Here is a 72,089-nt window from a genome sequence, read left to right on the forward strand (position 1 = left end):
GCCAATTGGTGAGGTTCCACAAACACCTTTTTTGGATCCATTTATCCAGTGCATGATTGGGATCCAAAATAGATTTTGCAGACTCGATCGATGAAAAAACTAGCAAGAGACTGAGGCCTCCTAACCTTTTGACCTCAACATCATTGAAACCTTCAGCACTCAATATCGATTCCATATTATCCAAGATATCTGACGTTTTAGCTTCACCGACGATTGCTTTCTTCAGCAGCTCACTGTTATCTTTGCAAGAATCCTCACCCACTTGAACAAATTTTTCTTTTTTCTTATCACCTCCATTCGAACCAGAACCACTAGCTTTTCTTTTCTCATTGAGCTCATCCCTTAGATCTTTGCGTCCCAAGACATATGAGAAGGATCTGCCATCTTGAAACCTATTAGCATCGAAACCCCTATTGGTCTTGGGGATGTTAGGTGCCTTGGAATGAATTGGTTCAGGTTGTTTAGGAGCACGCACCGTAGCTTTGAATATTTTGATCTCCAGGTCATTGAATTTGATTGATTCCAGTGATTTTAACAACTTCTTGTAATCCAGTACTTCCGCAAACCGTACAAAGGTAAATCTTTTGCCATTATGTAGTCGTTTTTCAGGGATGAACACGTCTCTCACCAAGCCATATTGTTTAAACAACTTCTAAAAATCAATGACCTTCAAATCCTCCGGGAAATTGAAAAACATGAACGATGTTAACCGGTTTCGATTTGACCACCCTTTGTTCTTTCCTTCATAGTTGCCGTTGTACCGCCCTTGAACTCTATCCTTGCTTGCCCTAGCCGTGCCCACGCTATCCCTCACTCTTTCTCTCTCTAATTTTTCTCTCTCACACATTTTCATTGGTTTATAAAGACATTTATCATATAAATTTGTTACATATTTATTTGTCGGCTTTCACGTTATCATATAAATTTGTTACTTAATTACTTAACATTTCTTGTTATTAATGCATTTATCTCAAAATAAATTTATTACTACTAAATACTTCTTGTTATTGAATATTTGAATGTTTTTGTACAAAGGTATGTTTTATCTATGTATATTGGAATTTGTTTTTTTTTGGCAAAATAACGATAACATTAAACGGATCCGAAGATCAACAAGTACAACCGATACAAAAGGAAACCAAACAAAGGCAAACAAAGGCAAACAAGCGACAAAAAACGTAACCAAAAGCAAACGGTACCACCAACAGGGTGGAAAACACACTTTGCTCGGTAACTGATAATGTCAAACACACCAACATAGGAATCCTACCTACCGAATGCACTAAACAAAGAAAATAAAAAATTAGCAACGATTGAGAGAACGCAAACAGCCACTAAAACAAGACAAAAAAACTAAACCACCGGCAACCGACCGAAAGGCCAACGGAAACTAGCCGGAGAAAACCGGCCCCTTCAAAACAATCGCACGTCGACCATACCACAAAGCAAGAGAACGTCACCAAGTAGGAGGGCAAAGAAGCAACCTGAAAGAACATCCGGTAGCGAATTCCGGCCAAAAAGTGGCCGGCCGGAAAAATAAAACACCGGTGACCACTGAACCATCGCTGCCAGAAACGAAATCCACACCAAAAAGTCTGCATCCCAAAACCCAAAAAAACAGAGTTCAAACATGAACTCGTCGCCTGTACTTTTGAGCAAAAGAACGAGAACAAGATTCCGACAATTATACTCAAACTCCGGCGATAGACAACTACCACAGCAAAGCACCTGCACCCATTTCCGAAGAGGGCAAATTTCACAAGAACCTAGGCTACCGAGAGAACGTCAGCAAGACCACCCGCTACCGGAAAAACAAACTCCGAACAGAAACTAGATCGGAGACAATACCGAGGAAAGGCCACCAAAAACGAAAGAAACCGAGTGCCAACGTGAAACCCAACCATACAAATGACCACCGTCACGAGAACGGCAACAAGGTGGTCGTTGACGGCCGGAGAACACGCCGACAAGCCGGAGCAGGGGATGAGAAGAGGGAGCTCCGAACCATCGACGAGATGCCGATGGTTGGAGAGAGGAGAAACTCTAGCGCAACAAACCGGCAAGGACTCTACAACAAAGGGGTGGCGGCGTATGTAGAATTAGGGTTACATATTGGAATTTGTTAGTGACAGCTTTAAGGATTGTCATTAACATGCATTAAGTTACAATACATGGCGATTACTTATCAATTTTATTATGGCGGTTATCGAAAAATATAATATCTTAAAGTGTGTTCACGACAACCCAAAAAGCTGTCATTAGTAAAATTCATATATATTATTCTTTTTTAATTGTCTCAAAATAATTACTCATTTTATAAATAGATTATTGTGTTATCCATGATTTTAAAATGTTTAAAGGCATTCGGGCCTAACTGTAATGATTTTATTATCGTTTATAATTTTAAGGTACTACACTTAATAATTTCAATTTGAATTTCCGTTGATTTCGCCCTCCTAATTATAAATTTCAAGTTCCGCCCGTGCATACATTAGCCACTTTGTTTTACGGTTCATTTTATCATGATAAGCTAAACTTCTTTTCGTTCCAACCGCTCGTTGTTGGTCGACATCATCATAAACTATAGTAAACTTTGCTGAAACCTTCCAAAACCCACCATTCTCGCCATTGACTCTTCTATTCGCTCGATTCCCCTTCAATTTTTTTCGCTCTAGCGGGGTCAAAAAGTACTAGATTCCATCGCAATTTCGATATTGTGTTGTAATAATCAACAAACAAACAATATATATATATATATATATATATATATATATATATATATATATATATATATATATATATATATATATATATATATATATATATATATATATATTACTGATCCTGGGGAAGCAAAATAAAGGAGAAGAGGGGAGCAACGTAATATCATTTATCACACATCGTATAAATGATAATTATCATTCATTACACTGCTTTCCCTTTTTTTGATCTCTCCTTGGATTGAGCCTATATATATATATATATATATATATATATATATATATATATATATATATAGTGAATGGATTCAGAGATAATAAGGGTGAGAGAGAACTCATGGAACTGTGCAGATTGAGTTCAATCTGCACAGAGATTGAGTCGATCTGTAAACAAATTGAATTTCAGTTTTTGAGTTCTCTCTTACCATTGGTTCTTTCTGATCCTCACTAACTCTCTCTCTCTAGAGATCGAGTGACATATATCCAATTAAAAGGAAAAACTCCTTAATGTATTTTTTCAGTACAACCAATTTAAGGGAACACTTATTCGAACGAATTTTTGTGCTTATCATATAGGTACAAATTCCATAGTTTGAGTTACCTCCAAGATAAGCAGATGCACTTCACAATATAAACTTATTCGAACGAATTTATGAGCTTATTAGGTAAAAATAAGAAAATAAGTGAAAAAAATAAGCTCTTCTCCAAACCTCTATAAATTAAACTCAATAATTATTTAATAGAATTAGAAATGAAAGTATATATTTGATCTTTTCACCCGGACCATAAATATGACCGACACTGTTTATATGTAATGTGTCATAATACTTACAAATTGATGAAAGAACATCTGGGGTGTAGTTATAGATATTAACTTCATATATGCGGTAATTTGGGTGTTGTGTTCTTGTTTCCATCTTTGGTTTCAAGTGGTGAAGGATCAACTCTGAATCAGTTGGACAAAAGCGATAGCCAAGTGGTAGATTATCCATAAAATCACGCTTCACTTGGTTGTTGTTGATAACAAGTTGCCGATTTCCGCCTTCCATTTGGATCAATTAAACACGCAGGGCTTTGAAAAACTTATTGTCGTACCATATGTTAGGAAAAAAAAATGGGAGCGAATTGATGATCTTTTGTCGACAATCGGAACAACATGAGAATATTCAAGCTAAATGAAGACTAAAAGAAACGTACTTAACAAAAGTAGTAGGCTAGGTTTATATATAGTTCAATTATACTTGATTTTACATAATTAGTTATTTCAGTATCTTCAAATATAGGATATCAATCAATCGTTTATTCGAACCATATCCATACATTGTACATTGGGCTTGAGTCCGAGCTTCGATAGGATTCCAAAATTTGGAAATATCATTCAACTGTTTATTTGATACTTGATGCCTCATGTTAGTTTCCGTTCATATTTAGTCTCATTTATCATTAGGATATAAATCAATTTCTCTGTATTTATTTTAATGATTCTTTAATTGTTTCTAGAAACCAAAACCAACTCAAATTTCTTAATTTTGCTTGGTTTGATTCGAAGTTTATTTGACAGCAAACATGCAACAAAATTCGAAAAATGCAAACAAAACTCGGATATATTTACTGTTTTGTTTTCCTTTTAAAGTTTGTACTATAAATAAATTTATCATACATAGTAAAATATGAATAAGACTAAATACGAAAGGAAATCTACATGAGGTATAGAAAACTTTGAATCAAACCAATTAAGTTTTGTTTGAAAAAAATAAATCCGAGTTTTGTTTGCATGTTTGGAATCATGCAAACTTTGAATCAAATCATGCTAATAATAACTGAGATGTTCAAGTTATGTTTGATTTTTAGTAACAATCAACAAAGAATCTTTGAGATAGTTACTAAGAAGTCGGTTCATATCTCAATAATGAGGCTAAATATGAGAGGAACCCAAGGATCACGTATAAGACTTGAATGATATTTCTAAAATTCAAGATCCTGAAATAAGTAATTACCCAAAAATAAGATATTATCAAACATAATCATAAATCCCAAGAACTTCATGTATATATATATATATATATATATATATATATATATATATATATATATATATATATAGCTACCACTACTCTTGTTTCGTATTCATATACTCATTTTAAACGTATCATTTCTTTAATAGGCGTTTCACCCGTTCGATCGATTTTAATGGACGGCGAAAATCAAAACACGTAATATAGTACAATAACCTACACTATCGAAAATCAAAACAAGAACAAAACACCCTAATTGACGCATATGTATAGTTAATCTCTATAACTACACATAATATAGTGCCGTTAAAAAAAGGAAAAAAAAAAAACCACACATAATATAGTACAATAACCTATACAACTAGATAATCTAAGAAATTCATTTATATCTTAATGATAAATGAGACTGAATATGAAAGGGAACTAACATGAGGCACAAGTATCACATAAATGGTTGAATAATATTTTTAAAATTTGGACTCCTATTGAAGCTGGGACTCAATCCCGAAGTATGGATCTGGTTCGAGAAAACGATTGAATGATATTTCTATATTTCAAGATCTCGATATTCGTAATTACCCTATATATATCTTACTAGCTACACTTGTTTGGCACATTTCTTTAGTATGCATTTCACCTGAATATTCTCATGTCGTTTGTCGACAATAAACCATCAAAGTGCTTCTCCTTTTTCTCTAGAAATAAGGAATAACCGTAAGTTTTCAAAGTCCCAACTGTTTAATTGATCCAAATGGAAGATGGAAATCGACAACTTGTTATAAACAATCACCAAGTGTAGCGTGATTATATGGACAATCTACCACTTGGCTATCGCTTTTGTCCATCTGATTTAGAGTTGATCCTTTACCACTTGAAATCGAAGATAAAAAAAGGAACACAACACCCAAATTGTCGTTTATATGGAGTTAATATCTATAACTACACCCTAGATGTTCTTTCATCAATTTGTAAGTATCATGACACATTACATATAAACAGTGTCGGTCATTCTGATGGTCTAGGTAAAAAGATCAAAAAATTTCCCTTATTATGGGAGGAGGGCTTATTTTAGAAAATATTTCTTATTTTTACCGCCTAAGCTCATAAATTATCGTTCGAATAAGCTTACACTTATTTTGTGAAGTATATCAACTTATATTAGAGGTAACTCAAAATATGTAAATTATATCTTTTTTGCTTATTAACAATATGCTACTCAAATAACCTCCAGTCCTCCTCCAATCACCCATTTAGTACTTCACCTTTTTACTGAACAAGTAAAATTTAGATAGAAGAGATATACTTTAAATTACAATGTTATAAGCAAATAATAGTTCTTCCCTTAAATTCGATATATGTATATGTTATTCAGATATCTAGTATACTTGTGTGTATTTCATTGAAGTTAGGGTTAAAGTTATAAATGCGCTTATATAATTTTATCTTTGTTCTAATATAGGCTATATATTCAATAAAATACCAGTGTAGGTCACATACTTTCAAAAAGTGTTCCGATGTAGGCTATTGGTAACTGGTTACCTGCTGAACCCCGGTAACCTCAATTATTTAGTTTTTTTTTTATATGGCTACAAATAGGTTATATACTTTCATTTTTGTTCCAATGTAGGCTATATACAAAAATTATTTGTTCCAATATACACTAACTTCATTCTCCACAAAGATGCCACGTCAACTCGTTTTTCTTTTATCCAGTTAATAAGTTCACTTCGTTCATATTAGCACACTTTTTGAAAGTATATAGCCTACATTTGTATTTTTGTGGGTATATAGCCTACATTGAAACAAAAGTTAAAGTATATAGCATATTTGTAGCTTTAACTCTTGAAGTTATTCCACATCATCTAATCATCTATTCTATAATTTTTTTATAAGTACAACTGCGATACACACACACACACAAGCACATATATATATATATATATATATATATATATATATATATATATATATATATATATATATATATATATATATATATATATATATATATATATATATTGTTCACGAACATTATAGATGAGATGAAAATATGAACATTTAGTAGAGACACTTTGTGATAAATGTTTTTATTTTGGCGGGAAAACGCTCGAAGAAGTAATATATAACAATTATCGTGTTTTTCGAGCGTATGTTGAGGTTTTAGCTATTGGGGTTTAGATATTAGGGTTTAGATATTAGGGTTTAGAATTTAGGGTTTAGGGTTTAGATTTAGGATTTAGATTGAGTTTTTAACACGAACGGTTTAGAGTTTAGGGTTTAGGGTTTAGGGTTTGGTGTTTTGGGTTTATAGAATAAACCCAAAACACTAAACCCTTCCATAAACCCAAAACACCAAACCCTAAACCCTAAACTCTAAATCGGGCTAAATTTTACTTCACAAAACATGAAGAAGAAAAAAAACGTTCATATTCTTCACGAACAATATTATCTTGAATGTTATTTTTGTCGATCGTTTTCCCGCCTAAATGATAACATTCATCACGAAGTGTCTCTTCTAAATGTTCATATTTTCGTGTGATCTTGATGCCGGAAAAAAAAATATCAAAAAAAATGAAAAAAAAAAAAAATTTCTGCTTCCCCCCGATTGGTTACTTCCCCATTGATCCTGCCCACACACACACACACACACACACACACACACACACACACACACATATATATATATATATATATATATATATATATATATATATATATATATATATATATATATATGTATATATATGTATATATATAGTGAAAGGATCCCTAGAGAACTAGAGTATGTAGAGAACCCATAGAACTCATAGATTGAACTTCAATCTATGTGGAGATTGAGCTTCAATCTATGAAAAAAAAATACAATCTGGAAAAAAAAAACTGCAAAAAAAAAAAACAGCGAATCTGCATAGAAAAAAAGTGAATCTGCACACACACACAAAAAACTGCAAAAAAACGTCAATCTGCACACACAAAAAAAGTCAAATCTGCAGAGAAAAAAGTCGATCTGCAAAAAAAAAAAAAAAAAAAAACTGCAAAAAAAAAAGAAACGCAGATTGACTCAATCTGCACGCAGATTGACTCAATCTGCATAAAAAAAACTGAAAAAAAGTCGATCTGTAAAAAAAAAAATGGAAAAAATCGTCAATCTGCACGCAGATTGACTGAATCTGCAAAAAAAAAAAAAATCTGAACAGAAAAAAAAAATCTTCAAAAAAATAAAAAATAAAAAATATGTGAATCTGCACGCAGATTTAGTGAATCTGCACGCAGATTTAGTGAATCTGCACGAGTTCCATGAGTTCTCTACTACCATGAGTTCTCCATGGATCCTCACCCTATATATAAATATATATATACTTTCCTAGCCTTGTTTGGTTTTGTTTTTTGGAACGGCTAAACCATTTGAATTATGATTTGCACAAAGATAACATTTTGCAAATGATAATGACCCAAACAGTAACATTACACGCACAACACACACACACTCCCGTACATACTCGACTATCAACAAACGAGAACAAGCTAATATTGTCCAACCATCATCCTTAAAACACTTGTTACAATTTCATTTTATAGTAGAAGCAGATTCAAAAACTACAAACACTTGCAACATCATGCTTGCTTCTGTAAACATGATAAGAATTCAACTCTATTACTTTGCTACCTAACTAATGTTTAAACCCCGAGTCAGGTCATAAATTACATTATTGCCTCATAATGCACAAACAATACGAACCACATTTGAAGTGGACAAAATGTTCAAAACCATTTTGGTGCACTTTTTACTATTCCTGATACTTTGATATCTAAAAAGCCTCAGCAAGCAAAATATACTACATTCACAATTAAGAGTCAGCATTTTAACATTCTCAAATTGTTTGTAGCCGAGAGCCTGTTGACCCACTGGCTCTGATCAATTGACCATGAAATCGAGTTCCCCATCATGGCACACCATCTCAAGTTCAAAAGGGCTACAGCCACATTCTCCTTTGAGTCCTTAAACAAGTCCAAAGCTTTTAATTCAACGTTTGAATCTTCTGCATATATGAACTCGTCCTCAAAAAATTGCATGTTTTCATCAATATCTTGTTGGGATAACATTTGTATACTCATAACTTGCAAGGCCTCCATAGCGGTGTTGTAAAAACCACGATCCACGTACGCCGAGAAGACATAACCACATGTTGTGGGATCAGGTGCGACTCGTTCTTTGTACATACGATCCATGACAAGCTCAATAATGTCTATCCTATCCTGTAAAGTTTAAAGATAGATCAGCAACATAAGAATATATAATGCACATATTATTCAACTAAAAAAGAGATCGGTAAATGGATTATATAGGCATGGAATACCTTAAATGATGCTTCTCTGATAAGTGTGTTGAACAACACAGCATCAAGTTGGATTCTTTCTGAGCATGCTTGATTGAGAAGGAACAATGCTTCGTCAAAATCTCCCAACTCCAACCGAAGCTGAAACACTTGATTATTAATTATTATACTAAAAAAAAGTGGGAAGTAAGGATTAAGGGCCTGTTTACATTCCACTTAATGATTAGTGTTTGTACAGAAAGTAAAATTGTTGTTTCATTGTCACTTAATCTGAAAAATGATCTGTTTGTAGAAGACATAGAATCAGAGACCACTTCCCAAACAGAGACATACGGAAACACCACTTGATACAAAATAAAAGTAAACAGCCAAAGAAAATATTGTAAAAAGTGAGGAATACGTTGCATCACACACACTATACATACATAATAGTTGATCGTGTGAGAGAAAATAAGAGCTTTGGAATATTAGAAGACCTTTATAAGAGCTGTATACGTTTGCCTTTGTGGTGGATAACCGTAACGAATCATCCTAGCGATTAAACCCTGAGCCGATTTAAGTGACCCACTCATACTGCAACAGTCGACCATGATATTAAAAGTCACATCGTTCGGACGATAGCCATGTGACATTAGAGTTTTAAACACATTTATAGCCATGTGATCCTGGATTACAACCCCTCATGTTGTTACGATTTAAATGAGATAAATAAAGAATATATTGAAAAATATATAAAAACTGCAAATTGATTACCTCCTTAGCCTCGATAAGTGAATGCAGAACTATGTTGTAAATTGGAGTTCCGCCAGTAAATCGGTTTTCTGCTACATGCAAGTAGTGTATGAGCCCGCTTATCATCCCCTCCGATCCAAGCGCTTTCAGCTAAAAAATAAATAAATAAATAAATAAATAAAAGTATTTTTCATGACTCTAAAACATAACATTGTTGTGATTATATATAATTTTCAACAGCCATTTAAAGGTATTTAAATGTTGGTCTAAACCTAAGCAGTGAAATCAATTTTAAGTATTTGTGATAATAATTATTCTTTTTCCCATTATCAACCATCAACATGATAAGATGTGTAGAAAAAGGTACAAAGTAGCGACTAGGAAACTAGTTAGTGAGATAACCATACAATTTAGGGTAGAATAAATTGAACAATTAATGTAAAGCAAAGAGGTACTTACCAAATTTCTTATTGATATGTAACTGTGTTGAATGCCATTTCTAACCATATCATCCTCTATAAGATTTATCCTTTTAGCAGCCTCTGCTTGTGACATTATATTTCCATCTTCATAAGGAGCATTCACGTTACCAAACAATGAATATAGCAATTCATATGTTCTGATTGAAGGGGTTACTTTCAACTGCTTCATTTTACCAAATACATGAACGCCACGTTCAGGTTGATCCTAAATCATCATACAAACATCATTTGTCATTATAAACACTTTACAACAGAGTAAGATCATAACTATGGGCAAGTTTCAAACTGTTTTCTCTAAAACATTTTCCTTTTTAACTTATCAGTTGACCCATGATAAAGATCATAACCCTCACAGACAATTCACAGGTAATGGGTCGAACTTGACCTCTAGAATCAAAGTTCTACATTTGACCCACACAAGAATTAAACAAAGTTACTTTTGTACATTCATTATCATAAATATTTGGTTACTAACCAGTGCATCACAAGCTTCAAGTAGCTTATTGTAAGGATTAACATTCGTACATGTGGCCATCTGAACCAAGAATTTCTCAGCCAAATTCAAATCCAAGCCTTTACTGCAACCTATTGATATTGCTGCAAAAGTTGAATCAAACGGCTTCAAACCTTTTTGTTGCATCAGATTTAACTGCACAAAGTAGCCAAGAACCAAATCAAGAAAAACCTTTTTGTTTATGACAACCCAAACGGGAATGGTGAAGCATATGAAAAAAAAAGTGTAGGAATTATAAGGATAAAAGTACTTTACCAGTTGCAGACCAACATGAAAACCTCTGGTTTTAACAAGCACTCTAATAAGACCGTCATATGCACCACGTGATGGTTCTATGCCAATATCTTGCATCTAAACCAGATAGAACGACATAAAGTTACTAGCTAGAAGATATATATATAAAAAAGTTGATAGCTTTTTATCGGGCCATTTAAAAATAAGTCTACTAAGGTTATGTGTTATTTCAAACAATTTAAACTGGTTAAATAAGATGGGTTTGGTTACACAATATTAGTCATACTTGTGGATAGTTTGAACATCGACAAAGTGTACATTTCATGCATAGAACCTCCTAAATCACATTATTCTAACAATTGTATTAATTGAAATAATATGATTTTCGTAACCAGATCTGACACTTGAACTTCTGGACAAAAAGTGTTTCAGGTCAACCCGACCACAATCATTTTGACCCGTACCCATAAAAAAATAATTTTTAATCCAAATTTGAGCCCTGTTCTGCCACCTCTAAAGAGTACAATATAGCATAATTGTTCAACAAGAATAAACATCTAAAACCGATGTTCTAAAACTCTACGCCACGTAATTTTATTATTTTAATATAAAATTAATAAAGGCATGATCTTTCATGTGAACTGATACACTACCTGAGAGAACAACTGTTCTGCCAGCTCATCATTTTTCACTCGTGCACAAGCACATATAACATCAGTGAAGGACCGTCTCAAAATCCTTGTAACAAGAACACTTTGTAAATCTCCTAGCACTGGTCTAACACTTTTAATTTCTTTCAAGTCAAAAGCAGCAACATTTTGATGGTCCAGATTAACCTTATTACATCTGCTCCATTCCAAATTAGAGTAAAAAGGTATCGGTACATCCAATCTTGGTATGACCATTTTTCCTTCAGCATTTTTCTTAAAAGTGAATCCTCCCTTGAAAGATAAAGCCACCAAGTATCGTAAAGCTTCATATGAAGTTTCTAGATCCCCTAATTGCGTAAAGGATGAGATGAACATTCTTAAAGAAATAGGGTTGAAACTATAATTTTTTGTATACTCCTTCCAGATGCTATGAACTGCTGAGAGATTTTTCTGCAAAACTGCAAGCTGAAAAAATGAATTCAGAAACATTTCCCGGATATTATATTACCAAGATCTATAAATTATAATTTATTCAGACAAGAAATAATATATATCAACTGTTTTCTCTCTTAAAAGTTCTACTTTGCAACTGAAGATGCATAAAGTGCCACCGTTTATATGCACTAGATAGTACTTTCTTCAATGGTGTATAATGTGCCAAAATGTATCAACTACAATTCAGTAACAAACTTCAGCTAAAGCTAATTTCTATCAGCTAAGTTTTGGGTCTTTGGACCTGTGTTTCAGAACGGGTCATCAGATATTGCAAAAGAAAAAGGAAGTTGCTAAGGGGTTTGACGACAAAGATCGTGCTTTGGGGGTCAAATAAACAGTTTTCTACCAAGTACCAAACTGCCATAACTGATTATCTAAAGGCAAACAAATTACCTATTTACAAATGGATTTCACATCGATGGTGTTTGACTGTCTTTTGACATAGTAAGTTAGTAACTAAAGAGATTTACAACCACATAAAAGAATATAATCGTATATAAATGTAACTGGTATTACTCTACATACCTTGAGAAGTTGGACATACGTTATTTCATTCTTCCCCAGTACATCACGCTCCATTAGATCTAAACATTTACTGGCATGAGTTATACTCTGAATTTGTGCAGATGCTCCCAAAAGGATGTTATATTTTTGCAGAGTAGGATAAAGACATGAAGTTTCCCCACAATTATTCATCAAGTTGAATGCCTACACAAACCACAAAATACAGATTCATTCTACCACACAGTATTCAGTTATTAACCTACATTAAGTAATAGACACTACAACTGCCAAAAGTTTAAATCCAAATTGCCTACTATGTAACAACCGTGTTGGTGTTTCTCATAGTCATTAGTAGAGGTGGCAATTTCTGACCATTTAGTTATCAATGAGGTGATAGGATTTATGTTTTAACCCTAATGAGTTTAAAACGCCACTTATTTGTTGGAGATAGAGTAACTAAGATAACTAAAACGATAACAAAAATACAGAGACATGCACAATAACATAAGAACGTCTAAAAATAAAATGTTTATACCTCATCTATGTAGCCTCCTTTGCAAAGTGATTGCATCATAAGAATATGACATTTATTATTCAAGTCAATTCCTTTTTCCTCCATTGTTTTCCAAATCGCCATTACAAACTACACAGAAGACATAAAACTAATGTGACATACTACTCACTTGTGAGTGTTAGCACCTAAATTGAAAGACATTTTCAAGATATCGACAAGGATAAGAATAATAAAGAAAAAGTTGTGAAATTGGACGATTTCACAAGGAAATAAAATCCCTGCTAAACTCATTTGAGTGCCTACCAATGGATCAGGTGCCAATGCACAATATTTAAGAATATCAACAAAATGGTTGGCTCTCAACATATGCTTGTTGTAGCCAATATGAGATAGCAAACTGGAAGCCCTTTCTCTTTCTCCCATGTGAAGTGCATTCACTATTTGCTTCTGAACCGGTCCCGTATCTGGATTCACCGAATTTCCTAAACCACAACGACATGTCAAGAATAGAACACTGATACAAAAGAACTATCAGAATTTCTCTATAATACATACACACGCACAAAAACATCGTATGCATTTTCTTTAAAGTGACATTGATCATTTTTCAATAGTTAACAAATTTTTCAAAAACATAACAACTCTAAAAATAAAAAAGATCACTAGGAACAGTAACACTAGTGCTCCCTTTCCCTCTTTCTGTAAAAGAATATAATACCAATTATCATACCATATAATGTCTCTAGACTTTTCCATTCTTTCGATATTTCTTTTCTTGAATTAAATTTGGAACCCTGGTTTCTTCCCTACACAACATCAAGACCCATTAGTCAATATAAAGTATAACCATTTCGATCCAGAGAATTTGTCGATAACTTCAAATCGGTCAACAAAATCTCCTCAAATCAATAAGCTTAGCACATAGATAAACCTGCAAATTCACTTATATAAATACTAATTAAAAACTGTCATTTTGTTAAACTAACTACTAATACGCAGTATATACTTGTAATTTTTTAGGTCAAATAAACATGTTTATAGTTCATAACACTATCCCATAAATAAATAAATATATATATATATATATATATATATATATATATATATATATATATATATATATATATATATATATATATATATATACACACAATCAGAAATGGTAGAATCGTACTGATCTAAACGCGTATGATTTCCGAATTGTTGGTGCAACGATATCAGTACTGCACAAAACAATTACATATCAACATCAGCAAATAACCATTATGATATAGGTAGATTCAAAAGAAACATTGTGTTACTTACAATGAAACCCAAGCACACATGACAAACAAATACGATGGAGGAAACTGATTGATCACCGATGATAAATAGTCTTCGTCGGAAACATTAGTAATTTAGAGCTGCTGGTACGGTGGCCGCCGATAAATTCCGATATGTTATTCGCATTGAGTCTGCAGTGTTTTATTTTTCCTGTAATTTACAATAATTTCATTTTAACTCCTTATACTATTTTCTATTGCCAAATAATTTCTTGTTATACATTTTTTTTATTTGTTAGGTTTTTAACCAAATTTATGATTATTTTTTTTTGTGAAAAAATAAAATAAAATCATATAGGGTGCGTTTGAAAAAAAAGATCGAATAACCCAGCCAATATAAATAATTTTTGGTTTTAACATGTTTTTGAGAGTAGACTAAAGAGTGAAACCTAAGAAGAAATTTAGATTCAAACTGCAGATCTCGTCATTTCAGGGCAAACGTCAAATATAGTTACAGGATAACCCGATTAAGTAGCATACATTAAAAATATTTATCTTTTTGAATAACGAGAAATGCTCGCATGTTTACTCTTTTACTAATATAGTAAGAACATATGCTTTGACCTCGTTAATGTGTGTAATTTATTTTGCCAAGGTGTTTAAGTTGCTAAATGTTACTCCCTCCGTCCCTAAATTATTGTCCATTATTCCATTTTGGGATGTCCCAAATTAATTGTCTACTTCCATAAATAGAAAGGAAAGGAGATATTTCATTGGTGGATCTGGAGAGAGAAGATATTTCATTGGTGGAGAAATAAAGTTAGTGGGATTTCCTAAAACTGTGTGTTTTTTGTCTGGGGACAATTAATCTGGGACGGAGGGAGTATAATTACATCCGAGTCAAACTGACTGAGTTTAAATAACTCAAGACCAAGTTGATAATTGCACGGAAATAGTTAAAAGATACTTTTTCTTATTCATCTTCATTATGCACGTAACGAGATTTGGTTACTTGAATATAAAAATAGCAAGATGTAAAAGGCAAATTGATGAAAATACACTTTTTTTAAGGCTTCAAACAAAATACACCTTTTTTAAAAAAATTGCCTTTTTACACCATTCGGTAGACGGGATTTCTGTCTATCACCTTTATCTGTCGTCTACTACCATTTTTACAAAGTAGTAGACAGTAACAACAAGGTAGTAGACAGTGAGAACAAAGCAGTAGACAGCCAATTACAAGGTAGCTGGCCGTCTACTACCTTGTTGTTACTATCTACTACCTTGTTGTAGGTGTCGACTGATATGTATTATTGGTGTCGACACCTACAACAAGGTAGTAGACAATAACAACAAGGCAGTAGACAGCCAGCTACCTTGTAATTGGCTGTCTACTGCTTTGTTCTCACCGTCTACTACCTTGTTGTTACTGTCTACTACTTTGTAAAAATGTAGTAGACGACGGATAAAGGTGGTAGACAGAAATTCCGTCTACTGAATGGTGTAAAAAGACAATTTTTTTTTAAAAAAAGTGTATTTTGTTTGAAGCCTTAAAAAAAAGTGTATTTTGAACAATTTCCCAAAAAAACATACTCCGATAGTGACAACAAATGATCCTACCACAACCAACTACCATTTCAAAATCTGCACATGACAAGTACACTGTTACCCGCCTTTAAGCAGGAATAATTGGGGGAGATTACAGTGGCAGAAGCCAAGTAACCAATCTGAACCAAAGCTTCATTCCAACTCACATCCCCCTTTAATGAGCTTTTGCTCATGAGGAACCTTGATGAACATCCACAGTGAAGGTCGGTCAAGCGGACATTGGGAACCAATGTTGGGGCCACTTGGGATATGATCGTTTAAATAGACTCATGCAAACCATATCGTTTTGCTGGAGGACACCATTCAATATGCACTTCATTGCACCTGAAAAATTGCATAACATATAAGAATTCAGAATCCGTGAAATATCTTTAAATTTGTACTGAATATTGGGCATAGAAAAAGTAGCATAGCAAATTTTAGTAAATGGCTTGAGAAGAGGAATCTTAATAGAACCATACCATGTGTACCAACGGGCTCTTTAATGTGACCACGAAGACAACGGGTCTTTGTCCATACTTCCACAGGCTATATATACATACAACACGTTAATAAAGAGTTTTCAGTTCATTAAAAAGTAGACCGACAGCTTATCAGATCTTCAACAGACGTTAAAAATGGATGATATCACTGGCACAGAGAAACACATACCTTGAACCATTTCACGTCCTCCGGATTATGGAACATATATCTTACTACCGCTTTTGATTTTGAAACACGTTGAGGATAACTACATAATACACAATCAAATCTTAAAAAAGAAAAAAAAAAAAAAAAAAAAAAAAAAAAACATCAATGATTCAAGCCACATTGACCCGCAAACACTTTCCGTCTACGTTTTTTAGAAACACTCCAAATAAATGAAGTACTGAATATTGTTTATTGCAAGGACAATGTTGTAAGATAATAAACCGATTAAGTGAAAAAAAATAGAATTACAAGGTAGTGTGGAAAAGAAAAAAAATTGGGCAATTCTTGACCCGTTTGACTACTTTCCCTTTAACCTCAAAACATAATACAAATCAATGTATTCACATGCAGATGAGGAAATTGACAGATTAGCAAAATATAACAGAAATTTATAGATATGTGAGGTGATTCTTACCCAGTTAAAATGATCTTTTTCAGAATAACCTTATCAGGGTTGATACTGTTACTGTTTAATGAGCCAACAGCAACCAAGATAGGTGCAAGCGAATCGCCTTTATTTTTCAAAGCAATTAACGGACAAGGGGGAAATGATATTGGTGCATATACAGAAGCTATTGAAGAACTTCCAGCATGAAGAAATCTGTCTGAATATAAATTGTCAGACGAAAAAGTTGGCCTGCAACATTAATATTTTTTGGTTAAAATCAAGATATGAATGATGGTTGACAAATATCATCCTAGAACACAAATGTTACCGTGTGACGAACTGCCTGAAGCCAACATGAAATATTAGTTCTTCTTTGGCTTTAATGGGTTCTCTGTATGTCGCGTGCTTCTTTATACTGCAAAAACAAAAAAGTTCATAAAAAATGAATACCCATGTCTATCACAATAACTGGAAAACATTTTAATAAGTGCGCTACCATAAACTATACATAGTAAACCAAAATGCAAAACAGGAATTATGTGTTTATTTAGTTACTCGAAGTGAAGGACAGATATCTTTGATTCATGTTGCAAGAGACCACATGCAATGACTGGCATGGTCTTCACCAAAATGCATAGTCTCGAACCAATTTGAGCTGGGACTTGTTTGATATGCAGTGTCACATATGAATTTGCAGGTACACATTCATCTAAACTTCCTTGTTCCGTATCCCGGGCTTTAGATATTACGTGTTTTTGTGTTCTAGTAAAATTATCGAACACAAAAATCCGTGCGTATTCTGAAGGTAGAGATTCCTGAAAATCAAGGATAAGTTAAAGAAAAGCTAAAAGCAATGAGATTTATAAATTTATAGAATGAAATTTAATAGAGCTTACTTTAGGATCCCATGAAGAAATACAATTTGACTTTAAGCCCCTATATTTAGCAAATCGTTTCCGAGCAAGAACATCTACTGGAACATCCACTTCATCTGAAATGCAGCAACCAACGAAATTAAGTGAATATGCATAAAAGATTAAAACGATTGTGTACTTAAGGCAGTTTGTGAACCATTTCATTCTGAATGAACGATTATAATTTTAATAAATTTACAAACTTTCAAAACGTTCTCTTTATTATCAATTTCTATTTAAGCATTATGTATATGTATATGTCTAATCATTAATTGTGCACTTCTAATTTATCAAGAAATAATCAATACCTTTATCTTTATCTTGTTCCTCTTTTATTTTCCGAATGTCTTCTTCTATCTTCTCCTTCGTCAAGTTATCGTTATCCTGCAAGCCAAAAATTAAAATTTCTGTTAGGATCCAGCACATTTCGTCACATCTACATGCCAGTAATAATAATAAGAACATTATATGACAAATTGTCTTAACTCACCATCATCATAGAATCAGCTTCAGTTTCATTATCAGAAACCCTAAGCTCGAGTGACTCCTGGTCATCCTCAAGGTCAAAGTTCCCACCATCACCTTGACCAGTCAACTCATCTTCTCCTCCGTTAAAATCCATACGATCATCTGAACCATCATTATCACCGTCTGTACCAGACACGTCAGAATCATCCACGATCCAAGCAGCCTGTAGATTCAACATCATATCATTCACAGTTACATCAATCTGAGAACAAATTGAAAAACACTTTTTGAGACTAACTGCCAACCTGATATTCAGAAGTACCCCGAGGAAGACACCTCTTTTTCTGCTTCTTTTCCTTATGAACTCTATCAGCTTCTGCCATCTCCGCCTCTGTTGGCCATGTCAATAAGAAAAGTAATGTAAAACAAGTTAGAAACAAAAATTATCTTCACCGCATAAAATGCAAAATATTTATAGCTTAAACAAAATATTACCATCGGAGGATATTAAATACTTTACAATTTATACAAGGAAATCTAAAGTAGTAGCAAGTTAAAAAAAGGCAATAAAAGGAGGGAAAAACAGGAAAAGGAGGAAAAACAGATCATGGATGTCATTCTGTTGAAACTTCAAGGGTGAAATTGAACAAATTAGAAATATAAAAGAAAACATATGTCGACGTTACCTGTTCCCTTTGCAGAGGATCTGGTATATTTTCAACAACTAAAGGCTCTTGCTTCATAGGATCCGGAAGTAACGTTTTGACGACCTGTGAAATTTCATAATGAAATAAAAAGTAAATTACAAACAGTTGATATTGGAAAACTAACAGAAATTGAAAAAGAAATATATACCGATGAATCATTTACTTCATCAGCATCCATGGAATCCCCTTCTTTTTTCACATTTAACGAGCATGGATCCTTAAGAAGTTCAATCTTGCCCAACCGAAAATCTCCAGCACCTGATACATGAACCTAGTATAAAGTATGTTAGGCACTAAACCAGAAAGTAAGCTGCTAATTTAAACGAAAGTGATTAAAAAAATATAAAATACCAGCTGATTGACTGAGAGATTGCGAGCACGAAGATAACCAGTGATGAGAAGAGTGCAGTTTCCGGGACCATCAGCCACCATGTCAACCTGTCATCGTATTACACAAGCATATCACATCTAAACAATTACATGTAAAAATAAGGAAGAGAGATACAACTAATACAGATACAGAAATGAACATTCAACTTGTAACGAAAACGATAACAAATTGCATATTTACAACTATACATCTTTTAAGTCTTTCACTTGCAAAAATCGAATTCTTAACCTTCTGAGCCATGAGGTAAGGACGTTGGGTACGCCAATGAGGTATTGTGAGCCTTTGTTCCTTGATATGCGACATGAACTACATACAAGCCATTACAAGGCAAGAGTTAAACCACGTGAATATGAAATAACTGGAAGATATAGTCAAATTCAATCTAATTTTCTGACATAACAATTTCAAAAGTAATATATTAAATTAACACTTTGGGCAAGCTTTGACATATTTGACCCACTTGATTTTAATAACAGTCAAAATAGACCTATTCGAGTTAGATGTCTGAATGGTTCAAGTATCTTTGATTTATTTCTTGGGATTTAGAACATATACCTTGTGCAAGTCGTCTTTTGTATCTGCTGTGTAAAACTTACAATCTTTAGGGAACTCGAGTGCAAGGCTAGAAATGCAAGTCTTCTTTAGATCATTTCTTTTCTTTAAATCAGAAGGTAAATCCTGTAGTTATGCAGATATACAAAATATTACCTTTTTAATACAAACAAGATAGACACGTTGTTAGCATAAAAATTCATGAAGTGCTTACTCGAAGAAAAACAGCCGAACTTGGTAAACCAAGAGATCTAAACACAGAGAGACACTGAGAGCCAAATTCATCAATGTAACAATTGGAACTACCATGCTAACTTGAACGTTTAGCAGAAGCCACAAATACAATCAAATCTGCAATCTACGATAAAGTCTGTATTGAAATCTAATTCAGTCAACAAAATATATACACAAATAGATATACATATAGACAAACCCACATACACACACGCACATATTATAGCGTTTCAAAAGAAGATGTTAAACTACCTTGGCCATCTCCATGCATGCCATTAAATCACCATGGGGTGCTTCAAGGACCTATACATTGCCCGAAAGTTTAATGCATTTCTTGTCCATTCCAATATTAAAGAGAAGATTAGAAGATAAACAAATGAGAGAGAAAGTAATATCAAATATATTCCATATCTTCTTAACAACTAAATGCCACTTTTGCAATCATTGGCCCAATTTTAGTATAACTTAATAAATAAGCACACAATTAACAACATAAAGAGGGTGTGGCGCACAATATGTTACAAATTTTTGTGAAGTGACATAGCAACATACCGTAGCTCGTAACCTGTACTCACATGATGCAACTGCTGAAAATTGATTTCCATTATTTTCATTTGACAATAGTGCCAAAAGATCCCTTGCTACCGAGCATATATTTGTCGAAGCAGATAGACCAAATAAAACCTGATTTACATAACAGATTGAAATTTTCATGCAAAAACAAAGACAACTTCACATGGTCAATATAGTAAAATTTAAATAAAGAATTAGAAAATACGCACAATAACACGGGGAGCACTAATTGTTCCGCTTGAGGCCCTTTTCTCTTTCATAAGAGCCGCTCTCTCCTGCTCTCTCATCTACATCATTTAAATCCAACAATGAGACCAATTACCAAATTTTCGCCATCAAAATCATACTGTTATGCTCTTTTTTGCTGTTATAAAATCTCAATTTGTAAAGCTCTGTAAAATCATTAACTGTACCACGATTGTAAAGAGTATTAGTTAGCAGTCCATACATCATCAATGTTATCTAATCAACTTTCAAATTGAATTATGATTTGTCAAAACCAATTGCGTGAATCAAACTAAGTATAATAATTACCATTTTGCTACGTTGTAGTCGAGCAGCCCTAGCTCCTTTCATCACATTGCGATCAGGTTTGGTAATCTTGCTCTTATCTAGGTTCCAATACCACAAACATAAACATAGGGTAAAAAAAAACTTGATACAAGCTATCTTTATAATACACCGCAGTAGGTAATAGGTAATATTTCATGTATGTCACTTATGATGCATAATGAGACCCAAAATTTATAGCACTTCATTGTAACACACATATATATAACACAGTTACACAGGTAGAACACCCTGTCCAACTTAGGCGGAGTAGGCCAGCAGAAGGGTTAGATTCACACTCACATTATGAACAGGGGAAACTGCATAGCTAAGGTTTTCTTGATCTCAAGAACCAAGATAATAATAAATAAAATGAGTTCTTTGATTGATAGCAGAATTTAGAATGATAATAGAAGACATGAGTTATTTGATTGATAACAGAATTTAGAAAGAAAATAACAATGAGTGGATCCAGATTATATAGACTAGATTTTATTATTAATCAAGAATCGTTTCTTTTATTATCTTCTGGTTCTTGAGATAAAAAAAAAACCTTTGTTAATATGTTTGTGCAATTTTCAATGTAATTGTGAATCAAACTCGTATGTTTTATTTATTTTTATATAGAATTAAAGAAGTTGCTGCAAATTTAACTGAAATATTGCACATTTGAATTGAATTTTAGTTATTATTCAATAAATATAACAATTGAGAAAAGTAGAACCTTTTGCAGAAGTTTTGTGAAGGCTGCGAGAGGATTTAGAAGAAAAACGAGTTGTATGTGATTTGTTTGCTTGAGTTCGAGAACCACCCGCCATTGTTGCCGGAGGTGAGGAACACGACTGACTGAGAAGACCAATAAACCCTAACTGAGATTTTTTTTTTTAAAAAAAGAAAGGATTTTTATGAAATATTTATAGGTTACAGAACGGGCCGGGTTATGGTGGGATCAATGGGGCCTGCTTAATTTACCATTCGGGACTTTCTTAATTGTTGACTTGTTCCGTAGAACATTTGAGATGTTCATCGGTCCGGTTTTTGATCTTGTCAATTTATTCGATTGGTATTGAAAAATCTAGAGTTAAAATTGACAATTGATATTGAATTCAATTTCAATTTCAAAATTGAAACCGAACTGAATATCAAACTCACAACTTTGGTTAAGTTAAAACTGAAAAAACTAAAAAAATCATAACAGTCTTTCCAACCATGACATCACTTTTTTCCCACGACTAGCTGTCACATCAATACTTCCTTACCATAACTAAACCCAAAACAAAATACTACGAACAATGACATACTTTCTCAAATATAGGACTCACTATATTAGTTAATTAAATAAATGTATAACTAACAAGCAAAATGTACCACACATATAAGTAAACTCCTCCGTCCACAAATCTGCTTGAAAAAGACTAGGAAAAGGACTAAAGGCTAGACTATTTGCTGCCAACGGCGTCCTCCTGGACTAAAGGTTAGACGGAGTGGAAGTAACCACTGTTTGGAGCACTCTAATTTTACCAAAAGATTTTATATTCGAATTATGATTTTAAAATCATTTTCGATATATATTAATATATTAAGTATATATAAATTGTTATTAGTTGAATTCGGTTTTTGGATAAACGGAGCTTAAAAACGTAAAATGAAAAACCAAAAAAACTTTGAAAACCGACTAAAGATCGAATTCAAATTCAGTATGTTTTTTCTTCAATTTTCATTTGGTTTGATTTTCGAATTAATCGTTTTGACCACATATCCTTAACAACTACCAGTATTAGATATCACAACACATTTCTAAATGGACACACCGGAAGCTCAAAATCTATGCTCTAAAAAACTTCGCAATTAAAATCTCAAAACAAATATGCATGCAAGCAATAATGTAAGAAACGAGGCGCATCCAAATCTACATCACACAAACCACACCAATATCTTACATGAATACATGAAAACCGACATTGACCAAAAACCCTTAGGCAACCACTTAGTCCATTATGAATTCGATTATATAAGGTTGACAGTTCATCATCTTCATCAACAACATCATCATTGTTCTCCATCATGTTTCCAAGTAAAATCCAAAAGTTTATCAGGATCTTTATTACAAATGTAATCTATAATTTGATGTTTATCTATCATATTTAGTTTCTCGAATGATGAGTTTGGGATATCAATCACAAAAATCACCAACTGATTTAGCAATAGTTGTATCCAATTTTTTATTTGTCAAAGTGTCAAGCTTTTGATGAAAAAGTTTTATTGTTCTTTTTCTCAAGACACCACTGCAAAGGTTTTATCAATTATCTATAAATCGCCAATGACATCTTTTACAAACTTTCGCAACTACTCAACAATAGATTAGATTCGAACTTCAAATTTGAATCTTCAAAATCATTGGCGGAAATTGGTAATGCATCACCATCGATGATGTCATATGTCCCAATTTTTGCAACATCCACAATACTCTTGAATAATTATCAGTGGTAACGATATTGCTGCTTGTAAAATTCAGAGCTTTTTTCAAGACCATCTCGAATGCACTTGCCTCCCCTACCACTTTCGATTCCCTTCCAAATCTCTTTCGATTAACCCATGCTCTTTTCGATATTGAAATCCAAGGACGAATTAAAATCACCTTATTAATTAACCTTGCAAGATGCAACATTTAAAGACGGCCAAATTGATTGAAGTTATAATGCTAAAAGAACTACAAGCGAATCACCAATTGAACCGTTATGCGACTACCTATGATATTTCGACGAAGGATGGAAAACCCTAGGTATTCGATTTAAATCGAACACCAACTCGACCTTCTTGAGTCTGATTAGGCTTAGGAAATGGTTTTATAAACTAAGCATTGTAAGCACTATGTTTGTATCTTCCAAAGTTAATCCGATTTAACCTCTTTAGAAGGTAGAAGGTTTTCCCTATTTGAGCTATCCGGGAGGGTAAATAATCTAACCTCATACTCTAATGTATGCATCCCGGCAGGATTACTCTCTTGTTGTTTCCAACCCTTCCCTCACCACCACTAAATATTCGTCCAAAACGGGATTCGAACTTGTGACCTCTTGCAAGGAACTCAGGGCCGCAACCACTGGGCTATCTAGTAATGGTTCCGATTTAACCTCTTTCTAGAGCTAAAATGTGAAATAGTTTGCAAATCTCTCTCAACATGCACATTAAAGTAATTCCTTACACACATTGACATAATAAATAATTGGCGTAATAAACATCTGTTACTAGTTTCCGTAGCCTGCTACTTTCATTTGAACTGCTACCTATGGTTTATGTTTTACATCCTGAATGTGTTCTTGAGCTCCAATAGTACCACCGACCTTCCATTGCTCAAATTCTTGACAATTAAGCATAAATGAACTTGCATTTCGATGGCCCCCACCTCCATGCTTCTGTAATAATTGCAACATGTTAAAGAAATAACATTCGATGTGTGACAAAATGCGCGTGTTGAGTAACGGGCCAAAAACAGACTAACTATGCGTACATCCCGACCCTCAAATTCTTTTTATCAAAGTGTATGAATACTGATTCTGTTGAATAATAAGTTACGAATACTGATTCTGTTGAATAATAAGTTACGAATACTGTATTGTCCCAATAGTAATCTAATATCCAGTATATTTATATTTATCTTTATTATTGTTATTTTATTAATATTAATAATTAATAATAATATTAATTAATATTTATTCAATTATTAATTATTAATTATATAATAACAGCAAACCACTATATGAGGTTTTACCACACTTAAAAATAAAGTTTGGACCACTTTCAACTTACTAATAAAACCACTAATTAGATCCACTATAATGAAACGACCCATTCCCGAAAATGGGTAAAAATGACCACCTCTAAATGAAGGTTTCACAACTGAGGTTAGAAAAACGGTGAACAGAAAAACCTGTGATATAGATGTTGTGTCTTCAGTGCCTAAACTTCTGAGGCTTATTTTCAAAATTTGGTCATCGTTGAGCTCGGGTACCTTGTAGACCACTGCGCCTATTCCCCTACACTATATAAAATCACTTAAGTATGTTAATCTACATAGTAATTGCTTTTAATGTGTTATTATAAATTACCCTTAGTGTATCCAAATGCTATCCATATTCTATAAATTTGGTAGCGGTTCAGCAAGAATCAAACTTTATTAGACACAAACCACCAAGAGCAATTCCAAACGTATACATTAAGTTGCATGATAAACGGACCTCAAGTTATGATTTCGGCTTTTTTCAGCTAATTGATGGCCAAGTTCACTTCTCAGATCAGACACAGAATCAGCATTAACAGCCTGGTTAATTTGAACAATATCAGATATTTTCAAGGATAATAAAAGTCAAAATATGGAAGCGGAAATTTACCAGGCAACGGCCTGACACTCCATCATCAATCACAATTTCATACGACTGGTCAAGGACCTCATTTATCAAAGTTTGTTTATGACACAAGCTGCTGATTCCTTGATTTATGACATTTTCCACATCCAAAGATAACAGCTGTTGAGTATTGTTATTGTTAATAGATAACATTTAGCAAAATGAGAATATGTAATTTTAGAGAATGATAAGGGGTCACGTTTCTTTTGTTTATTTTGGTCAATCTTAGATCATAACAGCAACAAAAAATATACCTGCTCAAATAAAGAGGGGTTCAACTTCACGTTGAATTCAATGTTCATATCTTTTAAACCGCTACTGAAAGCTTTGCTGTTATGAAGACGCCACTTCCATAGATCGGCATCCTCAATATATTCAAACAGCTTTCGAGAGCCTTCAAACTTATGAATACGCAATTTACGACCATTCGAATCGTTTCCGTTTTCAAGCGCAAGAATTTTATCCTTGAAAAAATCATAGGCAATGGTAGCCCCACTCCTTCTCATGTCTATCACTTTGGTCACATTCGCAAACGAAAACTCTCCATCATTAAGCATTTTGAGTGCAGTTTTATGATGATCTAATATTATCACACTGCACAAACAACATAAAAAGGGGAGTTGGAAAATGGTTAAAAGCAGGTGGTCGTTAGTACATGTTGAAACGGGTCGGCAGAGCGAGTTGGATAGCTGTTTAAACCGGATCAGTTTGAAGCAGGTGGTTGTTAGTACATGTCGAAATGGGCCGGCTAATTTTTAGCTACTCACGTCTTTTAGCCCAAGTCCAAATTTAAGATATAGTTAATATGTTAAATATGAGTACAAAAGGTAATTTATTATCCTAATAATCCAAATCAATCTATTTACAGATAAGTAAGTTAAAATTACCATCTCCATTGATATAAACTATATAGAGACATCTTTAGGCTACTATATATTCTGAATAGTTTTTACCATAACTAACAACACTATTTACCATTATTAAAAAAATTCTCATATTGCAGGTGAAAATAAAATAAATAAAATTTAGTAAAAGATTCAATGGAGGGAATGTTTAAATTGAAACCCAAAATGATGGAATTTGGCCTGATGGTTGAGCATTCCTATACGTGAGTCCTGTTTAAACCTATCTGGGGACTGATTATTGGTTGCATACCTCCTCCCGGTTTGAAAGTTACATGCAAATGAACTAAAAATGTTTGCCATTTTCTCATTATGAAAACCTGATATCTCACCGATCTATTTCTTGATCATCATAGACACAACTTCGTTTCCACATTATATAGGACAAAATAAAAACAGTAACATGAAGGGAATAAAGAGAAGCAAACCGATCAACTTTAGGTGAGAGTTTCTGAACAAATCCTGGAGGTCCCACAAAGTCAAGGAGATATGCATCACCAATTTGATCCACAGGAAGCTCTTCAACACTGAAACATGTGATGGTTTTCCAATTCAAGTGGTGTTTGAATATGAGTTTATAAACAGATGTTGCAACTCAAAAAAAAAAAAGAAAAAAAAAAAAAAAAAAAAGAACCAAATTATATGTATTCAAGTCAAAATCATAACAATAATTTTTCTAAATGGCTGCACATACTGATTTTTCAAATTCTAAGACTTTTTCTCAATTGATTACAAACTATATATGACTAGCTAAATTAAAACAAGTCAATACAAATTTGTGTTTCTATCTACTCCAAATTATCACTAACAGTATAAGTAATGATTACCTAATGGGGGAATAAACAGTATTCGGAAAAAAGAGAGCAGGAACAGAGGAAACAGAGAAGTAAATATGAGCTGCTAAAGCAGCAAAAGCGCCATCAGGACATGGGTAATGGTACAACACTGCTGTTTGCTTCAACACCATATCAGCAATCAGTACTGCAATCTGGTAATAGCAGTAATTGAAAGAAGAAAAAAATAAGGTTAAACTTTGAGGGTTAATCGAATCATCAATATAAAACTTTTAAGGTTAATCGAAGGTTACCTTGATTAAATCAGTAAACTTTGAAGTTGAAACTTATGAATTGATCAATTTAGGGTTTTAACTTTGAGATTTTTTAAATTAGGGTTTGGAATTGGGGATTAGGTTTTACGGAAACAGTGTTGATGAGAATATCTGGCGGGAAATACGGGAGCTTTTGTTGAAAAATTGTTTTCTCACTTTAGACCACTCCCTTCGGGCTTGGGATATATCTTGTCCTCACCTTATCAATGTTATTGACTTGTATTAGCTTCCATAACTGAACCCGAATACAGATGAGCGACTATAGAAATTTAATAATTTTTTAAAGTCGGCATAAGTAAACATTAAAAAATCTCATTTTTTTGATAAAAAAGAAATTTTTAGTGTAAATTTTTTTCCCAATAAATTCAGGTCGGGTGGATACCTCTTTTATGACACACTAAGTTTCGTCCCTGCTCGTCAACTAGCTTGGCTTCCTTTTTCAGATAGCATCTTGCATCACGAACCATGTGAGATTTTTTGTTAGGTCATATAGTTTTAATACTTGTACATATAATTTAACATTTATAAACTAATTTATTTAATTAATTTGATGTAGTTATGTCCCGATAAGGAAGAATATTATTAATGTTAGTGTTAATGTTTTAGGCAGGAAATGAAGAGAAAATGATGATGTGACGCTGATGTATCAGATGTCATAGTGAGAAAAGATGTGATTATTAACAGTGACGTGACGCTGATAAGTGAGCATTTTTTTATGAGAATGAAACATCTTCTTTTAGAATGACCACCCGACGACGATCGCATGAGTTAAATGTACCAACTTATTTCCTCCACTTTCAAATTGTTCGGAGTGATGTTAGTACATACAAACCATATATAACATCACTACTACACAAAATGACATTCCAAACCGGTTTTAAGGACTTTGCAAACCGGTTTTAAAACCGGTTTGCAAAGGGATGGGTTTGCAAAGTCGAGACCGGTTTTAAAACCGGTTTGCAAAGTGGGGTTTCGGAACCGGTTTAAAAAAAAAAAAGGTTTGCAAAGGGGGTTTCGGAACCCTTTTTTAAAAAAACGGGTTTGCAAAGGGGGGTTTCGGAACCTTTTTTTTCACAAAACCGGTTTCGATTCTCTCTTTTTTTTTTTTCTTTTTTTTTTTTAAAGTTAATTGTAATCTTCATCTTCATCCTTGGCTATTCTCTTTTCTGGAACATAAACAACATAACAAACAATTCGAACAATGCTTAAATCAAAACGAACAATGCTTAAATAAACTTATTATAGTTATAGATAAAGCTCAAAAAACTGATTAAATCAATTCGAACAATGCTTAAATCAACACGAACAATGCTTATACATTCATACGTTATTATTTCTATAAATCAACATGAGCAATGCTTATATATTCATTGCTTCTGAGCTGCAATGCTTAAATCAAATTATATACCTATATCTAAAAGGCAAAGGCCAAATGAATAGTACTATTTTTTTTCCCACTTTTCGCAAATTTAACTCCCCAATTTTTATTAAAATACAAATCGCATCCCCACTTTATACTCTTATTATATACTCTTATTATATACCTATATCTAAAAGGCAAAGGCCAAATAAATAGTACTATTCCTTTTTCACTTTTCGCAAACTTAACCCCCCAATTTTTATTAAAATACAAATCGCACCCCCACTTTATACTCTTATTATATATTATATATTATATATTATATACCTATATCTAAAAGGCAAAGGCCAAATGAATAGTATTATTCCTTTTTTCACTTTTCGCAAACTTAACCCCTCAACTTTTATTAAAATACAAATCGCACCCCCACTTTATACTCTTATTATATACCTATATCTAAAAGGCAAATGCCAAATGAATAGTACTATTCCTTTTTCCACTTTTCGCAAACTTAACCCCCCAACTTTTATTAAAATACAAATCGCACCCCACTTTACACTCTTATTAAAATACAAATCGCACCCCCACTTTATACGTATATTTTTTTCCAAATTTCACAAACTTAACCCCCTAACCTATATCTAAAAGGCAAAGGCCAAATGAATACTACTATTCCTTTTTCCACTTTTCGCAAACTTAATCCCCCAACTTTTATTAAAATACAAATCGCACCCCACTTTACACTCTTATTAAAATACAAATCGCACCCCCACTTTATACGTATATTTTTTCCCAAATTTCACAAACTTAACCCCCTAACTTTTATTAAAATACAAATCGAACCCCCACTTTACTAACTTTTTTTTTACTAATACTCAATTTTCACAAACTTAACTATATACCTATATTTTTTTACTAACTTAACTTTTTTTTTTTTTACACTCTTATTATATACCTATATCTAAAAGGGAAAGGCCAAATGAATAGTACTATTCCTTTTTTCACTTTTCGCAAACTTAACCCCTCAACTTTTATTAAAATACAAATCGCACCCCCACTTTATACTCTTATTATATACCTATATCTAAAAGGCAAAGGCCAAATGAATAGTACTATTCCTTTTTCCACTTTTCGCAAACTTAACCCCCAACTTTTATTAAAATACAAATCGCACCCCACTTTACACTCTTATTAAAATACAAATCGCACCCCCACTTTATACGTATATTTTTTCCCAAATTTCACAAACTTAACCCCCTAACTTTTATTAAAATACAAATCGAACCCCCACTTTACTAACTTTTTTTTTTACTAATACTCAATTTTCACAAACTTAACCCTCTAACTTTTATTAAAATAGAAATCGAACTCCCACTTTATACGTATATTTTTTTTTAAATTTCACAAACTTAACCCCCTAACTTTTATTAAAATACAAATCGAACCCCCACTTTACTAACTTTTTTTTAAATAAAACCAGAACGCTAAAAGAGGCAACTTTCACAAAAGGAACAACCCTTCAATGTTAGATGTCGAAAAAATTTCTTTTTTACAAAATAGATCAAGACTTTTTTTTTTAACTCGCATTCAAAACAGAGCCCCCGGCGCGAAGCGAGGGCTCCACATCTAGTTAACTTTAAAACTAAAACTACATAAAAACAAAACTAGCCTATCGATCTTAGTTTGAACTTGAATTCTCACTTCCAATCCAAGCCCCACAACTCCCTGTTGAACATGAATTCTCACTTCCAATCCAAGATCCACAACTCCCTGTTCATAATATTTATGACTATATCAAATGTATAAAGATAAAATCAAATGTGTGATTATACATACACTCTTTAATTTGATGATTACCTTATAACCATACGTCAAATCCACAATATGCAATATCAAGAAACTCTTAACTATAATCTGCAATGTCAACAAACTATATATACGATTAGTAATAATTTGATAAAACTTAAATTTAGAATAGAATAAAGTAATAATAATAAAGAAAAAGCATGTAAGAAGGTTTTGAATGTAAGTAGATGATGGAAGTGATGGTGGAGGGAAAAGTGAGATATTCATTTTGGTTGATGTATTTAAATTTTCATATGCCGCTCAAAAAAAAAAAGGCATTCAGACAATAGAGACCGGTTTGCAAAATAAAACAGGTTTGCAAAGTTGGAAGAGGTTTTTTCAGAGAAACCGGTTTGGAAAATGGACTTTTGGAACCTGTTTTTGTTAGAAACCGGTCTGGGATTTCCGTCAGCCTTAAAACCGGTTTACAATCTATATTGGAACCGGTTTTTATGGTAAATATTTAAAACCGGTTTGCAAAAAGGGTTTGCATACTCAAATATGTAGTAGTGCATGTTACTTCATTAAATAAACAATTTATGATTATGACTCAAATTTTATTATTACATTTTCAAATTTACCAACTGAAAACTATATCCAAAACCCTCGATTCAAGTAACTCATAATCAAATTGAACGCCAACTTTCACTCGATGGGGTGACTAGTGACATTTAACTGAAGACAAACAATGTACAAAACCCTCTGAGAGGCCCTAAAAATCGATTGATATCACACGGAACACTTAAATACATGAAAACGTGAAAAAACATGTTCACGAAGAGCCTGAAAGAATTTGACTAATTCATTAATAAACCGTCAAATAAGATAACTGCAATAAAGATAACCAACTCTAACTGAGACCTCAAAAGGTTGAAATTCACGGAGAAAACATGTAAGGGTATGAAGTTTTTCATAACATGTTTCAATGTGAAACACTTCAAAGTGGAATGGATGTAACTTAAAGCATAAAGAGGTATGACACTTCAAATGGATTTAACGAACTTCAATTTTTATAAATATTGAAATTTGTTATTAACACACGCACATAGCACGTAAAAATATGTGGTTTAAATTATCAAATTAATCAATTGGAAAGAAAGAATGAAGGAGGGACTCGTCATATTCATCGGTTCATTATCATGTTTCAAACGATAATATAATTGTGTATAAAATATGATCTCTTCAAACAATATATGATATGTACCGAACAAACAAATATTACTGTATAAAATTAAAGTAAATTGTCAAAAGAAAAATATTCGTATTCACAAAGCATTAATATAAGAGCTAAGTACTTAACAAAAGGGCATAAGATATAATAACTATATGCGATTAACGTAATCACTACTTAACCGTCTCTTATATATCTATATATAAAACTACACATGCACAATGTCTTGAGTATGAGGTTGATCTTGACAAAACGCACAGTTTTTCCATCATATATAGAACACACCATAGGCCAGCTCTGAAGAACCACTCGTCAACCCATCATCATATCAAAAAGCCATTAGTTGTATTATATGCAAACATCAAGTTCTTGAGAAGTGTATCATCAAAATTCCAATCATTAAAGTCTGTCAAACTCACTTGATCATACGGATACACGGGCGATCGACGTCACGTTATTATGATCAGTAGTTAGTGGTTGAGGAGGAGCTGCAGCAATAGGGAGTGGTTCAACTAAAGTAGAACTAGAAACATCATTTGATGATTGAGCAACACTTGATACTCTACGTCGTCTTCGTGAAGGTTTCGGTGCTTGAAGTGGCTGGTTTTGTACTATGTTTTCATCTGCTTGATAACTGGTGTTTGAAACATGTTCTTGTTGATTGTTCTCAGAGTTCCTTTTAAATTTGTATATTTTGCACAACACCCAAGGAGTTAACTGCCAAAAAGAAACATGTGGTCATGAAATCTTATACTATTAGATACTTAATGTGTTAGACTACATGCAATTTTTTTTTGGTGCTATTAAATCTTAATGTCATATATTTAAAAAAGTTTTACAAAATTTACTCTTCACCATTTTGCATATATGCATCTATGATTTATGCATTTATTTACAGGTATAGATAAATTTAAATGCAACTAGAATCAGGCATGATTAATTTTAATTTTAATAATGATATTAGAACTAAAAAAATACTTATTCAACCAACTAAGATATTTGTAATCAAATATTCATTGTACAAACATTATATATATTTTGGAAATAAAGGGATGAACAAATATTGTTAAACTCAATTTCGAGTTTAGAAAAAAATAATTTTTTTGAAAAAATAGGAGTAATTAATTAATATGTTTTTACATTTTCTTTAATTTATTTATTTTTCACCTAAGTTATCATACATTCCATGAATGATAATCAACTCTATAGTTTTTTCGACACTAAACCGGATCTAGGGTTGGTTTAGATTCCTAAATCCTAAACCCTAAATATCAACTCCTAAACTCTTAATATTAAATTTAAATATTAAATCTAAACCCTTAATTATAAATGTAAATTCTAAACCCAAAGTCTTAAACCCAAAAATTGTTATTAATCTCTTTCTATTAGTCGTTAGTTTTTTTTCCGTTAATCGTAGCATTATTTTTTTTCGTTAATCGTAGCCATTTAATAATGCTACTATTCATCAAATCAGATGAATTATAATTTTATGAGTAAAAGAGAAATTCAAAAATATAAAAAAAATTAATTATACAAAACATATTTTTAAATTTAAGCACTATATTGGGTTTAATTTTGGAAAACAATTTTTACTTATTCTTTTTTTCAATAATCAATACTAATAATTAAGGTTTTTAAAGACGCGAGTTGGGGACGCGTCGGTCGAGACCTTGCAGGGATGAGTCGGTCTAGACGGGGACGCAACGGGGAACGTTGAATTTTTAAAATTGTTTTAGTAAATATATATTTATATTATATATTATATAGAAATATATAATATTATATAGAAATCGAATCTTAAAATATAAATTATATTTACAATAAACATGAACAATTAACAATAATACAAAATAAAAATATAATATTTTTTACTTTGACCGACTTTGATCATCTTTGACTGACTTTTTCCGACCTTGACCAACTTTTTCCGACTTTGACCGACTTTTTACCGTTAACCGTTTTTTTAGCCACGAAGCATTGGTCATGCCTAAAAACGACGCGTTGGCCAATTTGGTCGACTTTTGCAACACTGATAATAATCACTAAGGGGTAATCAAACTTTATCAGTAAGTAACATGCACATTTTTTTAACCTTTTACCTATTGGATTAGGGACTCAAATTAACTAGTTTCCGCATTAATATATGTAGTAACCTAAGTATCTGTCATCACATGAAGAGCATGCAATCTATATGTAAGAACATTAGAACAATAATGCAGTCACTAGCTTAATATATCTGAAGAGAAAAGAGTTAACGTAACATACCAATTTATTCCCAATCGGGAGATTAGTATCATCAATTGTATACTCATACATCTGCCACTCTGTTTTCTTATTCTGTTTATTATAATAAGTGAAATTTCTTTTATTTCCAACCACTTTTCGTCGGTCCGCATCATCATACACCGTCGTACACGCTTGTGAAGCCTTCCAATACCCTACATGCCCACCATTCTCGCCCTTGATTCTTCTCTCCGGTCTCTTCCCATTTGGATATTTTCGCACTAACGGGGTCAAAAAGTACCAAGTTCCATCGTAATCTCGGAATTGTGCTGTTATCAAATAACAATATAAATATATTAGTTTAGAACAAATTATATAAGAACCCTTCAAGAATTCTTTGATCATATATAAGTTGCTGATTCTTAACAACTTTATATAATATCCTTTCTAGGGAGTACGTAGTATATGTATGAATAAATATAATATGTCATGTTACTTACAAGTTGATGAAAGATGGTCTGGGGTGTAATTATAGAGATTAACTTCGTATAAGCGGAAACCAGGGTGCTTTGTTCCTGTTTCGATCTTTGGTTTTAAGTAGTAAATGATCAACTCTGAATCAGTTGGACGAAATCGACATCCCGGTGGAGAATCATCAATAAAATCACCCTCCACTTGGTTATTATTAATGACAAATTGACGATTGTTGTCCATATATTTGGATCGATCAAATTAACAAGCAAAGCAAAGCAAAGATTAAAGAAAGTTGATGAAGAGTACGTACGTTTAAGTTGAATGTGTATGAAGAGTAAAGAAGAGCATTGGTGTGTGTGTATATATATATATATATATATATATATATATATATATATATATATATATATATATATATATATATATATGGTTCGAAGAAAACAAAAAAAATGTTTGACGCGCAAGTGTCGTAAGTGTTATTGGATTCATATAACTATATTACTGTTATAATAATAATAATAATATAGATATGGATAGTCAATTTTGGTGTATACATATAGTCAATTTTAGTACACAAAGTATGTATTTTTATATTGAGATTTTAGGCTATAAATACTCATGAATGCAAGCATTAAACTTGCACCATTTCTCACACTTACAAAGTGTTTCTTTCTTTCTCTCCATTATCATCTTTGTTCTTACACTTCATTATTAGTATTCTAAATCAAGAATCAAATCACTAAAGGTAGTTATAAGCCTACTGAATTATAACATCAAGAATCAAACCACTAAAGGTAGTTATAAGCCTACTGAATTATAACATCAAGAATCAAACCACTAAAGGTAGTTATAAGCCTACTGAATTATAACACGTTATCAGCACGATAATCTTAATACTAAATATGGTTGGCTCTGCCACCAAAATGATATATGGTCGGTTATACCACCAAAATGATATATGGTCGGTTATACCACCAAAATGATATATGGTCGGTTATACCACCAGAATGATATAGGTCGGTTATACCACCTGAAAAAATATATGGTCGACACTGTCGCCAAATTTTCATTTATGTTTACTAATATTTATATTTTTGTTATATAACATTTATTTATGATTGCTTACACATGGTCGACACTGTCACCTACTTATCATTTATGTTATATTAAATTTATGTTTAATGTTTATATACTTATGAATATAAATTGACTCTAATTTATCATGATGTTTGTTTTAATTTTTGATAATAGAAAATGTCGAATCTGGAAAAGCTTAAATTTACTCCTTTAGAATCAACTGGAAACAACTACATGCCATGGGTTATAAAAGTAAAAATGCATCTTAAATCAATGGGCATTCTTGAAACCATAAATGAAAACAACACTTGTTCTGAAAAAGAACAAGCTACGGCATGTTGCTTTATTCATCAACATATTGATGAATGCTTACAAAATAATTATGTGACTGTAGAAGATCCCCATGTTTTATGGGAAGGTCTCAAAAGCAGATTCAATAATCAAAGAGAAATTTTACTTCCAGCTGCAATGGAACAATGGAGAACATTAAGGTTCCAAGACTTTAAGAAAGTAAATGAATACAGCTCAGCTCTGTATAATACATGTTCACAACTTAAATTCTGTGGACATGAAATTAGTGATGCAGACATGATGGAGAAAACTTTCTCCACAATGAATGCTGCAAACATCACAGTGCAAAGAAATTTGAGAATGCTAAAGTTCAAAACATATCCTGAACTTAATTCATATCTCTTAGTTGCAGAGCAAAATGATGAGCTATTAATGAAAAATCAGCAATCCCGTCCTACTGGTACACTTGCAATCCCTGAAGCAAATACTGCAAATAATTATAAACAGGGACAAGGACGCGGGCAAGGTCGTGGTTATAATAACCATCACCATCATCATGCCAAAAGCCATAACTATGGTAGAAACCATCCTTATGGTAATGGTAATGGGCGTGGACGTGGTCGTGGTCGTGGCCGTGGTGGTCAAAGAAATAGTAATCCACGAAAATATAAATATCAACCACAAAACAAGCCCATTAAACAAGATGTTGAAGAAAATTCTTCTAAAAATTCTGAAGAATCTTGCTACAGATGTGGTAGAATGGGCCACTGGGCTAATACTTGCCGAACATCTAAACATCTTGTTAAGATGTATCAGGATTCGCTGAAAGGTAAAGAAAAGGAAGTAAATTTTGTGGATAATATTGATCCAACAGTCACTGAGAAACCATCTGATTTATATGAAGATTTCTTGAATGTTTAAGTTGTGTGTCTTTTGAAAAATAAACGATTTAATATCGTCTGTCTTTGTCATTATGTTTGCTAAATGTTTCAGTACTATCTATTTGCGTTTAAAATATTGTGTAATATTAATGTACTCACTATTTATTTCTTATATATGAAGTTCAATATGAATTTTGCTGGAATACAACATCAATCAAGTGGTGGAGATCTCTGTATAGCAGACAGTGGAACTACACACACTATACTTAAATCCGAGAAATATTTTATTGATCTAAAACCAACGGAAGGAACTATACATACAATATCAGGACCTGCTAACTTGATAAAAGGGATAGGAAAGGCAAATTTCATACTACCAAATGGTACAAAATTTTTAATAAATGATGCCTTATTTTCTCCCAAGTCAAGCAGAAATTTATTGAGTTTCTCCGACATATACCTTAACGGGTATGATTATCAGTCAGTGACAACAGAAAATGAGAAATATTTAAGTATCACTGACAAGAGTCATGTGGTTGAAAAACTGCCAAGACTTAGTTCTGGATTACATTATACACATATAAATGTACCAGAAATACATATGGTAGTTAACGAAAAATATATTGATCCTGGTGTATTCAGTTTATGGCATAACAGATTAGGCCATCCAGGATCAACAATGATGAAAAGGATTATTGAATGTACTCATGGACATCCACTAAAGGATAGAAAAATCCATCATGATACAATGGTTCCATGTACATCTTGCTCTCTTGGAAAATTGATAACTAGACCCTCACCACTTAAGGTTGAGAAAGAATCACCAATGTTTCTTGAAAGAATTCAAGGTGATATATGTGGACCAATTCATCCACCATGTGGACCATTTAGATATTTCATGGTTCTAATAGACGCATCTAGCAGATGGTCTCATGTTTGTCTGTTATCAAGCCGTAATGTGGCATTTGCAAAATTTCTTGCCCAAATTATTAAATTGAGAGCTCATTTTCCTGATTACACCATTAAAAGGGTGAGACTTGATAATGCTGGTGAATTTACATCTCAAGCATTTAATGACTATTGCATGTCTATAGGAATTGTTGTTGAACATTCTGTTGCTCATGTGCATACACAAAATGGTTTAGCCGAGTCATTGATTAAACGTTTACAGTTAATCGCTAGACCATTGATAATGAGAACAAAACTCCCTGTATCTATATGGGGTCATGCAATTTTACATGCTGCTGCATTGATTCGCATCAGACCACGTGCAAGTCATAAATATTCCCCCCTACAACTTGCTTTTGGTCAAGAGCCAAATATTTCCCATCTTAGAACATTTGGTTGTGCAGTGTATGTTCCAATTGCGACACCACAACGTACAAAAATGGGTCCTCAAAGGAGGTTGGGAATATATGTTGGATATGAAACATCTTCAATATTAAGGTATATTGAACCTATGACAGGTGACGTTTTTACAGCACGTTTTGCTGATTGTCATTTTAATGAAACATTGTTCCCTAGATTAGGGGGAGAAATGAAAAATAAAGAAAATGATGTTTCATGGTGTGAACCTCAATTAAAGTATCTTGATCCTCGCACAAAAGAATGCGAGACAGAAGTTCAAAAGATAATGCATATACAAGAACTTGCAAATCAATTGCCTGATGCATTTACAGATACAAAAACGGTGACAAAATCATATATACCAGCAGTAAATACTCCAGCTCGAATTGAAATTCCAAAAGCTGGCAATAACGTCACTCATGAATCTTTGCCACGTCAGAAACGTGGAAGACCAATCGGTTCAAAGGATAAAAATCCTCGAAAAAGAAAATCAGCTGATAATGAAGTAAAAGAAAGTGTTCAAGAAGAACCACAAATCAGTACTCCTACTGCAGAGGAGATTGATGATGTCAATACAGAAATTGCAATCAATTATGCATATTCAAAAATATTATGGAACCGAAATGAAATGAAAAATCTTAATGAGAAATTTTCATTTAATGTTGCATATGACATCATGAATAATGATGATGATCCAGAACCAACATCTATGGTTGAATGTCAAAATAGACATGATTGGGCTCAATGGAAAGAAGCAATACGAGCTGAATTAGAATCACTCAATAAAAGAAAAGTTTTCGGATCCATCATTCTCACTCCTAAAGATGTGAAACCTGTAGGATACAGATGGATTTTTGTCCGAAAAAGAAATGAGAAAAATGAAGTTACAAGGTATAAAGCTAGACTTGTAGCTCAAGGTTTTTCTCAAAGACCGGGAATTGATTATGAAGAAACTTATTCTCCTGTTATGGATGCAATTACTTTTAGGTACTTAATCAGTCTGGCAGTTTCTAAAAATTTAGAAATGCATCTCATGGATGTTGTGACTGCTTATCTATATGGATCACTTGATAGTGATATATATATGAAGATACCTGAAGGATTTAAGGTACCAGAAGCATCAAATGCAAAACCCAAAGAAATGTATTCGATTAAATTACAAAGATCTTTATATGGGTTAAAACAATCGGGACGTATGTGGTATAACCGATTAAGTGATTACTTGATAAGCAAAGGGTATACAAATAATCTTACTTGCCCTTGTGTTTTCATTAAGAAAACAACATCCGGATATGTGATCATAGCTGTTTATGTTGATGATCTTAACATCATAGGTACAAATAAAGAGATCTATGAAGCCATTCAACTTCTAAAGAAAGAATTTGAAATGAAAGATCTCGGAAAAACCAAGTATTGCCTTGGTTTACAAATTGAGCATATGCCTAATGGTTTACTTGTACATCAAACAACATATACTGAAAAGATTTTGAAACGTTTCAATATGGACAAGGCAAAACCATTAAGTACTCCTATGGTTGTTAGATCACTCAATGTTGAAGCTGATCCATTTCGTCCATGTGAAGATCAAGAAGACATTCTTGGACCAGAAGTACCATATCTTAGTGCAATTGGAGCTCTTATGTATCTTACAAATTGTACAAGACCTGACATTTCTTTTGCAGTTAATTTGTTGGCAAGGTTCAGCTCTGCTCCTACCAAAAGACACTGGAATGGGATCAAACACATATTTCGATACCTTCGAGGAACTACTGATTTAGGATTATTTTATTCTAACGAATCAAAACAAGATTTGGTTGGTTATGCAGATGCAGGTTATTTATCTGATCCACATAAAGCTAAATCTCAAACTGGATATGTATTCCTAAATGGAGGTACTGCAATATCATGGCGTTCTCAAAAACAAACACTTGTTGCTACATCGTCAAATCATGCCGAAGTGATTGCATTACATGAAGCTACTAGAGAATGTTTTTGGTTGAGATCAATGACACAACTCATTACTGATTCTTGTGGACTAGAACGCGATAAAAGTCCAACAACTATCTATGAAGATAATGCAGCTTGCATAGCACAGATGAAAGAAGGGTATATCAAAAGTGACCGAACAAAACACATACCACCTAGATTCTTCTCATACACTCAAAATCTCATTAAGGACAACCAGATTGAAATGAGATATGTGCAATCTAGCAAAAACTCTGCTGATCTTTTCACGAAAGCACTTCCAACTGCTATTTTCAGAACACACGTTCATAACATTGGCATGAGACATGTTCAAAAGATGTAACAGCTGAAGCGATGTCTACTTGAGGGGGAGTCAACTCCATGCTGCACTCTTTTTCCCTTAGCTAAAGTTTTTTCCCACTGGGTTTTCTTTAGCAAGGTTTTTAACGAGGCAGTAATTTATAGTTGATCTTCAACAAAATAAAATTGCTATCCAAGGGGGAGTGTTATAATAATAATAATAATATAGATATGGATAGTCAATTTTGGTGTATACATATAGTCAATTTTAGTACACAAAGTATGTATTTTTATATTGAGATTTTAGGCTATAAATACTCATGAATGCAAGCATTAAACTTGCACCATTTCTCACACTTACAAAGTGTTTCTTTCTTTCTCTCCATTATCATCTTTGTTCTTACACTTCATTATTAGTATTCTAAATCAAGAATCAAATCACTAAAGGTAGTTATAAGCCTACTGAATTATAACATCAAGAATCAAACCACTAAAGGTAGTTATAAGCCTACTGAATTATAACATCAAGAATCAAACCACTAAAGGTAGTTATAAGCCTACTGAATTATAACAATTACTTGTTTTTTAGAATTATAACCTGAATTTGTTGTTGACTATTTCAATATAATGTTATTTTAATATATGAAATTGTTTCAAATTTCAAAATATACATTGCATTTTGTGTTCTGGTTGAATTTATATCTTTTGTTGCCATATTTACTACGTGATTGGATAACTATAGAGGGAAAAGGTGGAGATTATAACGGTATATAATTTATATACTCCGTAAAATATAACTAGCTAGTTTAAAGTTTAAATTACTATAATTTGTTACGAAAGAAAATGATATAATTGTAATAAATTATTAATTATTTAGACAGATAAAGCTAAAAATATGGAGATTATAACGATCTATTAATTTTGATTGAATGAATTTAGTTATTTTTTTCAACCAAAAATCTTACATTGGTAGTAGGAGTAGTAATTAAATATTGTTAACTTAAATTGTTAACCATGAAGTTTCATTCAAGTATATTTTGTTTTTCTAAGAAAATGGCTCTAAAAATGTTATATGAAATAATTTTGTCATGTCAATACTTGTTTTGGTTGGTCTTTTTGATTCTATACATAAAAAAAAATTGTTTAATTCTTTACATTTTTTTATTTACTCGGATAGTCCTTTATTTTGTAACTTAATTTTTATTTAGTCCTTTACAATTAATATGCGTTTAATTATTCCGTTTTCTCACCTTATTTCTTGTTTAGTCACTCTTTATATCATTTTTTTTCTCAATCATTCCTTCTTTCACATGGTGATATTGATTTTTTTTTTTTTTTTTTAGTTTTCAAATTTAACTCTTCACATAATATATGATTGTTGATTAAAAATTCTTATCTAATAATTACTACAATATAACAATTATAATAATAATAATAATAATAATAATAATAATAATAATAATAATAATAATAATAATAATATAATAATATAATAATAATAATAATAATAATAATAATAATAATAATAATAATAATAATAATAATAAAATGAATGTGATATATAGCTATTACTACATGTTACTCTGTATAATTATTATCAGTAATATCTAAGAGATGTAATAATAACAATAATTATTACCATATATACTAATAGACAAAAGTTATGAACAGCACTATTCGCACGCTTTACTCACTTGTACATCGCGCAACAATAGTTGTACACCGGTCACTATTCACGTGAACATTACTATTCACGAGAATAAAATGGCAAATAAAAAAATAAATAAAAGCTAAGTGTCAGAAGAATTTACCAAGTTCTTTAACCATATATACTAATTGACAAAAGTTATGAATAGTACTATTCGCACGCTTTAATCACTTGTACATCGCGCAACAATGGTTGTACACCGGTCACTATTCACGTGAACAGTACTATTCACGGTACTATATCAATTTTTTTTTCATATATACTAATAGACAAAAGTTATGAATAGTACTATTCGCACGTTTTAATCACTTGTACATCGCGCAACAATGGTTGTACACCGGTCACTATTCACGTGAACAATACTATTCATGTGAACAGTACTATTCACGGTACTGTAGCATAACTTTTTTTTTTGTAACAGTTTTTTTCCCCATTTTTTTCTTTTTTGGTTTCCTTTATATTTTTTTCACCCGCAGCAAATATCTACTAGACAAAAAATATGAATAGTACTGATGGTTTCTTTATAATTAGCAGCAGCAAATATCTACTAGGCAAAAAATATGAATAGTACCGATTGTTTCCTTTATATTTTTCTCTACCCGTTGTAACAATTTTTTTTTATTTTTTCTTTTTTGGTTTCCTTTATATTTTTCTCCACCCGCAGAGATGCACCTATATTATTAATTTAAAATAACATTTAAATCTTTGATGGGTTATACCTTTTAGTTCGACTCGAGTTGCGCTTCAACGACATCATCGTTAAACTAAACGCAATAAAATACATTGAAAACCGAACCCCCGGCGCGAAGCGAGGGTAAACAACTAGTATATACTAATAGCAAAAAGTTATGAATAGTACTATTTACGCGCATCAATCGCTTGTACATTTCGCAACAATGGTTGTACACCGGTCACTATTCACGTGAACAATACTATTTACGTGAACAGTACTATTCACGTGAACAGTACTATTCACGGTACTGTAGCATTTTTATTTTTTTAAATTTTTTATTTGGAACAATTTTTTTTCCCATTTTTTCCTTTTTGGATTTCCTTTATATTTTCTTCACCCGCAACAAATATCTACTAGACAAAAATATGAATAGTACCGATGGTTTCTTTATAATTAGTAGCAGCAAATATCTACTATGCAAAAAATATGAATAGTACCGATTGTTTCCTTTATATTTTTCTCTACCCGTTGTAACAATTTTTTTTTCTTTTTTGGTTTCCTTTATATTTTTCTCCACCCGCAGAGATGCACCTATATTGTTAATTTAAAATAACATTTAAATCTTTGAGGGGTTATACCTTTTAGTTAGACTCGAGCTGCGCTTCAACGACATCATCGTTAAACTAAACGCAATAAAATACATTGAAAACCGAACCCCCCGGCGCGAAGCGAGGGTAAACAACTAGTTAAATCTAAAATTGATCAAGCTTCATAATAGCTTGTTTGATGAATTCATAAGCGTTATTAAATCTAAAGGGCTAACTATGAAAAAGAATGAACAGAAAATGATTAAACTAAGGAATAAGAAAAAATTAATACAAATGTTAAATGTTTGTTAGCATATATGACTAAACAAGAAAAAAGTTACAAAATGAAGATTCATTTAGATGAATAAAAGATTTATAGGACTAAATACGCTTTTTGATAGAACTACATAACCAAACACATAATTTTCTCTAAGTTAAAAATTCAATATATGTATCAAAAACTACTTTTAAGTACATTTTCATTCATTGTATACGAGTAAAAATGCAATATAGTGAGTATTTTTTCAAATTATTTAAGTTTTTATTAGCAAAAATGAAAATATTAGATGTGGTGAATGCACTTGATACTAGAGCATGAGAAGAGAAGTGATGACAGATTTTTTAGTTAACAGTTTAGTGTTTTAGACATTGATGAACTCATAAAAGTATAGAAGTGATGTTCGTGATAGGATCGTACAGTCCAACAACATGTTCTGCAATATAAGCCCACAAGTCCCTCTTTCCTCTATAACCAATTGATAATAGAGGGGGTTCCCCTTAGACTTATATCCATTCATTTGTTTTGTGCCATGACCGATGTCGGATTTTGGTTTGCACCCCAACAAACCTCCCCTCAAATCCAAGTCCATAGGGCATCCCGTCCAACGATAGTCGGGTCCAACCTTTACCGCCGCAACCTCGGGACTCTCCACCTGATTGGGTCCAGGATCGGAGAGATTTTGGTACACGGCTCCAGGAGCGACTCATCGTCGCCATGGTGCGCACACATAAGCTGAGAGGTGCGCTACATGCACTGTCCGTATCATCTGGGCTATAGCATGACTCTGATATCACTTATAGGATCGTATAGCCCAACAACATGTTCTTATATAACTCGATTCACACTCCACCAATCTCCCACTCGAAGAGACGTTATACAACACCCATCTTTAACCTGACTGTATCATCATCCCACAGCAACAACCCGACCCCGCTAATTACACCTCCTTTTGATACCACCGGATTTGCACCCGAGTCACGCCGTACTTCAACCGATGACCTTCGAGCAAGTGAAGTCTTTCGACACAAAAAAATACCGCGTGCACCGAGTTATAATTCGATCCTTTTGTTACTAGCTTTGAAAACAATAACTACTCTTTGGCTATGGCACCTACCTCCTTAGTTTTGGAGATAACAGGTCGTTTCAGTGAGACTCGACCCAATTAACCCCATCGCCCAAGCGATCCACCCATACAAAACTCCATCCACCCGATTTATCTTTCCAATAAAGAACAAACCCGCCGGTGGAACAAACATGTGAATAACCCCATCAAGGTAGCCGTGTGAGAACGCAATCACACCCTTGATCTTCCACATAACCGCCTTAGCTTTCACCATTAGAACACCGATCACATACGTGCACACGTCTTTTGACAAACCCGATTTTTCATCACGAGCCAACTCCCACTGCACGGATGTATCTTTAACAGTGACTCTCAAGAAAATCTCTTGTTCGTCTTTCTCGGCCGATTGCAACAAAGTTGTCATTGAAAAAGATCTACCCGAAGTGACAAAAGCTCTAGTGTACCCAATTCGACCCGAATTTCCACTAGCTTCAACTTCCTTTGAGCTCCCACTCAAATAAGACCTCTCAACAATACCGGAAAGCATTAGCACGCTAGGACTTTTAACACCCACAAAATCACCTAGAAACTCTTCAACCATATACATGGTTCCCCTCTTGTACCCACGAGCAACCACAAGACCTCCCTTAAATACCATCCATCTTTGATCTCCAAATAGAACATGACACCTTTCATCATCCAATTGTCCAACCGAGATCAATCTACTTTTGAGCTTTGGGATGAATCTCACATTCCTCAAGATCCATGCATAATTCATGTGTCTAACAACTAGGTCACCCACACCCGCAATATCAAGTGTCTTTCCATCCGCAACTCGGACTTTATTGGAATAACTCTTGAAATTCACCATCTCGTTTATGTATGGGGTAGCGTGATACGAGACACCCGAATCTAAAACCCAAATGTGTGGGTCAAATAACATACAGAGCTTCCGCATTAACTGAGCCTCATGCTCACTAAACGGGGCCATTCCAAGATTCTCTTCCGATAGATGATAATTCTGAATATATACAAAAAAAGAAGCTTGTAAGAAAGAATTGCTACAGTTTGTTGTATTGGACGTTATGTGATTAAGTAAAATAAAAATATCTAAAACATCTACTGGAACTGATTAACATTATAGCTTGAAAAGCATACTAACAAGTAACAACTTGAAAAAAAAAACTATATATCCGTCCATCATTAAATGCATAACTGTACTGGTAGACTAATCCGTTCCGATTTCTTGATTAGGTGTTATATGCATTTGTACATAATATATATATATATATATATATATATATATATATATATATATATATATATATATATATATATATATATATATATATATATATATATATTGGTAGGATCAAGAGGGAAGTAACCATTCGGGGGGAAGCGTGGGAAAGCAAAAACTTTTTTTTTCTTTTCTTTTTTTGAAAAAACTTTGTTCACGAACATTATAGATAAGATGAAAGTATGAACATTTAGTAGAGACACTTTTTGATAAATGTTTTTATTTTGGCGGGAAAACGCTCGAAGAAGTAATATATAACAATTATCGTGTTTTTCGAGCGTATTTTGAGGTTTTAGCTATTGGGGTTTAGATATTAGGGTTTAGATATTAGGGTTTATAGGGTTTAGATATTAGGGTTTAGAAATTTAGGGTTTAGGGTTTAGATTTAGGGTTTAGATTTAGGATTTAGATTGAGTTTTTAACACGAACGGTTTAGAGTTTAGGGTTTAGGGTTTAGGGTTTGGTGTTTTGGGTTTATGGAATAAACCCAAAACACCAAACCCTAAACCCTAAACCCTAAACTCTAAATCGGGCTAAATTTTACTTCACAAAACATGAAGAAAAAAAAAGTTCATATTCATCACGAACAATATTATCTTGAATGTTATTTTTGTCGATCGTTTTCCCGCCTAAATAATAACATTCATCACGAGGTGTCTCTTCTAAATGTTCATATTTTCGTGTGATCTTGATGCCGGAAAAAAAAAAAATTTCAAAAAAAAAACGAAATTTTTTTTTTTTTGCTTCCCCCGTTTCCCCCCGATTGGTTACTTCCCCATTGATCCTGCCCCTATATATATATATATATATATATATATATATATATATATATATATATATATATATATATATATATATATATATATATATATATATATATATATATTAAGCAGAAACATATATTATATTAATAAAACCGAATGATACAGTTTACAATCACAGTAGCATCGCAACAGAGGATACATACATTACATAGAGATGCTAAGATTGCATCTATCAAACCGCAAAACATTAAACTTTAGTTAAGAAAGACCTCAGGATTATTGAACCAAGAATGCCAATCGATATTTCTCTTTTTGTGCCTCTTCGCGACCCATTCGAATGTCTTGACTTGAATCTCGTTTAGCGCCATAGGGGCGCTCCAACATTTGTTTTTGAAAACCATTTGATTTCTATTTCTCCAAACTAGATAACAACATGACCAAATAACCGCTTGTAAAATGTCTTCGTCCGCACCATGATTACTTTTCCCAATAGTTCATCTTCTAAGCTTACAAACGAAAATGGACCTAAACCCCACCACTTGAACACTTTTGACCATACGTCTAGAACTTTTTTGCACGAAATGAGAGAATGATCTACCGTCTCAATACCATTGTCACAAAGTGGACAACGTACCGAGTGTAAATCCATCCCTCTTTTATCCAATTTCGTACGTACCGGTAGTCATTTTTTCCTAGCTTTCCAAATGAATATCTCAACCTTTTTCGGCACCAAGTTGTTTCTAAAAGTTTCTTTTGCATTTGAACACACAAAAATTGTCTTCGTATCAATAAGATTATTAAGCTTTTTAGTTGTGAAAATTCCATTACCACACGCACCCCATATCCACCGATCGTTGCAACCCGGGTCCATTTTGAGCTCACGGATTTTGCTGCTGATGGCAGCTTCTTCTTCGGCTGTTCTTCCGGATAGCATTCTGACCCAACACAATTTTCTGTCGCGCTGCTGCCATCCCACACAACTCGGTCCTTTACCAACGTGTGATGACCCGTCCAAATCCATTTGGACGAATACATCATTCATCGATTTCACAGTGAGGTACTGACCTCTACATGATACGTTTTGTAAACATTGCATTCTTTTGAAAATGTAATGACCCAGCCGGTTATCCAACCGAAAACGCGAAATATAATTTTTTTTTTTACAGCTAGGGTGCGCGGCGCGTAACCCCTATAGTGCGTGGCGCGAACAAGGCCCAACAGGTTCTGTCCGGATTTTTCATTTTTCGTTTAATGATCTCCTACTTCCCGACGCTTTTAGACTAAACGCTTTTCACAACATTTTATAATATGTAAAACTAACACGTTTCAATAATAAAACAAGTTTTACGACACCGGGCCCACATCGGCCATTTTACGACTTCCGTACAAAATACAAGTTTTCGACTACTTGAGTTTAAGTTCCAAACACAACTACGAGCATGATGTTTGTGATAAACTACCCAATCCTAAGTCGAAAACCAAAAGTAATCCAAGCAAGCATCAAAAGGGAAAATCATCTAATCCCGAGCATACCCTTGCCACGTCCGCCTCCGAACCTAAAAATGTAAACAACGAGAGGGTAAGCTAAAGCTTAGTGAATGCAATACTTATACGCATACATACATAATTCAATCACTTGCATACACCTACACAAACAACACAATAATCATTAGCAAACCGCAATAAACGTATAATAGTACGTACAACAAGTCAACACCATTAGCATAGAGATCTCAACAATAATACGTACAATACTAGAGAAACTTACACATCCCAACATACACAATGTCGACATTCGACTCGATGGTGGCCGACGAAGAGCGGTAGGTCAAATACGTTAACCACTCACCACCCATCGCAACACGTACGTGGCCGACGAAGAACGGTAGGTCAAATACGTTAACCACTCACCACTACGCACCATGAGGCCGATGAAAAGTGCAACCGAAATGTTAACACTTACCTCAATCACAAGGATGGCCGACGAAAAGCGTAACCGCTCACCATCCTACGATAAGTGGCCAACGAAGAGCGGATCCCCAAACGGATAACACTCACCACTTACCCCAACACACCTATGTGGCCGAAGAAGAGCGATAGGTCAAACGTTAATCACTCACCACATAACCAAACATTCACATGTGACCGACGAAGAGTGATAGGTCAAGCATTAATCACTCGTCACATAACCAAATGCACACATGTAGCCGACGAAGAGTTATAGGTCAACCATTAATCACTCGCTGCATAACCAAACTCACACATGTGACCAACGAAGAGTGATAGGTCAAACATAAATCACTCGTCACATGCCTCACCTCCAATCGTGGTCGACAAAGAGTTATTCCTTCCGGATATCACTCACCACATATCGCAACCAAATATAGCCAATGAAGAGCTATCCATACGGATATCACTCACTATATTTTCTAACCCCATTTGTGGTCCCCAAAAAGTGAATCCTAACGGATATCACTTACCACGCCGCACACAAGCAACCAAATTATATGCATAAACGTATAAATATTCCACTCACCTCGATTACTTGAAAAGCAATCCCGCTTGAGCTCCTAAATGTCCAAATGCAAATCACCTAAGAAATTTACAAACAAATAAACTAAACACTCTAGCTTATGTCCAAGACACCATAAGTGCAATTTCGACCCATTAGCACTTACTCCCACTTTGACTAAGTCAAACCTCACCCGAAAACCCCCATAATCACAATCGACTAGTGATTATGTTCCAACAACTCATTTTACTCAAGGTTTCATCATCAAAACATATTACTTGCATCAATTTACACAAAACCCATTTTGACCTAATCTCAAGTCAAGACACCCATTTTGCAAGCTTACACAATTAATCACTTATAACCTAAGTTAACTAGTGATATAACACCCGAACATGATTATCAACTAATCAATTCCATCATCCAACCCAAAACCCACTAACAATGGTTATCAACCCCATTTACTAGCTCAATCACCCAATTATCAACTAGTGGGTTTACTCAAGAACACCTAAATCGAAATCCCAATTATGAACACTAATCAAACTATGAAAACTCGGAGTTAGAACTTACCAATACTACCACAACGTAGCTAGGAGCGAGATGAACAACTTTAACTCTCGAGGTTTTGATCGGTTCAAGCTCCTTCTTCTCCAAATCTCCAAATCTCTATCTAGAAATCTCTCTCTCTCTTTAGGAATGAAGTGAGAGTGTTTGTGGATTTGAAAGTGATCCAAAACTAGATCCCAAACTGATAATATGGCTACACATCCGGTCTCAGGTGAAAAGACCAAAATGCCCTTCATTTAACTCAAAATGTCAAAAGCAGAATTCTGTCGCAGAGGCTGTGCGCGGCGCGCACCCCTTACCTTGCGCGGTGCGCACAAGGTCAAACTCAGCCTGCCAGTTTCAGTTTAACCCAGTTTGATTATTCGACGTTTATGTACACCTGTGCACTTTAGTTTAGGGTCTTACAACTCTCCCCCACTTAAATTGGATCACGTCCCCGTGATCCTCACCATTCTAACAAACAGGACCCACACTCTATGGTCCTCCGACATCCGTCCAAATTCGATGTCCACAACAATTTCCATAAATCCGAAGATTTTACACAAATCCTTTAGGCGACTTTACACAAAAGTTACCTTTCTGGTTTAAATCATCATCCGTGATTTACCAAATCTACCAAACCGAGCACTAAGTCTCGCTTCGTCCCCAAACCGGAACGAACTCATGCCTCGATCGCATGACATAAACAAACTAACATTCCAAATCTCATACCAAGTTAGCAATCCCTTTAGCGTACCCTTATCATGTACATCGCTAAAGTTACAACGCACCAATAATATGGCCAACAAACATCACAATGGAGCCGACGAAAAGTGAATCGTCACAATCGGATACCACTTGCCCCACATTCTCACGCGTACGTGGCCGACGAAAAGCGGTAGATCAAACGTTAACCACTTACCACTACGCAACAAGAGGCCGACAAAAGCGCATCCTTATGGATTACACTTACCTCTCCCCACACATGGCCAAACAAAAGCGATTCCTAACGGGAAATGCATTCCACATACCAATAAGTAGCCGACAAAAAGTGAATCCTAACGGATAACACTTACTACTTATCACACCTCAACCGTGGCCAACGAAAAGTGAATCCTCGCAATGGATAACACTTACCACAATACATACAAACAAACTAAGTATATGCGCATACTTAGAATCATTCCACACCGCCTGGAATTTCCGCACACGAAAGGTCCGCACGCGCGAACATTGCTTAACACAATCGAGCAAGTACCACCTATAGCCCACATAGGTACAAAACAATGATCCTCTATAAGAGAATTCGACACGCACATCCCTTAACCGGGGATCCTACCTTGCTCGTCAAACACGTCTATTATCTCTCAACGAGATTTATCACATTACCACCTCGAGTAGTAATTCACATCCAAATCAATAAATACAATTCAACCGAAGTTGTACTCCACCACAAATCGACCAATCTAGGCCTCGACACTAATTCCGGATCTAACATGAGCATTATCCCAAATTTCCACACCAAAACCTCCTCGTGCGGGAGTGTAACTCCCCCACTTGGAACTACGTTCGATAACCACATCGCCATGGTAACATCATCCCGCGATAGTTACCACTTTCCAAAATACGCGACCAATCTATCCCTCGGTCGTAGTACCCGAATTCTCAAGAATTCATTTCGCACACTAGAAATTGATGTTCACCGTCACCCGTTGGCGTCATTTATACAACGACAAAAAGGCAACGCAACACGCACCTTGTACAACCGTACAATGCTACCAAAAGGTAGACTTTCCTAACCATTGGGTTCACACGACCCATCACCACATCTTGCTCTAACCTTGAGCATATAAAGGATCTAAACATATCCTTAATTACTTCGAACGAAGAGTTCATCATAAATTTCACAACTTTATTCTTGCAGTCCTCCGATTGCCATAGCTTGTTAAAGTTCCACCTAGTCACTCATGTACCTAAGGGTTTCTCTTCGGTACCCTAAGTACAATGTAACCACAACGTCGTCGGAGTCGAACATTACACTTGCAGGTATGAAAGAGGCACCTGACATCGCGTCACATAGACTCCACTATCAACATTCTTCGAGACCTAAAAGCTCGACCTAGAGGGTTTCATTCATCCGATGTCACCCATCACAACACTAAAGTGACCTTAAGTCATCCGTACCCGACGAAACTCATGTTTCATCAATTACGACACAAAAGCGACTACGCGCGACTAAAAACAACACCAAAGCCCATTTCCATGGCTTGGTAAAATCTTTCGCCCAACACTAAGGAATGCTTGGAAGCACCAAGTCTTACGCCCTTCGCCCGTCAATCCGACCATCATCATAGGGTAATTCCATAAGGAACGCTACCCCTCATCACACTACGCATTAGCACAAAATGCATTAAACAAAATCATAAGTACATTTCAAAAGAAATATCGAAAAGTACCTGAACATCGTCGTCAGGTTCTCATGCATCACCAACTGGTTCCGGACACGCCGACTTTCGGTGTCCCTCCTTTTGACAATTAAAACGTGTAACCTTGTTAGACTTCGCATTCGTACATTCGCGCGACAAATGACCCCGTTGTCCGCAATTATAACACGTGGGTATAAAACCACCGGTACCACTCTTCTTCATGCTTCCGACACCCTCGGAAACACTCTTACTCTTTTTGTTCGAAAACGTCGTAGTTTTGGACTTTCGTTTACTAACATCGGAACCACTCCTCTTTAGGACAAGCGTCTCAAAACCCTTCGCCATGTCAAACAACTCATCAAAAGTTTTCACAGCGTTCCTACTAATCTTCTCTTGGTAGTTGTCATTTAAAGTTCGGTAAAAGTCTTCCTTCAACATATGATCATTCCCGACATACTCCGGGCAAAATTGGGTCTTTGATAAGAAAATGGATTTGAGAGTGTTTAAATCCATTGACCCCTGTCTCAAAGCACGCAACTCGTCTTTAAGCTTAGAAAGATCGGCTGAAGCCCGATATTCCTTGAAAAATCTGCCTTAAACTCGTCCCATGTGAACTCCATACATTGTTCCTCACCATAGAGTTGGATTTTCGCATCCCACCACAACTTGGCGTCACCCCTTAACATACTACTACCATACCTCGTCTTCTTATCGAGAGGGCACTCACTAGTACGAAAGGCCCCCTCCATATCGGAGATCCATCGAGCACTCTTGAGTGGGTCTCGTTCTCCCTCAAAAGTGGGAGGTTGAGCATCCTTGAAGTTTTTGTAGTAAAAGTCTCGTCTTCCCACATTATCCTCGTGAAGAACAACCTTAACTTGTTCCTTGACTAGATTGACTACTTGCTCATCAATCGTATCTAAGAACATCTTTTTAACGTCCTCTAGAAACTCCGCCTTTTGACGCTCAAAGATGGCCTCAACCTTGGTCGTGAACTCCGAGTCATCGTCTTGATCACCATTATCATGTCCGTTCCTCTTCTTCATTCGAAGAAATGAACTCGGTTAGGAACGCAACACGAATATATTATATATACCGTCGCGAACAATATTCACAATCAAGTAAATACGCCACCGTTCGCACATCCCATCTAGTTCAATACTTGTTGTACATCACTTACTTGACTTGGCTTGCAACCGTAATAATGGTCGCGAAGCATTATTACGCCCACACGCCATGCCGAGCTCATGAATATAATAACCATCTCGCTAGATGTTCAACACAAAACAACATGATTAGTAACAACATGATCAATTCATAGCTAGTTCACCTATTCTCTAAGGCACTAACTAAATCCCGAACCGACCCGTAATCCTACAAGTCCCGCATAATAGCACACACAAAAAGTCTAAGTCTAGGCGCCTATCTCAAGTCACCTAAATCTCTTAGACCATGCTCTGATACCACTTGTAACGACCCAACCCGTTATCCAACCAAAAACGTGAAATATATATATATATATATATATATATATATATATATATATATATATATATATATATATATATATATATATATATATATATATATATATATATATCCGGACAGAACCTATTGGGCCTTGTGCGCGCCGCGCACTATAGGGGTTGCGCGCCGCGCACCCTAGCTGTAATGATCTCCCACTTCCCGATACTTTTAGACTAAACGCTTTTCACAACATTTTATAATATGTAAAACTAACACGTTTCAATAATAAAACAAGTTTTACGACACCGGGCCCACATCGGCCGTTTTACGACTTTCGTACAAAATAAAAGTTTTCGACTACTTGAGTTTAAGTTCCAAACACAACTACGAGCATGATTTTGGGGGATAAACTACCCAATCCTAAGTCGAAAACCAAAAGTAATCCAAGCAAGCATCAAAAGGGAAAATCATCTAATCCCGAGCATACCCTTGCCACGTCTGCCTCGGAACCTAAAAATGTAAACAACGAGAGGGTAAGCTAAAGCTTAGTGAATGCAATACTTATACGCATACATACATAATTCAATCACTTGCATACACCTACACAAACTGAAATGTCCCGTTCATATTGATTATAAACGTTCCATATTAATTGATTTCGTTGCGAGGTTTTGACCTCTATATGAGACGTTTTTCAAAGACTGAATTCATTTTTAAAACAACCATAACCTTTATTTTATCAATAAAGGTTTCAAAAGCATTACGTAGATTATCAAATAATGATAATCTAAAATATACTGTTTACACACGACCATTACATAATGGTTTACAATAGAAATATATTACATCGACATATGTTTCTTACATACAGTTTTTACACAATATCATACAAACATGGACTCCAAATCTTGTCCTTAATTTAGTATGCAACAGCGGAAGCTCTTAGTATTCACCTGAGAATAAACATGCTTTAAACGTCAACAAAAATGTTGGTGAGTTATAGGTTTAACCTATATATATATCAAATCATAACAATAGACCACAAGATTTCATATTTCAATACACATCCCATACATAGAGATAAAAATTATTCATATGGTGAACACCTGGTAACCGACATTAACAAGATGCATATATAAGAATATCCCCATCATTCCGGGACACCCTTCGGATATGATATAAATTTCGAAGTACTAAAGCATCCGGTACTTTGGATGGGGTTTGTTAGGCCCAATAGATCTATTTTTAGGATTCGCATCAATTAGGGTGTCTGTTCCCTAATTCTTAGATTACCAGACTTAATAAAAAGGGGCATATTCGATTTCGATAATTCAACCATAGAATGTAGTTTCACATACTTGTGTCTATTTTGTAAATCATTTATAAAACCTGCATGTATTCTCATCCCAAAAATATTAGATTTTAAAAGTGGGACTATAACTCACTTTCACAGATTTTTACTTCGTCGGGAAGTAAGACTTGGCCACTGGTCGATTCACGAACCTATAACAAATATGTACTTATATATCAAAGTATATTCAAAATATATTTACAATACTTTTAATACATTTTGACGTTTTAAGTTTATTAAGTCAGCTGTTCTCGTTAGTAACCTACAACTAGTTGTCCAACGTTAGATGTACAGAAAAAAATTGATATATATTATCTTGAATCAATCCACGACCCAGTGTATACACGTCTCAGGCTAGATCACAACTCAAAGTATTTATATTTTTGGAATCAACCTCAACCCTGTATAGCTAACTCCCACATTACTGCATATAGAGTGTCTATGGTTGTTCCAAATAGTATATACACATGGGTCGATATGATATGTCAAAACATTTGCATACGTGTCTATGGTATCCCAAGATTACATAATATATTAGAATACATGTATAATACAATATAAGTTAGCTAGGATATGATTAATATAGATTTGTTACCAATTTTCACGTTGCTACAACAAGAAAATTATCCAATCTTGTTTTACCCATAACTTCTTCATTTTAAATCCGTTTTGAGTGAATCAAATTGCTATGGTTTCATATTGAACTCTATTTTATGAATCTAAACAGAAAAAGTATAGGTTTATAGTCGGAAATATAAGTTACAAGTCATTTTTGTAAAGGTAGTCGTTTCAGTCTAAAGAACGACGTCTAGATGACCATTTTAGAAAACATACTTCCACTTTGAGTTTAATTATGATTTTTGGATATAGTTTCATGTTCATAAGAAAAATCATTTTCCCAGAAGAAAAACTTTTAAATCAAAGTTTATCATAGTTTTTAATTAACTAACCCAAAACAGCCCGCGGTGTTACTACGACGGCGTATGTCCGGTTTTACAGTGTTCTTCGTGTTTCCAGGTTTTAAATCATTAAGTTAGCATATCATATAGATATAGAACATGTGTTTAGTTGATTTTAAAAGTCAAGTTAGAAGGATTAACTTTTGCTTGCGAACAAGTTTAGAATTAACTAAACTATGTTCTAGTGATTACAAGTTTAAACCTTCGAATAAGATAGCTTTATATGTATGAATCGAATGATGTTATGAACATCACTACTACCTCAAGTTTTCTGGATAAAGCTACTGGAAATGAGAAAAATGGATCTAGCTTCAAAGGATCCTTGGATGGCTTCAAAGTTCTTGAAGCAGAATCATGACACGAAAACAAGTTCAAGTAAGATTTCCACTCGAAATAAGATTGTTATAGTTATAGAAATTGAATCAAAGTTTGAATATGAGTATTAACTTATATTAGAAAGATATCTTACTGTAAATAAGAAAGATTTCTTGAGGTTGGATGATCACTCTATAAGATTGGAAGTAAGCTAGCAAACTTGGAAGTATTCTTGATTTTATGAAACTAGAACTTGTAGAATTTATGAAGAACACTTAGAACTTGAAGTGTATATACTAATAGTACATACATCTAAAAGCTGTGTATTATACGAATACGAATACGGGTGCATACGAGTAGAATGGTTATCAAAACTGAACGAGGATGTAATTGTAAGCATTTTTGTTAGGTAGAAGTATTTGGATAAGTGTCTTGAAGTCTTTCAAAAGTGTATGAATACATATTAAAACACTACATGTATATACATTTTAACTGAGTCGTTAAGTTATCGTTAGTCGTTACATGTAAGTGTTGTTTTGAAACCTTTAGGTTAACGATCAATAATCTTGAATGGTCCAAGTCGCGAGTTGTTGAGGTAACTCAAGTCGGTAAGCTACTGGTCCGACACGATCAATAATCTTGAATGGTCCAATATACCTTGGATTTAATTTCCCTCGTTTACCAAATCGAACAACACCTTTCCAAGGTGCAACCTTAAGCATGACCATCTCTCCAATTTCAAATTCTCTATCTTTTCTTTTAATGTCGGCGTAGCTCTTTTGTCGACTTTGGGCGGTTTTCAACCGTTGTTGAATTTGGATGATCTTCTCGGTAGTTTCTTGTATTATCTCTGGACCCATAATCTGTCTATCCCCCACTTCACTCCAACAAATTGGAGACCTGCACTTTCTACCATAAAGTGCTTCAAACGGCGCCATCTCAATGCTTGAATGATAGCTGTTGTTGTATAAAAATTCTACTAACGGTAGATGTCGATCCCAACTGTTTCCGAAATCAATAACACATGCTCGTAGCATGTCTTCAAGCGTTTGTATCGTCCTTTCGCTCTGCCCATCAGTTTGTGGATGATAGGCAGTACTCATGTCTAGACGAGTTCCTAATGCTTGCTGTAATGTCTGCCAGAATCTTGAAATAAATCTGCCATCCCTATCAGAGATAATAGAGATTGGTATTCCATGTCTGGAGACGACTTCCTTCAAATACAGTCGTGCTAACTTCTCCATCTTGTCATCTTCTCTTATTGGTAGGAAGTGTGCTGATTTGGTGAGACGATCAACTATTACCCAAATAGTATCAAAATCACTTGCAGTCCTTGGTAATTTAGTGATGAAATCCATGGTAATGTTTCCCATTTCCATTTCGGGATTTCAGGTTGTTGTAGTAGACCTGATGGTTTCTGATGTTCAGCTTTGACCTTAGAACACGTCAAACATTCTCCTACATATTTAACAATATCGGCTTTCATACCTGGCCACCAAAAATGTTTCTTAAGATCCTTGTACATCTTCCCCGTTCCAGGATGTATTGAGTATCTGGTTTTATGAGCTTCTCTAAGTACCATTTCTCTCATATCTCCAAATTTTGGTACCCAAATTCTTTCAGCCCTATACCGGGTTCTGTCTTCCCGAATATTAAGATGCTTCTCCGATCCTTTGGGTATTTCATCCTTTAAATTTCCCTATTTTAAAACTCCTTGTTGCGCCTCCTTTATTTGAGTAGTAAGGTTAGTGTGAATCATTATATTCATAGATTTTACTCGAATGGGTTCTCTGTCCTTTCTGCTTAAGGCGTCGGCTACCACATTTGCCTTCCCCGGGTGGTAACGAATCTCAAAGTCGTAATCATTCAACAATTCAATCCACCTACGCTGCCTCATATTCAGTTGTTTCTGATTAAATATGTGTTGAAGACTTTTGTGGTTGGTATATATAATACTTTTGACCCCATATAAGTAGTGCCTCCAAGTATTTAATGTAAAAACAACTGCGCCTAATTCCAAATCATGCGTCGTATAATTTTGTTCGTGAATCTTTAATTGTCTAGACGCATAAGCAATCACCTTCGTTCGTTGCATTAATACACAATCGAGACCTTACTTTGATGCGTCACAATAAATCACAAAATCATCATTCCCTTCAGGCAATGACAATATAGGTGCCGTAGTTAGCTTTTTCTTCAATAATTGAAACGCCTTCTCTTGTTCATCCTTCCATTCAAATTTCTTCCCATTATGCGTTAATGCAGTCAAGGGTTTTGCTATTTTGGAGAAATCTTGGATGAATCTTCTGTAGTAACCAGCCAATCCTAAAAATTGACGTATATGCTTCGGAGTTTTTGGGGTTTCCCACTTTTCAACGATTCCGATCTTTGCTGGGTCCACCTGGATACCTTCTTTGTTCACTATGTGACCGAGGAATTGAACTTCTTCCAACCAAAATGCACACTTTGAAAACTTAGCGTACAGTTTTTCTTTCCTCAATACTTCTAGCACTTTTCTCAAATGTTCTTCTTGCTCTTGATCATTCTTTGAGTAAATAAGTATGTCATCGATGTAAAAAATGACAAAATTGTCAAGATATGGCCCACACACTCGGTTCATAAGGTCCATGTGTGACGACCCGGAAATTTTCGACTAAATTTAAACTTTATCTTTATATTATTCTGACACGATAAACAATGTTTGTTAAGTTAAATCTCAAGGATTTTAAACTATGTTTATACATTCATTTAAACCTCGACCAAATTCCAATGATTCACGAACCATTAAATGAACATATATGAATATGTATGTATATGTGTATATGTTATAAATTGAAAATGTCAACAAAGTATTTAAAAGTATAATGCTTTATATGAACGTATTTGTTTCAATATGATTATCGACGAAATTAAAAAAAATATATATTAAATGATTGAATTATCAGAAACATTGAATTATGATTACAAGTCTCTGTTGAGAGGTCCACTATGATTTGAGAAATCTATTCCTCTTAACGATATTTGGAATAATTTGTAAAGCTATTTATAAATAAAAATAAAAAGTGTCATTTACGAAAGTTAGACAAAAGCTAGTGGAGAATTGGTTTCCATAATATTCTATTAATCTATTTTCAAACGTACAAAAACGTTTTCAGTTTAAAAAGAACTTTATTATTAAAAAGTATATAACTTTTATAAATATCTAGAATCACTTTTGACAACTCATTACTTAACCAGTATAATAAATATAACGATATTTATATTTTATTTCATTAAATATATATAACGATTTAAATTAATATTATATATATTTATACGCGTATTATACATACATAGTTTTTATACTTTTACTATACTTTAACTTTACCTTTACTTTACTTTTACCTTACTTTAACTTTAATAATTCACTTTAATAATTCATACTTTAATAATTCACTTTAATAATTCATACTTTAATAATTCACTTTAATAATTCATACTTTAATAATTCACTTTAATAATTCATACTTTAATAATTCACTTTAATAATTCATACTTTAATAATTCACTTTAATAATTCAAAAATCTATTATAAATAGAATTCAATAGGTTTCATTATTTCATAGAAACTTGAAAATATATTTCTCTAAACTCTCTCAATCGATTTACATATATATATATATATATATTTGCTCTGTATTATTTCAAGATATTATTAGTATACATAAAATATTACGACGGAGTGATGTCCGAGTGATTTCAAAATAGTTTTTTTGAATGAGTCGAAGCTAAGGAAATTATGGGTTATAGCTATGGAGGTGATGGGTATGGTTCATGGGTATGCTCGTGAGGTCAATCTAGTGTTTATCATCTCCGTTGCGTCTACGTACTTTCCTGCAATATTGAATCTCAATATTGATACGTGAGCACTCATAACTTAACTTTTATATATCAATAGTGTATCCCTGACTAGTGCTCGAGTATATAGGATTATGCATGCTTGTACATTCGATATTGTCCTTAGATAGGTTTGTTGAATCCTGAATTAGATACATATGCTACTGAGATAGGGTATATGATATGCATGTCATTGGAAAGCTGGCGAAAAATTAAGAACTTTTCATTTAGATATCGAATGGTTTCGATGAACGGATTTGAAGTTATAGTCAACTGAATTTTAGTATTATTGTTAAAATGATTATTATTACTATCGTCGTTATTATTTTAATAGAAATATCATTGTTATTATAAAATATCATTATTACTATTATGTTAGTATTATCATTTTATCATAATAACATTTTTAGTAAATATAAATATTGTTATTTTTTTATAGAATAATAATAATTATTATTACAAAATAATACAACTTTTACTTATTATTATTATTATTATGATCAATATTATTTAATCAAATAAATAGGGGATACAAAGATATTTTTCACCACGCGTAATATAATTACATTAATAATACTTACCACTATAGTTTTAAGATATTAAGTGAACTTTATAAATTTTACTACTTAAGATATATAAAAGTATATTTTATCATATATAAACGTTAATATAAATTTTTATTAATAAATGACTTTTATTATTATAAAATCTAATAAATATATTTAAATATATAAAACGACTATAGTTAAGTTATATAATAAACACGTATAAATTTTAGAAGTCATTTTGGGTCAAGTTGACTTTTGTTGACTTTTGCATATTAGTCTCGAGCATTAGGATTGTGGTACACTATGACTTGATCAAAAATTGTTAGACAAATATTGACCAACATATAAATATATATAATTAATATAGGTTCGTGAATCCGAGGCCAACCTTGCACTTGTTAAATGACGTTATATGTATTTTTACTACGAAATACAGTATGGTGAGTTTCATTTGCTCCCTTTTTATATATATTTTTGGGCTGAGAATACATGCGCTGATTTATAAATGTTTTACGAAATAGGCACAAGTACTAAAACTAATTCTATGTGGGTTTAAACCAGAAATATACCCTTAGCTTGGTAACATTAAACTACTTGTCTATGTACGGTAGGCGCGAATCCTAAAGATAGATCTATTGGGCCTGACAAACCCCATCCTGACTATGGGATGCTTTAGTACTTCGAGGTTATTTTAAACACACCTGATCTGGTGTACTTCAGAGGGTAAAACATGAACGTTAAGGCTTGTTACCGGGTGCCTACAATTTATAGAATACTCTTATACACTTGCGAGTGTACATATATTTATAAACGGAAATCTTGTGGTCTATTAATATATTGAAACGATTGTTATGATAAACCTATGAACTCACCAACCTTTTGGTTGACACTTTAAAGCATGTTTATTCTCAGGTATTAAAGAAATCTTCCGCTGTGCATTAGCTCATTTTAAGGATATTACTTGGAGTCATTTATGGCGTATTTTGAAAGACGTTGCATTCGAGTCATTGAGTTCATCAAGATTATTATTATGTCAATTATAGTTGGATGTATTATGAAATGGTGTGCATGCCGTCAACTTTCGTTGTAAAGAAAGTTTGTCTTTTAAAAACGAATGCAATGTTTGTAAAATGTATCATATAGAGGTCAAAATACCTCGCGATGTAATCAACTATTGTGAATCGTTTATAATGTATATGAACGGGTCCTTTCAGTTGGTATCAGAGCGGTGGTCTTAGCGAACCAGGTCTTGCATTAGTGTGTCTAACTGATAGTTGTTAAGATGCATTAGTGAGTCTGGACTTCGACCGTGTCTGCATGTCAAAAGTTTTGTTTATCATTTTTAGTCAGAAATTATCTACTTACCATCCTTAGAAAATTACCTGCTTATCATTCTTAGTCTAGACACGTCTTGCTGCATTGATTGCATGAATAGTGTATAGATAAAATTCATATCTTAGCGTATCTGCTAAATCATATCTTATCGTATCTATTACCGTAAACTTTGCCTGACATATTCCGTAAATTCCTCCGTAATCTATGAAATCTTTTGATCTATATATATAGATATTCTATGTAGTTAGAATACCACCCGATAACCGGAAAATCATTTCGTATCGAAAAATCCTTTATCAAATCGTACGAAATGGAATTCGTCATCAGTTCAAGTTCCCCGGATTCCGAAATGGAATCCCACTCAAGCTCCGAAAGCAGTGTGACTGGAATGGATCAACCAATCAGCCATCATCTATTCTGAATGAATTGGGGATGGGTTCGTAGCCTCCTTAATCATTGGAGACAAGAAGAAGGCGATCCTTTCCATCCACCACATTGCCCTCTTGGCAATGAACCTGAAGCACTTACCGGCGAACCTGTCCGAAACACCATTTTCTTTCTCATTTCCAGAGTATCTCGTCATGATTATATACTAAACCAAATTCTAGATCTTATTTATTCGCTCGTCCGAACCGACAATCACCCCGGTGTAATAGAAGAAGTCAACGAGCTTCGCGCTCGGATAGTGGCTTTGGAGAATATGGTGCAAAGGTTACAAACACCAGCAGCAGCACCAGCAACATAACCAGTACCACCATCAACAACATCAACAGTACCATTACCACCACCAACAACAACCGCATCGCAAACCTCAACTTCACAATCTGTCCCATGAGCATCGACGTCATACGCTCTGTAGATACTAAGGAATACCACAACGATGAAGTATTGATTCATAACTTCATTGGGAAAACATTCTACGATGATTATGTAATTTCTAAAGTTTAGAAATTATCTATCCTAGCCTTAACCATAAATCAAGTGAGTTTAATTTAATATTAACTCATTAAATCTATATTACATATGAAGAAATATACACATATATTTTCATAAAGACTGTAATAAAAAATTTTTGTACAAAATATTAATTGTGACATTTTTTTAACGGGTAGGTAATACCCGAGAGATATATAAATTCACAATTAATACGTTACATTCTTCGAATCTGATTCAGCAAATCATCCATTATACTCCCTACTTTCACAACAATATACATTCTTTTATAGAAATCAAAACAACCATACTCATTCAAAAATCTAATTACATATTCTGATTCTGAAATCGCCGAATTCAATTCAAGTTATAACCGGTATCATCACTCTTAGATTCTTACATCTTTCAAAGCTATACTTTAACTTCAAAACTGTGTTAGAACATCGTATGTATATTAACGATTATAATCTGTGTTCAAGCCCTTCGAAATACCTGAAGACACTTCAAATAATGAACAATCGAGATGATGATCCAACCACATGTTATCCACAGTTACGTACCTGAAAAACTCTTGAAACCAAAGTCATAATTTAACATGTATCCATGTCAGACCTTTTGACATTTACTAGCTAAAATAACTTTTCAATCCCTTCTAAAAATAGACGGTTTTGTCACAGCTCCAGCAAACCAACTTCAATTGTTCATACGAATAAGCCTTATTATAATGATTACCCCTTCATCATTATTACCGGGGAACCTTTCATATCTCGCCACATTAGCAGTAAACTTATTAACAACTTCATTGATCTTTGACTTTTCGAAAAATCTTTATATTTATCAAAACCCCATCATTTACTCATCTGCATCTTGTAACGAGAATTACCATACGAATCATCAGAAATTAGCAATCAGTATTTTGAAATCTCGCAGCATGTCTACGCCAACAATTATATGTGTCTATCTTCTGGACTTATATACTTTGAATGTGAAGTTTCTGAAAAACACCATAAACTGCGAACTAGTTCTCGAAATACTGATGAAGCAGCAAAAACTATAAACGACCTTAACAGTAAAAAGTTTGATGATAAAGAGTAGTGTGTTGGCAAAGCTCAGAAAAAGAGAAGATTTGGTACTGAAAAATACGGATTGAGTAAACCATGAAGAAGGCTGTGGATAAATCATAAGGACGAAATCTACCTTCAAAGAATCCAAATGATTCCGTGTCTGCTGAAGTCATTATCGAATACCTTGCTCCTGACTCTAAACCCTTACGGACAATATTCTTCATCATCCTCTGATATTAGAAATTTTAAGATATCATCGTATCTTTCATTATAAATATCCTCCATATTTCTGAAGATATTCCAATAATTATTCTTATCTGAAATCATTTACCTCTTCGTGCTGTCTATATTACATCATAAAAGAAACTATTTTAGTTTCTAAATTCTGAAACTTTCGAATTTAAAATAGGAATATTTTTGAAGTAGTGTTGGGAACTGAAGCATGAACTAGTATAATATAATGACACTTGATCAACGTGATTATATTACAGTAAGTCATGCTGAGTTTCTAAATGGAACGTGATGATTCACAGATCATAATGTCATCATGTGCTATGTTACACGACTCTTGTATTCTCTTTAACCTCTAAAATATCAAGAAAATATTTCTTGATGATTCGGCCTTTTCCGAGGTATTCTAGTAATTTGACAAGTCAAGATCGTGCCATTACAATTTCCTTCTTAGAGCATTAACAATGTTCATTCTGAAATTCATATATGCGAATTCTGGACCATTACAAGCGGTGCTTAATCGCAAGAAGAAGAAACGAAAGGACAAAACTCCTAAATAGAAATTGGGGTATAAATCGCAGCAAATAAAAGAGAGCATTAATTGGGGATGACAATGATTATAGAAGACAGAAGCAGGGACATCAAAATATAAGGGAAGATATAAAACTCAACAACAACCCAGAAACTATAAACCGTATATATCGATGCATATAGCAATATAAAGACATGGGAGAACTAAAAACACTATAAAACCAAGATTATAGTAGAAGTAAATAGATTCTTCTGGAGGTAGATGAAAAAGAAGAACGACAGATATGAAAGTGAGGAGTATATCGAGAATCAGCACTGGATGAAGCATATTGACGAATAATTTTAAAGTAAGAATTGAGGGAGAGAGAATAGAAGGTGTGAATTAAAAGGAAACGAAGGATGTGGATTTATAGTGGAATATCCGACAGAAAAATCGAGATGAATCATCGCATTAAATCGAAGAGGATCATAATTTCCTTAATCACCGAAGAATCAAATCCTATATAGATTACAAAGATTTTCTTTAATCCGGAGATCAACCGTGATGACGTCAAAAGATAAGATGAATCCCTATTTTCTTATTTCACTCTTTTACGATAGCTTCACTCATACGCTTTGAGTAATCGAATTATTTTATCCATACTTCTTAGACATGATAAAACTTCATAATCGTCATAATAACATTCTCATTGTTAGCCATAACGACCTCTATCAAATTTCGGGGACGAAATTTCTTTAACGGGTAGGTACTGTGACGACCCGGAAATTTTCGACTAAATTTAAACTTTATCTTTATATTATTCTGACACGATAAACAATGTTTGTTAAGTTAAATCTCAAGGATTTTAAACTATGTTTATACATTCATTTAAACCTCGACCAAATTCCAATGATTCACGAACCATTAAATGAACATATATGAATATGTATGTATATGTGTATATGTTATAAATTGAAAATGTCAACAAAGTATTTAAAAGTATAATGCTTTATATGAACGTATTTGTTTCAATATGATTATCGACGAAATTAAAAAAAATATATATTAAATGATTGAATTATCAGAAACATTGAATTATGATTACAAGTCTCTGTTGAGAGGTCCACTATGATTTGAGAAATCTATTCCTCTTAACGATATTTGGAATAATTTGTAAAGCTATTTATAAATAAAAATAAAAAGTGTCATTTATGAAAGTTAGACAAAAGCGAGTGGAGAATTGGTTTCCATAATATTCTATTAATTTATTTTCAAACGTACAAAAACGTTTTCAGTTTAAAAAGAACTTTATTATTAAAACGTATATAACTTTTATAAATATCTAGAATCACTTTTGACAACTCATTACTTAACCAGTATAATAAATATAACGATATTTATATTTTATTTCATTAAATATATATAACGATTTAAATTAATATTATATATATTTATACGCGTATTATACATACATAGTTTTTATACTTTTACTATACTTTAACTTTACCTTTACTTTACTTTTACCTTACTTTAACTTTAATAATTCACTTTAATAATTCATACTTTAATAATTCACTTTAATAATTCATACTTTAATAATTCACTTTAATAATTCATACTTTAATAATTCACTTTAATAATTCATACTTTAATAATTCACTTTAATAATTCATACTTTAATAATTCACTTTAATAATTCATACTTTAATAATTCACTTTAATAATTCAAAAATCTATTATAAATAGAATTCAATAGGTTTCATTATTTCATAGAAACTTGAAAATATATTTCTCTAAACTCTCTCAATCGATTTACATATATATATATATTTGCTCTGTATTATTTCAAGATATTACTAGTATACATAAAATATTACGACGGAGTGATGTCCGAGTGATTTCAAAATAGTTTTTTTGAATGAGTCGAAGCTAAGGAAATTATGGGTTATAGCTATGGAGGTGATGGGTATGGTTCATGGGTATGCTCGTGAGGTCAATCTAGTGTTTATCATCTCCGTTGCGTCTACGTACTTTCCTGCAATATTGAATCTCAATATTGATACGTGAGCACTCATAACTTAACTTTTATATATCAATAGTGTATCCCTGACTAGTGCTCGAGTATATAGGATTATGCATGCTTGTACATTCGATATTGTCCTTAGATAGGTTTGTTGAATCCTGAATTAGATACATATGCTACTGAGATAGGGTATATGATATGCATGTCATTGGAAAGCTGGCGAAAAATTAAGAACTTTTCATTTAGATATCGAATGGTTTCGATGAACGGATTTGAAGTTATAGTCAACTGAATTTTAGTATTATTGTTAAAATGATTATTATTACTATCGTCGTTATTATTTTAATAGAAATATCATTGTTATTATAAAATATCATTATTACTATTATGTTAGTATTATCATTTTATCATAATAACATTTTTAGTAAATATAAATATTGTTATTTTTTTATAGAATAATAATAATTATTATTACAAAATAATACAACTTTTACTTATTATTATTATTATTATGATCAATATTATTTAATCAAATAAATAGGGGATACAAAGATATTTTTCACCACGCGTAATATAATTACATTAATAATACTTACCACTATAGTTTTAAGATATTAAGTGAACTTTATAAATTTTACTACTTAAGATATATAAAAGTATATTTTATCATATATAAACGTTAATATAAATTTTTATTAATAAATGACTTTTATTATTATAAAATCTAATAAATATATTTAAATATATAAAACGACTATAGTTAAGTTATATAATAAACACGTATAAATTTTAGAAGTCATTTTGGGTCAAGTTGACTTTTGTTGACTTTTGCATATTAGTCTCGAGCATTAGGATTGTGGTACACTATGACTTGATCAAAAATTGTTAGACAAATATTGACCAACATATAAATATATATAATTAATATAGGTTCGTGAATCCGAGGCCAACCTTGCACTTGTTAAATGACGTTATATGTATTTTTACTACGAAATACAGTATGGTGAGTTTCATTTGCTCCCTTTTTATATATATTTTTGGGCTGAGAATACATGCGCTGATTTATAAATGTTTTACGAAATAGGCACAAGTACTAAAACTAATTCTATGTGGGTTTAAACCAGAAATATACCCTTAGCTTGGTAACATTAAACTACTTGTCTATGTACGGTAGGCGCGAATCCTAAAGATAGATCTATTGGGCCTGACAAACCCCATCCTGACTATGGGATGCTTTAGTACTTCGAGGTTATTTTAAACACACCTGATCTGGTGTACTTCAGAGGGTAAAACATGAACGTTAAGGCTTGTTACCGGGTGCCTACAATTTATAGAATACTCTTATACACTTGCGAGTGTACATATATTTATAAACGGAAATCTTGTGGTCTATTAATATATTGAAACGATTGTTATGATAAACCTATGAACTCACCAACCTTTTGGTTGACACTTTAAAGCATGTTTATTCTCAGGTATTAAAGAAATCTTCCGCTGTGCATTAGCTCATTTTAAGGATATTACTTGGAGTCATTTATGGCGTATTTTGAAAGACGTTGCATTCGAGTCATTGAGTTCATCAAGATTATTATTATGTCAATTATAGTTGGATGTATTATGAAATGGTGTGCATGCCGTCAACTTTCGTTGTAAAGAAAGTTTGTCTTTTAAAAACGAATGCAATGTTTGTAAAATGTATCATATAGAGGTCAAAATACCTCGCGATGTAATCAACTATTGTGAATCGTTTATAATGTATATGAACGGGTCCTTTCACCATGAACACAGCTGGTGCGTTAGTCAATCCAAACGGCATAACCATAAACTCGTAATGACCATAACGCGTCCTAAAAGCAGTTTTTGGAATATCATCCTCCTTTACTCGCATTTGATGATATCCAGAACGTAAATCGATCTTCGAATAAACCGACGAGCCTTGTAGTTGATCAAATAAGTTGTCAATTCTCGGCAGTGGATAACGGTTTTTGATGGTAAGTTTGTTCAACTCTCTGTAGTCAATACACAACCTAAATGTACCATCCTTCTTCTTGACAAACAAAACAGGAGCTCCCCATGGTGATGTGCTTGGTTGAATGAAACCACGTTCTAATAGTTCTTGCAGTTGGCTTTGCAGTTCTTTCATCTCGCTGGGTGCGAGTCTATAAGGAGCACGAGCTATTGGTGCAGCTCCTGGTACAAGATCTATTTGAAATTCAACAGATCGATGTGGAGGTAGTCCCGGTAATTCTTTCGGAAATACATCGGGAAATTCTTTTGCGATGGGAACATCATTGATGCTCTTTTCTTCAGTTTGTACTTTCTCGACGTGTGCTAGAACAGCATAGCAACCTTTTCTTATCAGTTTTTGTGCCTTCAAATTACTAATAAGATGTAGCTTCGTGTTGCCCTTTTCTCCGTACACCATTAAGGGTTCTCCTTCTTCTCGTACAATGCGAATTGCATTTTTATAACATACGATCTCTGCTTTCACCTTCTTCAGCCAGTCCATGCCAACTATTACATCAAAACTCCCTAACTCTACTGGTATCAAATCAATCTTAAATATTTCTCTACCCAGTTTAATTTCTCGATTCCGGCATATATAATCTGCTGAAATTAATTTACCGTTTGCTAATTCGAGTAAAAATTTACTATCCAACAGCGTCAATGGACAACTTAATTTAGCACAAAAATCTCTACTCATATAGCTTCTATCCGCACCCGAATCAAATAAAACGTAAGCAGATTTATTGTCAATAAGAAACGTACCCGTAACAAGCTCCGGGTCTTCCTGCGCCTCTGCCGCATTAATATTGAAAACTCTTCCGCGGCCTTGTCCATTCGTGTTCTCCTGGTTCGGGCAATTTCTAATAATGTGGCCCGGTTTTCCACATTTATAACAAACTACATTGGCATAACTTGCTCCGACACTACTCGTTCCGACACCATTTGTTCCTTTCGTTCTGTTAACCCCTGGTCTGTAGACCTCACACTTCACCGCGCTATGACCATTTCTTTTACACTTGTTGCAAAATTTGGTGCAGAACCCCGAGTGATACTTTTCACACCTTTGGCATAGCTGCTTCTGATTGTTGTTGTTGTTGCAGTTGTTATTGTTGTTGGGTTGATTGTTGTAGTTGTTGTTATTGTTGTTGTTGTTGGGCCATTTGTTGTAGTTGCGATTGATGTTGCGATTGTTGGGATAGTTGTTGCGATTATTGTTGTAATTGCTGTTGTTGTTGTATTGGTGATTCTTATCACCGTTTTCCTCCCACTTTCTTTTGACTTGCTTCACATTGGCCTCTTCAGCTGCCTGTTCTTTAATTCTTTCCTCAATCTGGTTCACTAGTTTGTGAGCCATTCTACATGCCTGTTGTATGGAGGTGGGCTCGTGTGAACTTATATCTTCTTGGATTCTTTCCAGTAATCCTTTCACAAACGCGTCGATCTTCTCTTCCTCATCTTCGAACGCTCTCGGACACAATAGGCACAATTCTGTGAGTCATCTTTCGTACGTGGTAATATCAAATCCTTGGGTTCGTAACCCTCTAAGTTCTGTCTTGAGCTTATTGTCCTCGGTTTCGGGACGGTACTTCTCATTCATCAAGTGCTTGAATGCTGACCACGGTAGTGCGTAAGCATCATCTTGTCCCACTTGCTCTAGATAGGTATTCCACCATGTTAACGCAGTACCTATGAAGGTATGCGTAGCGTACTTCACTTTGTCCTCTTCAGTACACTTACTTATGGCAAACACCGATTCGACCTTCTCGGTCCACCGTTTCAAATGAAACAAGTTAATCATACAGAATATTAAGAGTAGTCAATAGTATCTCGTAGCATAATATGAACTCATTTATAAAAGCTTTTTCTTCATATTAGCGTTTTATAAGTTTAAATTCGGGTAGTACCTACCCGTTTATTAGCGTTTTATAAGTTTAAATTCGGGTAGTACCTACCCGTTAAGTTCATACTTAGTAGCTAATATACAATTCAACTACTACAATTATATATGAAAAACTGATTATAATAATATTTCGCGTTCAAACTTTTACACAATATTTTACAAACTTACAATACCGCTTATTTTACATATAGCATGAAATATAGCACACAATAACTTTGATACAAGATAGTTGTGAAGATAATTCTAGCTAGTACACAAGTCGTTCAGCAAAGACAATAAAGACACGTAATTCATACGTCCAGAAACAAGTCATGCATTCTGGTTTTACTAGGATTACTTCCCATCCTTGGTCTTGTGGAACATAACCGTTATGGCCATGGATAAGACAGCGTGTTGTAACGTCGTCAAAGGGACGAGGGTTACGTAATGTCCAACAGTCCCGTAACAATCTAAAAACCTCATTTCTTACCCCAATTACCGACTCCGTCACTTGTGGGAACGTTTTGTTTAATAGTTGTAGCCCGATGTTCTTGTTCTCACTTTGGTGAGAAGCGAACATTACTAACCTGTAAGCATAACATGCTTCTTTATGTTGCATGTTAGCCGCTTTTTCTAAATCACGAAGTCCTATATTCGGATATATTGAGTCAAAATAATTTCTTAACCCGTTGCATAAAATAACATTTGGGTTCCCCGCAATATATGCGTCAAAGTAAACACATCGTAACTTATGGATTTCCCAATGTGATATCCCCCATCTTTCGAACGAAAGCCTTTTATAAACCAAGGCATTCTTGGAATGTTCTTCGAATGTCTTACAAACTGAT

General features: G+C 33.6%; 3 protein-coding genes and 1 pseudogene across 3 annotated transcripts; all 4 read right to left on the reverse strand.

The window, feature by feature from the left end:
- Positions 1-8,275: 8,275 nt before the first annotated feature.
- On the reverse strand, positions 8,276-14,621 carry LOC139858737 (pentatricopeptide repeat-containing protein At1g76280). The gene is made up of 14 exons (XM_071847579.1): positions 14,503-14,621; positions 14,372-14,420; positions 13,928-14,003; positions 13,501-13,679; positions 13,219-13,326; positions 12,705-12,887; positions 11,688-12,149; positions 11,056-11,151; positions 10,762-10,935; positions 10,264-10,491; positions 9,826-9,954; positions 9,549-9,737; positions 9,094-9,213; positions 8,276-8,992 (listed from the first exon to the last, which is right to left on the reverse strand). Exons 1-14 carry the CDS (start codon positions 14,520-14,522, stop codon positions 8,591-8,593), a joined length of 2,415 nt encoding a protein of 804 aa, XP_071703680.1. The 5' UTR covers positions 14,523-14,621; the 3' UTR covers positions 8,276-8,590.
- Positions 14,622-16,057: 1,436 nt separating this feature from the next.
- Positions 16,058-22,391, reverse strand: LOC139858749 (uncharacterized; annotated as a pseudogene).
- Positions 22,392-24,793: 2,402 nt separating this feature from the next.
- LOC139858759 (uncharacterized) lies at positions 24,794-28,417 on the reverse strand. The gene is made up of 9 exons (XM_071847598.1): positions 28,329-28,417; positions 27,926-28,181; positions 27,666-27,826; positions 27,267-27,365; positions 26,191-26,530; positions 25,922-26,056; positions 25,769-25,851; positions 25,462-25,567; positions 24,794-24,946 (listed from the first exon to the last, which is right to left on the reverse strand). The coding sequence occupies exons 3-9, from the start codon at positions 27,803-27,805 to the stop codon at positions 24,818-24,820; spliced, it is 1,032 nt and encodes a 343-aa protein (XP_071703699.1). The 5' UTR covers positions 27,806-27,826; positions 27,926-28,181; positions 28,329-28,417; the 3' UTR covers positions 24,794-24,817.
- Positions 28,418-30,932: 2,515 nt separating this feature from the next.
- LOC139857096 (uncharacterized) lies at positions 30,933-35,270 on the reverse strand. Its single transcript, XM_071845854.1, has 5 exons — positions 35,046-35,270; positions 34,588-34,874; positions 32,752-33,039; positions 31,164-31,220; positions 30,933-31,076 (listed from the first exon to the last, which is right to left on the reverse strand). Exons 1-5 carry the CDS (start codon positions 35,257-35,259, stop codon positions 30,933-30,935), a joined length of 990 nt encoding a protein of 329 aa, XP_071701955.1. The 5' UTR covers positions 35,260-35,270.
- Positions 35,271-72,089: the final 36,819 nt, after the last annotated feature.

This window comes from Rutidosis leptorrhynchoides, chromosome 1 (genome assembly GCF_046630445.1).
Source record: "Rutidosis leptorrhynchoides isolate AG116_Rl617_1_P2 chromosome 1, CSIRO_AGI_Rlap_v1, whole genome shotgun sequence".
NCBI classification, from domain to species: Eukaryota; Viridiplantae; Streptophyta; class Magnoliopsida; order Asterales; family Asteraceae; genus Rutidosis; species Rutidosis leptorrhynchoides.

What these genes read in the sequence shown, in the direction of transcription:
- LOC139858737 (XM_071847579.1), bottom strand. Translation starts at nt 14,522, where the DNA reads ATGTGTGCTTGGGTTTCATT. An exon ending in CGTATGTCCAACTTCTCAAG is followed by an intron (nt 12,150 to 12,704) that starts GTATGTAGAGTA and finishes TCATTTTTTCAG; the next exon opens with CTTGCAGTTTTGCAGAAAAA. An exon ending in ACATATCAATAAGAAATTTG is followed by an intron (nt 9,955 to 10,263) that starts GTAAGTACCTCT and finishes TTTATTTTTTAG; the next exon opens with CTGAAAGCGCTTGGATCGGA.
- LOC139858759 (XM_071847598.1), bottom strand. Translation starts at nt 27,805, where the DNA reads ATGGTGTTGAAGCAAACAGCAGTGTTGTACCATTACCCATGTCCTGAT. An exon ending in ACCCCTCTTTATTTGAGCAG is followed by an intron (nt 26,057 to 26,190) that starts GTATATTTTTTG and finishes AATACTCAACAG; the next exon opens with CTGTTATCTTTGGATGTGGA. An exon ending in ACACAACATCTATATCACAG is followed by an intron (nt 24,947 to 25,461) that starts GTTTTTCTGTTC and finishes CAATTATTACAG; the next exon opens with AAGCATGGAGGTGGGGGCCA.
- LOC139857096 (XM_071845854.1), bottom strand. Translation starts at nt 35,259, where the DNA reads ATGGACAACAATCGTCAATTTGTCATTAATAATAACCAAGTGGAGGGT. An exon ending in CGTCGATCGCCCGTGTATCC is followed by an intron (nt 31,221 to 32,751) that starts GTATGATCAAGT and finishes TTGACATTGCAG; the next exon opens with ATTATAGTTAAGAGTTTCTT. An exon ending in ATTTGACGTATGGTTATAAG is followed by an intron (nt 31,077 to 31,163) that starts GTAATCATCAAA and finishes TATTATGAACAG; the next exon opens with GGAGTTGTGGATCTTGGATT.